Here is a 60,948-nt window from a genome sequence, read left to right on the forward strand (position 1 = left end):
TGATTTATTTACCATCTTTCTTAAGTCTTTGACTTAATGAGTTAGTTTTTTAAAAATAAACGAACTTGTCATAATTTAACCCTTAAAAAGAAAGACACTATCATTACATATATCCCTCTTCCAAAAATACTAAATAAAACAATATCTAGCCTTATGAAGTTGATTAATGCAGCATCCACCTCTTTCTTTATTTAATGCATTGCAGAAAATGAACAGCCATGTTACATGCAGCTCCATCTTACAAGTGCTATATAAAAATGTTTAACTTGTGTATTGGTTCTGCTCATGGTGGATGCCTGAGTTTCCTTAAGTTTGAGGCTATTGTTTTGTTCATTTTATTGGTTATTTTATTTATTTACATTTCAATGTTATTGCCCTTCCCAGTTTCCCCTCCACAAATTTCTTACCTCCTCCCCCTCCCCTTGTTGCAGCTCCATCCTCCAGCTATTTCTAATTTTCTGAGGAACCATGAGATTGATTTTACAGGGAAGGCCCAAGTGTGGATACTTCAATCCCACTTGGAAAGGGGAATAAAATAACCAAGGGAGACAGAGGGACAAAGAGACCTAGGGTGGGAGAGGGGACAAAGCAGGGAGGGGGGAAAGGATTAGGTATCCGGGGAGACAGCAGAAAAGCCCAGAGGACCAGGAAAATGAATAGAAACATGCAGCAATGTGGGCTACAAGACAGAAGAACCTCTAGAAAGTTCCAGACACAAGTGATGTAAGAGGCTCCCAGGACTCAATGAAAATTAGTCAAAATCTTAACTGAAATGCCCAACAGTGCGGAGAGGGATCCTGAAGAGACCACCTCCAATAGAAAGACATGACCCCCAGTCGAGGGATGGAACCACCCATTCATCTCAAAGTTTTTGAGCCAGAATCATTTCTGTCTAAAGGAAATGCAGGGACAAAAAAAAAAAAAAAAAAAAAAAAAAAAAAAAAAAAATAGAGCAGAGACTGAAGGAAGGGCCATCTAGAGACCACCCCAACTTGGAGCCAATCCCATCTGGAGACACCAAACCCTGACACTATTTTGGATGCCAAGATGTTCTTGAAGACAGGAGCCTGGCATGGCTGTCCTCTGACTCTTTCAGCAGCTGACTGAGACAGATACAGATACTTACAGCCAACTATTGGAGTGAGCCTGTGGACCCCAATGGAAGAGTTAGGAAGGAGGGCTGAAGGAACTGAAGGAGATTTGCAACCCATAGGAAGAACAACAATATCAACTAACAGGACCCCTCAGAGCTCCCTGAGACTAAAGTACTAACCAAAGATTGTACATGGGCCGGTCCATGGCTCCAGCTTCATATGTAGCAGATGGCTGCCTTGTCTGGCCTCAGTGGAAGGAGGGGTGCTTGGTCCCCTGGAGGCCTATTGTCCCACAGAAGGGGGATGCTAGAGGGGTGAGGTAGGAATGGGTGGTGGGTCGAGGAGCACACTCTTAGAGTTAAAGAGGAGGGAGGGTAGCTGGGGCGTGGGGAGCCGGAACTAGGTAGGGGAACAATATTTGAAATGTAAATAAATAAAATAAATAATTACAAAAAGTAACAACAACGACGGAAAGAATTAAATTCTCAGGATACAGGAATAATTTTATTGACCCTGTCCTGGACCACATAAGCAGATAGGAGAAAGACAAGGGGTGGGGCAGAAAGAAGAGAAGGAAGAGGAGAAACAATTTATATCAACATATTCCCATCAATAGCATGGGAAAATTCTGCTACTCTGTAATATCTCTAAACTTAGCAGAATTTTGTGGTGTTTGTTTACTGGCTTGCTTTTATTTTATCCACTTGTGGTTGTGAAATATTTGAGCTGGTTTCAATAGATATTTAAATTTGTGAATTTGAACACCTTTTCTTTGTTGAATGATTATTTCCTCACTAAACATGATTTTTCAAGTAGTTTGCTGACATTGAAATATTATATTTTCCGATTTTTCCTTTTTATTTATGAAAGTCTTCTGATGTAAATGTGTTCTAGTGTGAGTTTTTTGGTGATATTTGTGCTGCAAGCACCTTATTGTATTTTGTGGCTCTCCACATCTCTGCCTTAATAGTACTATTTCACAATCTGACCTTAATTATGGCATAGTTCAGCAACACTTACCCCCTTTTATGGTTTGTGCTTTCCAATGTGATTTGTTTAAAAAAAAAAACTTTACCTGCACCCTTCAATGTTTTAACCCCCAAATTCATGATTTGAAGTAGTTACCTAAAAATATGTCCACATGGAATTAGTTTGGGGCTACAGTGAGAAGGAAACTTCTAATCTCCATGTGAATATCCAGTTGGTTCGTTCATTAACACTACTAAAATCATCTAAATGCTTTAGAAGAATTTTTGATATCTAATAGGTATTGCCTTCCACAATAATGGCTTTGTAAATGTTCAACCTTTCATTATTGACAACTACTTTGGACCAGCCTTGGTTTTTTTGTTTTGTTTTTTTTTTTGGGGGGGGGTGTAATGTTTAGACTGTTCCATTTAAAAATAAACCCCTAATTAAATTTTTATTTTTACATTACACAGACATGTCGGCACAGGTGACCATGTGTGTGACGGTCAAGGACAGCTTTCAGAAGTCAGATTTCTCCTTCAACCATGTGGCTTTGCAAGAATGTAGCTTGTGTCTTCAGGCGTGGCAGCAAGCTCGTTTACTTATGACACTATTATGTTGGCCTGATTTTTGTACTTCTGACACCAATTATATAGGCACCTTATCAATATTGCAGTATATACACTCATATACCCGCATATATGCGCAAATTTGCTTTGATTTATACTGGATATGATATACATGTATACAGTTTAGAGAAAAGTAATACTTTTAATATTGAGTTTTTAATCTAGTAATGTGTAAAATAAATATAATTATCTATTTATGTAATCCTAATCAGAATTTATTTATTAGGCCTTCAACCTTCTCCAAATTTATTTATATTTTTCTAAAGGACTACTATCTTCATGAAGTTTAAGTTTCAGGTCCTTGCTATTTTTCTTTTTATTTATTTATTTATTTTACTTAACATTGCTTTATCAATGCATAAAAATAGTAATCTAAGAAGCAAAATTTCAACCTGCCAAAAATCGAGAGAAAAATCAATAAAAATTTAGTTATGATCTCCCTGGCAGTGGGCAGAGACACCTTGTTGGTGGCAATGTTCTTACGTCATTCCGGGGCAGAGCAAGTGGCAGTACTTTGTTCATCCTAGATCGATGCCTGGCTTGGTAGCCAAGGCTGCTGCATGCCTAGGAGACATAAAAACCAAATTACACTAAATCAAGTCAAGTCAAAGTCAGGCAGTGCAGCTCAGGAAAAGGAAGACACGTCAGTGGTTAGGGAAAGATAACTACAGATCTGCCCTCTGCCCCATAGCGTCGGCTGGGCCTAAACACACAGAGCCATGCCTGCCACAGAGACCTGTCAACCACCATGCTACCCACAGATCTGCGCTCCATCACCTGGCACAGAGAGCCGTAGGCTCCTGCTTGCTGGAGAATGTCACCCAGGGGCTCCCCAGTAGCATGGGCAGCCTGCAGCAGGAGCCACCACAGTGTGTGAGTGTGTGGTGGACAGATGGGAGAGAAAGAGACGTGGGGCAGCTGGAGCCTTATAAAGAGAGATGGGACTGGCGGCTCCAAGGTGGAAAGGAATAGCCAGTCCTGCAACCTGGAGCCATGGTAAGGTCCCAGCCTAAGCTGCCAGGGAGGATCATGTCTGTATCTGCGCAGTGACAGGGATCGGTGTCTAATCATGGCAGCCACAAGGGACTACACAGATGTCCAGGGGCTGTGCAGAACTGGCCCCTCCCCTCTCTAGCTGTGGTACTATGGGGAGCTGGTCCTTCCACTCACCAGCAACAGCGCTCAGGAGAGCAGAAGGAGAGAATGCAGAAGAGACGCGTCTGCAGTGGAGCTGGCCCTGGCCCCTTACTTGGGAGAGTGGGTCGTGCACCTGACCTGAGCTGTACAGTGGAGCTGGTTCTGGACGCTTGAAAACATAAGGCAGCCTGAGAGCTTAAAAACTGACCCCGCCTCCCTGCGGAGGCGGATGGTCTAGCTGGAGCAGTGTTGGAGAGCTGGCCCGGCGGTACAGTTCAGCTGCCCCCCAGGCACAGGTCCAGGGCTCTGAATTGGCCCACTCCAAAATCTATATCATCAGTAAATGGTTGGGATTTGTGAAAGGGCCAGATCTCCATGACAGGAGACAACAACAGAAAAAACGGCAGGTGGCCCAGTGAGGATTCAGGATCGATGGTGACACAGAATGCAGAGATCTTGACCCAGACCAGTCACTCATTGGGATTAACATTTGCAAGTGAGGATGTATAGACAGAGGGGTAGGTACACTGTGACATATGCTATGACATACTGCAGCTTCCATGACGAGATATTTTCTATGCTTTGTTGTTTTTTGTTTTTTGGGTTTTTTGTGGGGGGGGGTCTTGGGGGGTTGGGAAAGTGGCAAGAGCGAAAGGCAGATATGAGGGGGGCAGGGAGATGAGGAGGACTCAGGCGCGTGGTGTGAAATTCACAAAGAATCATTAAAATGAAAAATTCTATGAAATGTAACTAAGAAAAATACTTACGATTTTAAATATCACCCACACTTTCGGCTGCTTTCCTAGAGGCCAAACCTCTAGAGACCTCAGTTAAGACACTGCCCACCACGGGATAACTCTCCTTAAAGCTTACCCAACAGCTCCAAACTGTACTCCTCCCCAGGTTCTCATATTTTGGCCACAACTTCTGCAGGTTTCTGCTTTACTGGAGACCACACCATATTAGGAACCCCAGAGACCAAACGGGTGACCAGAATGCAAAAGGCTACATAGGTACTTCAAAGCAGAGACCACATTGGCACCCAAAACCTCAGAGGTCATGCAGGTCACAAAATCCCTCATGAAGACACCCCTCTGGATCCGAAGACTCGCTGATTACCAGAACTCGGGACACTCAGCTCAGAAAGACCAGAGTTAAAGTGGAAACCAAGGGGGAAATATCCAAAAATCATCTACCTAACAAAGATAAACTCTGAAATCAGCACCTCAACTTATAGTAAACCCTAAAACCCCATGATTAGAGACTAGTGTAAGAATACAATCAGCAACAGACAGGACAATGTGACCACCAGAGCCAACCTATGCTACTACAGGAAGTCCTGGTTATTCCAACACAGCTGAAGACAAGAAAATGACCTTTAGCCAGTCTTAGGAAGATGATAGATGTCTTTAAAGAGGAAAGGAATAGATCCCTTCGTGAAACCCAGGAAAATACAAACAGTTGAAGGAAATGAACAAAACTGTTCAAGAGCTGAAAACAGGAATAGAAACAACAGAGGAAACACAAACTTAGAAAATCCTGGAGATAGAGAATCTGGGAAAGAGAACAGGAAGAACAAACAGAAGCATTCCCAGCAGAATGTGAGAGATGGAAGAGAGTCTCAGGTGTGGAAGACACAGCAGAAGAGAGAGATTCATCCGTCAAAGAGTGTGATCTTATCTAATATAGTAATCATAAACACTTCATGCAAACATTGTTTGTTTTACTATTAAATATGCACCATATGATATGCTTGCATATCTGCTTTATCTCAGTACTGCAAAGATGATTTTTATCTAACGAAATTTCTACCTAAAGGTATATTTAAAATAACCAAGTAAACCATTGGATAATATTCTAGTAATGGTAATTTGGATTTTTTACAGATTTTTAAAATTTTTTATACAAAGTTGTGGCACATAATACCGTAAAAATATTTTAAATGGTTGGAATAGAGAGTTGGTAGTCTTTTAGGTCTTTGACTTATATTTCCAACTCGTTCTTGCAAAATGTGAGGCCAGAATAAAGCAAAGCAAAGCATCATAAGACAAACCTGGTTGTCTGTCTGATCAGCACCCGGTGTTAGTCATTCACACTCGGTAAGTGTTCTTGGAGAAGCTAAGACATGCTTTTCTCAAGGCCACGAGATCGTCAAACTTTGATGAGTGCCAAACCCAACAAAGCTGGCGGTGACAATGCTTTACAGTGAGTTTCCTCTGTATAGTATCGTATCATATAATTATCATATCATTACTATGTCATTATCATATGGTATACCTTATCACGTCATCAGTCTCATGACAGTGTGGGTGTTTTAGACATTTCAGGCTTTGCTTTCAACGTCAAAGCCCAAGAAGGAAAGACCAAAAAGTGAGATTTATAAAGAATACAATGGTGAATTATTCTGCCTAATGTTGTAAATAAAATTTACCATCAACTGAAACATTTTTCATACCACAATTTAAAAGGAATCTAATTGTCAATACCGATGAGCAGCTAAATGATTAAAACACACACCTTTTTTCAACCATTTTTCATTTTGAACCCATTCATAAGAGTGTACAACTACTTGTGAAGCTAGCATTCAGTGCATGGTTATTGAAATCATGGTGTGGGGGTGTGGAGGAAAGAAGGTTTAGACCCACAGAATGTGTATTGAAATTATTTCTTCCCACGAACCAAAACATTCTCCTAAGTTACAAGATTTGGACGGCCCCTCCCCACTGTCTAACAAGGACTATAGACTTGCTACAGAGAGAAGGTTCTGCAGTGGATTTGACTGCAGCCTGACAAGGAGAGTCAGGGATGCAGCATTTGTGAGCTGTAATGTGACTTGGGTTGAGCTTTTTGGTGATGCAGTTGTCTTTGCATTGCCGATGTTCCTGGAAACAACCACAATCCACTTTCTGGTTCACAGAGCTTGCTGTGGGTGGCTTCATTTCTCTGGCCTGTGGCTGATGCCTTTATTGGGTAAACAGAAACACTTTTGTTTGTTTTGCTTTGTTTTCTACATTTGCCCAGGGAAAGCCATCCAATTCAATGCCACAGTATGTTCAAGATGGAGAACTCTGCTGTTTGGAAGAAAGTATCTGTCTGTGGATAGTCAAAAGGAAAATGAAGATCAGTGGGATGTCAATTAACATAGACTCAGTGTTCTAGAGATCTGGGTACAATGGTTTAATTTATGCATGACATTATGAGATACATATAAAATAATTCATCCTCATAAAATATTTAAGTTTAAGGCTGTTTGTGACCTGAAGCAATCAACCCAAGTCTTTCCCTCCCACTTAAGTCTCTTCACAACAATGAAACCCAAACTAAGACAGATGACATCTATGTAGGAGTAGAGGAACAAATAGAGAAGTCTTCAGTCAGGTTTAACATTTGTGTAGTTAGACATTTATTATGAAACTACCGCTCCATTACACACAGTGTTTGGAAAGTCATTTTGGAATTAAGTACATGGGTTCTTTGAGCGAAATTCAAATATCTGGTAGTAAGAAAAGAAAATGTTTTAATTGCTTCAGTTTTCATACAATGATCATTTATTACCACAATTTTAGCTTCACAAATAAAAGTCACCCCTAAAATAAAAGGAGGCAGTGAAAAAGAATAAAATGTTACTCAGAGAGTGGCAAGATGGCTCCCTCAGTACAAGTATGTGCCACAAAATCCTGAGTTTGACCCTTGAGTCCCACCTAGTGGAAGGAGAGAACTGACTTCCCCAAGTTGTCCTCTGACCTCCACAATGTCATGACATGTGACCATTCTCTCTCCCAAATAAACACACAAATAAAATTACAACTTTTGAAAAATTACTGGGATTCTAAATCCAGATACTGTTCAACACCCCTGTTAAAAGAATGAGACAAGGTCTAGACTTTAATCCTAGCACTGTGAAATCAGAGATAGGCACATTTCTGTGTGTGTGTGTGTGTGTGTGTGTGTGTGTGTGTGTGTGTGTGTGTGTTCAAGGCCAGCCTGGTGAACATAGAAAGTTCCAGGACAGATGGAGGTATTCAGTGAGACTATGTTAGGGGTGGGGATGGGGGTGGATTTGTAATCTAAAACCATTTGTAGTATGACATAGTGTTTCAAGTCAACAAAGTAAAACTCAAGGAAATGTCTCTCAGGTAGCTCAAAGATGATTGGGACAATATCAAAGTATGGGAAAATATCAAATCCATCATCCAAATATTTTGTGGTATTCACCAAAGAAATTGTTTTAGATCAAGATAGAGAGACAGACATATAGATGATAGGTAGGTAGGTAGATAGGTAGATAGATAGATAGATAGATAGATAGATAGATAGATAGATAGGTAGGTAGGTAGGTTGGTAGATAGATAGATAGATAGATAGATAGATAGATAGATAGATAGATAGATAGGTAGGTAGGTAGGTAGGTTGGTAGATAGATAGATAGATAGATAGATAGATAGATAGATAGATAGATAGATAGATAGATAGGTAGGTAGGTAGGTAGGTAGGTTGGTAGATAGATAGATAGATAGATAGATAGATAGATAGATAGATAGATAGATAGATAGAATGGATACTCATGAGGAGTAGATAAAAAGGCAGTGTCACTAGCTCCCAGGAACAGCAAAATCATGGAAGAGTGGAAAGTTACTATATAAAAGGCCTACCTGCACAGGTTTATGATTAGGTATGCAGTTATTCCTGCACAGGTTTATGAATAGGTATGCAGTTATTCCTGCACAGGTTTATGATTAGGTATGCAGTTATTCAATGATCTGAGGTGAAAGGTAACATGAGCAATAATGACGAAACAGTACATGTTTGTCAAATGCTAATTATGTACCAAGAATTCTCAAAGCCAAGGCATGATTCTGCTCACTAGTTGCTAGTGCCATTCCCATCCTGCACAAAAGGAAACATGTAGCAGTAAATGACCTGCTGGAGTCACAACTCTTAAGTGACTCTTACAAATTCGAGCAGTCTTTTTGGTGGAAAAAAAGAGCGTTCTTCAATGCTTTTCCTCATTCAGGAGCTTTCTGCAGAAACCACAGTCAAGCTTGCCTGTGCTGAGCTTACCCCTGAAGACCGTTCTCAGGAGGACAAAAACCTGCTTGCATTTTGTCTGGAAGACAGATGGTAAGGTCCTCCAGTAGCCTTTAAAGGGAGCGAGTCCCCAGGGCAAGTGTATAGTCCTGGGGATGAGTTTGTTGGATTAATGTTATTGAAGGCACAGAGAATCGGTCAGACAGAGTGGGCAGCTGGCCACTGATCATGTTGAGGAAGCCTGGGGAGACAGGAAGGGAGGTTCAGTGGTGTTGGGAATATTGGTGGCAACTCAAAACTGAAGGATGAGTATTTTAGAGAGGCAGTTTGGTCTCCAGAACTTTGGCTTAGTTACCCAATAAGTGGATAGAGCAAGAACCCTCTCTTCCCCATTCTTCTCTAAGCCTCTCCTCCTTTCTCTGAGATGGACATCAAGCAGGCCTTGGGGGGGGGGGGTGAAGTCTTCTGTAATCAAGAACATCTGAACATTTTATGGAATATGTGCTTATGTCCATGTGAGTTGTGTTCTTGGTTATACAAACCATTTGATTACACTTCTTCAGGACCAAGATGACATTTATTTGGGGGTGGATTCATAATCTGCTTGCCTCAAATTTTTAAGAGATTGTTCCCAAGAGATTTGTCTGAAATGCTATATGGGTTTGCCACATCATGGGTGCTTCTTAATGGTAGCTGGAGAGTGTGGTTGGTTATGGGTTTTGAAGCCAATGCTAGAACAGGCTAGCCAGGGGTTGGGATGCGTGTGCACCAGAACAGGCACATTCCTGATTCTGCATTGTATAATTGTTTTTCTTTTCTTATGTACAATGTGGGAAGGTCTAGGAATACAATTTAAAAAGAATTAGTAGAAGAATCTTAGACATTGCCTGACTCTTTACTGGGAGCAACTACTTCTATCTTCTCAGAGGCTTTTCTCCCAGCCCCAGGCATGTGCTTTCCTCGGTGTGCTTTTGTTTTTGGTCCCAGTACTGTTTCTTGAGTTTCCTTCCAGCAAGTACACTCAGAGGAACGAGCTCCAAATCGATTAAATCACAACAATGTGTTTTATCGGTGCTTAGTTCTACCTCAAGCTCCACCTCTGCTTCTGTGCTTTTTATCAGTTTACAAATATTCACTGACTTATTCAAGATGCAAGCAGGAGCAAAAACAACCCAAACTAGTTTTGTGACTACTGTTCACTAAATGTGTTATTTTGTACTTAGAGACAATTATCTAAGGAAGTTTTTGTACAGAAAATAATTGTTGGTGATCTGACAATCCTTCCTGCATAGGGGCCAGAAAAATCATTTGACATGGGACTGCTGAATACAATGTTCTGGCCACTACATCAAGCAGATTTAATTCCCTGTAAGTGAAGTCAGAGAAACTTGGATTTTTTAATGTAATCTGTTTGTGGTTTTCATGTACTTAAATTTTGTTACCCATTTAGGTATTTTAACTTCCTCTTTAAGGAAGAAACTCTTTTGTGCTGAAGGAGTTGATAAAGCCCTATAAGAAGCATATGTATTTTCCAGGGATTTCCCACTCTTTCCTGTCAGTGGCATCTAACACCCTTTCAACCAAAAGGAGAATTGACCCCCTTTCTGTCCTTTAGTGATGATTTGGCAGCAGAAGCTGTTTACCCTTGTCCTGGGATTGGCTCACACAAGTGACCAAGGACAGTAGCTTATACTTACACAGCTGCATTTGTGGTTAATGGTCCTAAAAGGCCAGAATGGGTAGGCAGACTCTCTGAAAGCTGTGCACAATGTGACTAAACTGCCAGGTATAGCAAGACGTGTGCACGGGACACAATGTGTGCAAGAAGACAAACTAGGCTTCTCTAATTCAAAGGGAAACAGAACTAGCTTGTGAATTGCAACAAAGAAAAAAATCTATAGGAAACCAAAAAAAAAAAAAAAAAAAAAAAAAACCAAGGGAATTTCTATGGTATCTTCTAAAACTAAATACTATGAGAGAATATATCATATATGTATTGGTGTGATAAATTATGCCTTTTACTCTCTTGATTTTTATAATTTTTGTAATTAATGTAATTTTTATAGTTACAACTACTTAAGAAATAAAAAAGCACTGTGGACTAAAACACCAACCTTTGTGCACACTTTGAAAGACCTATGGCTCCAGTTGTATATGTAGCTGAAGATAGCAGTGTCTGGCATCAATGTGAGAAGAGGCTTTTGGTCCAGGGAGTGCACGTTGTCCCAATGTAGGGGAATGCCAAGGCAATGGGTGGAGAGGGTGATTGGGAGAAAGTGCACCTTTGTGAAGGCAACTGGAGGGAAATGGGGGTGGGAGCAGGGCTGGGCAAGGGGATAACATCTGAAATGTAAATACAGAGTATCTAATACAAAAAGGGGAACAAAAAAAAATAAAAAATTAAACTGATAAGATTTAAGTTATTTATTTATTTACTTATTTACTACTTGTAAAAACACATTTTAGTTCACAACCATCTAGGAAGTACTTACCATGTCTGGTTGCCCCATGATTCTAGACCATGCCTGACTTCAGGATACACATGTTCTGAGATAGCTACTAAGGTTTCATACAATATGGCTTCAAAATATGAAAATGTAATTTATAACACATCGCATAAGATAAGCATGAGCTATTATAAACAGTTCATGCTACATTTCAATATAAATCTCACGGGTTAAACATGTTAATGCCTGTAGCTTGGTTGTTTCAGAAGCTCCTCATAGAATTACAGACTTTAGAGACTAAATACTACTTATGACAGTTTCATACAGTTAATACAGAAAGTTAAAATACTGTTTACTCACATTAATATTGATCTTTACTGTAAAATGTATAACTACTTAAGTCACAAATTCCCACTGTTTCATGTCAGATTAATATTCATGACAGCCTAAAAAGAACCCAGTTGGAAAGAGAAGATATGAGACTATACAGTAATTAGTGAAAAGACCTGGCTGGATTGTGTAGTTATGTGTTACAGTATTCAACCATATAAATAAAGATGAGTGACAGCAGGTGACACCGAGGGTGGCCAGAGACAAGAGCAATGAGGCAAAACCAAACAAACAAAACTAGAAATCAAATAAATTTGAGCTCCGGGTGATTTTGAAAATTTGTGGAGGAAAACAACGCACTGGGGCAAATGTCTCTTTTTCCTCAATTGTGTATTCTGTGTGCGCACACACACACACACACAAGCATCTGAGCACGTCATGACAGTGTTTTCCAGAAAAAGTATGCCTAAGGTTGTGTTTTCATTACCCTGGATTCTTTCTTTGGTAAATCAGTTTCTGACATTATTACGGGAAAGTCACGTAATATTTTCTTTTCCTCTTAAATGGACAGATTTCCATTAAGTTCCTACTTCTGAAAGTTCTGCAAGCTAATTGTCATTTTGTTTTTCCTGAAACTATAAGTCAGAACTTCCTACTTGATTCAAGGCTTCCTACTTGATAAGCTCTCAGGGTGGAGTTTTCTGTGTAAATGTTTTTTTTTAAATATTTTTCTCATATACTTAAATGTATTTATTTTAAAAGTCAGATAATTATGCCAAAATATAAACATGTTTTCTATACCTGGCTAGTGGGTAAGTGAATATTTATTATTGTATAATGTTATCTGTAAGTATGATGTAACTGTGAAACACATATACAGTATGATACTTTAAATTCTCCATGTAGAAATAATCTTATCACACTCTCCAAAGCTGTTCAGGACAGCAGTCAGCATCCAGCATGAGCAAACTGGGCAAACCTCAACATTACTGAAATTCACAAATGAAGGAGGAATATGAAAAATTAGCTTGGGTTGACCACTACACAGTTTGGAAGGGGGCTTTACAAAATCCTACATGCAATTTAATCAAATCAAGTTTCAAGGACAAAGCAGGTTCAGTGGGTGATGAGGGGCTATTTCCTGGTCCATAGGTAGCCTTCTACTAATAATGTCCCATGGGAGAAGGAGCTGAAAGAACTTGCTAGTGTCTCTTTTATTAAGAAACTAATCTCACTCAAGTGGGAACTGCCTTTATAGCCTATTCCCTCTGCCCACTACAGATGCCTAACCTGTGTGTAGGGAGAGGCAGGATTGGATCTCACTAGGACTACCTTGTATCCTGTACACCTCACATCCCATACAGAAGATCAGAAACAATGCCAAACTTACATATAGATTCTGCTTCTCTACAGAGAAACAAAAACAATAAGATGGATATGTGCATTTCTGGACAGAGGGAGGGGTCATGATCTTTTGAAACAGGCTGGACATCTGCATGTTGAGTGTGTATTACAAACATCCCGGTTCCATCTTTCCCATCCCTGCCCCAAGCATTGCTTTGAGAAGCAGACACCTCTCATAATGCCCACTGTACATTTCTAAAGTTGAAGTTGTCTCAGACTCATGAGTCTGAGTCATCCATGTGGCCATCTGTGTGACTAACCTCTGTTCACAGTTCAACTGAGATGCTGGGTGACAGCAACTATGGCGGTTGTCATCTTAAGCAAGATGGAGTTTCTGCTGAAACTCGGAGTTTTTATTCACTTAGTTGTCTATTAAAATCTAGAAACAACACAAGTTGATTATTATTATTATTATTATTAATATCTAGGAATAACATAATTCCAAAATAAGGCTCCTGGATCAATAGCCCATACACTAAGAACTGCTTTGTCCATGCTTCTCCTGCAGTGGTGAAGACGACAGGAGAGCTCAAGCCAGTGCAGGGACCATGGGATTCAGTTCCAAATCCTGGCCTCATGTCTTTCTGAGGCACTTGATAATCACTGCTTTGTTTTCATTAACTGACTAGTTTAAGCATCTTCTATTTCTGGCAACATGAAGAATATGTATTATCCATAATATATTTTACCTGTAATCTATAGTAAATATTATCCATATTTCAAAGGACATTTTTAAAGTATCAGACTTTTTAAAATTCCTTTATTTTTATGTTGTAGGAATATTAGTTTCTTTCTCACAACGTGGGTTTGTATTCTTTATTGTGATTAAAGTTTTTTTTAATTGAGTGTGTATTATAAACTTCCTGGTTCCGTATTTCCCATTCTTGCCCTATGAATTGCTTTGTAGAAGTCTTTTCTCATAATGTCCATTGTGAAATTTTGAAGTTAAAGTTGATACCTGGTTAAACACCACACACACACACACACACACACACACACACACACAAACACATACACACACACAAGTGGGAGCTTCTTATGAGTTTAGGACTTTCTCCCAGTAGATTTATAATATGTGGCCTAAATCTGAGAGAATTCTACCCCCTCCAGATACCTTCAGATGAGGTTGCCACTGAGATTCCAGTCCACCCTCTCTGCAGATGTTCGGCATGCCTGCTTCAAAAGAACATGAGCCAATTACTTAAAGACATCCCCCATCCTCTTCCCATATGCACATTCTTGCATCTTACTGGTTCTGCTGCTTTGTAGAGAAGTAGAATCTAGATGTTACTTTGGCATCGTTGCTGTTCTTCTGTATATGGAGTGAAATGTAATAAAGAAATGGACCTGAAGGTCGTATAAGGTAATGGAGCGTCTGCTCAATTTACTGGGAGGGGGTTGTTTTGTTGAACCTCTGAGCCATACTGTGAGAAAAGTGAGCAGCCACTTGAGCATCTGTAGGATAGTGGGAGAGTCCAGGTTGCAGCGACCAGACATGTTAGACACCTTAATCTGTCCGTGTTAGCTACGACACTGCACTGCATGCTGTACAGAGCAGAGAAAAGCTGTCTTCACTCCACCTGCTCCCAGGCACTGCCTGCACTGTACATTTTTAGGCAAACCAAAGAACCACTGGTTTGGCGTGGATTGGAAACAGTAGTAGATGACAAAAAACTGTGGAAAGGAATGTAGAGATCAGCCTGGATCAGGATCCAGAGCCACTGTAATAAGCAATACTTGAAACTTGAGGCATCTAACAGTAAGTGCCAATTTTCCACATGTATTGTTATCCAGCGTGGGTCAGCTCAAGCAGTCTCTTCCTGTGACTCAATGATTTGAAAGCAAGAAAAGAAGAAAAAGAAGTGAAGGGCGGGAGGGGGGAAATGGGGCGAAGGGAGGAGAAGCATATGGGGCATGAAGGGAAAAAATGGGATGGAGAGCAACGTGCCACAGGCTCCTGCGACTCCTCTAAGCATCCTGATATACCACGTGGCACTGGATCTAAGGTGGCTCTTGGAACACCTGTGAGACAGCAAAAAGGAAGGTCAGGGCAGTGGCTGTTTTCCCCTCTTCACAGAAGTCTTATCAGGTGATGATATCCTCTTGCCCCACCCCTCACTCCCTACTGCCCACCCCCCAACTCTCCAACCCCTCTACCCTCTAACCCCTATCCTCTACCCCCTCCTCCTCCTCAGTAACCTCTTCAGGCAGGGCTTTTAATGAGACAAAGTGGAATTGTGGCAAGATACAATTGGCTAAGGATTTAAGGGCTTGGGATTGGCTCAAACACTGTACATAAGCTTATGTACTGCCTAAAAGACTTGGATCTGCACCCTGGCGCTGGTCTCTGGAGTCTGATTTCGGAATTTGTCAAGTGATGCTGTTGCCTCGGTCCTGTTCGCACAGGAGCACACTACACCAGGGATCATGATTTAGAACAGATACTCATGATTCCTTGCACCTTTCAGCATATAAGGTTTTCATATAGCCAAGGTTGACATAAGTTTAGGGATACTAACATCACACAATCCATTTGCAAGAGGTACAGAAAATGGAGTGAGAAGCCACAGAAGTTATTTAGTGCGTATCATTCTCCCATAGGAGAGAGTAAGGAATCCTTGGGATTCATGATTAACTTATATAAGAGACAGCAGCAAAGAGTAAAGTGGCTTGGATACTTTGTAGCTTAAAAAGGGGGGAGAGGGGAATAGAAGTGGGGGGGAGTGCATAACATTTGAAATGTAAATACAGAGAATATCCAATAAGAGATGAAAAGAAAACCCTTGGGGATGAGGATAATTGAGTTTAAATTGTTTCCCAGTAAGGGGAACGAAGAACTGACATACCTTTTTTCCCCTGTGTTTCTGGTTCCAGCTTTACAGAAAACCAAACCTCTGCTAACCAGGTGCCCAGAAGTACTGGCACGATCGCAACACATGAACTTCTTATTGCTCGGTCATCAGAGCTTCCACCATGAGCCTCGGATTCTAATTTTTAACCCACAATCTTCATGAAGAAAACACAGGACACCGAATCAGGAAATGATGAAAGTATGTGCTTGGCCTGAGCTCTGCCCACGTATCTGAGGAGTCCTGAGGAAGAGCAGCATTGATGCATGGTTGACAGGTAGCTGCCTGCTGGTTCTGTGAGAAGCTATTAAATGACAGTGATGGTTTGGCAGGCGATTCTTCTTGGGTCATCCATGTGTGGGTGGCAGGGTGAGATTACCCTTTAAAGAAAGAGAAGACAGGACTCGCCCACTGAAATTCCTCCCCATGGCTATTTCCTGATCACATTTTCCCACAGGAGTAAAAGCTGGTGTACTTCTAGATGATTCAATCCAATCCCTTTAGTGGTATCTAAAGATACTTGACTGCAGACCTTGCTGAGTGGTACTTCACTAAAACCAAGAGACCAGAATTCTCAGCTCTGACTGCACATGGTCAGGATAAAGATGCAGCACACCCAGGACATGTACCTTGCACACTCAGAAATAAAAAGTAGGGCTATGCAGATCTTTTGGCACAGTGGAGTCAGATGGACAGTTGTGGAGGTAGGTAGGGTTTAGGGGATATGAGGAAGGCATAAGGTTTTTATTTCATATGCAACCCTTTCTTGTCTGACATTACTATAGGTATCATATTACAGAACTGAATTAAAGTAACTCTATACACCATTATGCCCTCGAAGAAATCAAACCTCCGTGATTTTATGTATGTTGATCAAGGCTAGATGGCTAGTAAATGTTGAAGCTAGGATTTACATTGAAATGTGTTTGTCCCCTGTCTTAGGCTATCTTGTTTTGTTATCATAGGATGCTTAACATTCCAAAGGGCATTTCATAAGGAGGCATGTAATTGTTTTGCATTCAGTAGATGGAAAGTCCAAAGAGCATGGCACTAGCTTCTGGTGTAGGGTGTGTAGGGTATGCTGCTCCACAGCTCGGCAGACTTTCAGCTGGTGCACTGCAAAGGCGAAGGAGAGAGTGCCAAGGAAACCAGACATGAGTTAACAGCAACCCACTCACAAGTAACCAATTCAGCCATCAGAGGACCAACTTAGAGAGAAGTATTGACTCCTGTAGATGACTTAATTGTCTCCAAAAGACACCAAGTACCAACATCATGACATTGGGGGCAAAAGCTCAGCGTTGAAGACAACCCACATTGAAGTCTCACCAGCTCTAGGACCTAGGATTTTTCTTTTAGTCTATGCTGATCTACTTGAAGACTGTTTATGGAGCTCAAAATTTTATTTTCATATTTATAGGCTATTTTCAAAACATGATTCCTACAATAAATTTTAAGATTTCAGAAAACCTAATTGATACCTGTTACACATCTTGATATTTTCTCATGAATCAACTACATGATACAAGTGAAAGCATTCCTGTTCAGACAAAATGATTCTCAGCTTCTATAATTTTCAGGTATTTAAAGACAAAATTTATTTCAAATCATATAACTTAATCGTCAAAAATATGTTATTTAAATGATATATTTGACTTCAGGTGATTGTTGAAAAAGACTAATTTTTTTCTATCAATTGACTAGCTTTCTTAACTATACATTAGTTTTATTATACTTAACTCTCTGACAGTAATTTCTGTGCCCTGTCCCAAAGAACACTTCAGGATCTAGTCCTTGAAAATCAGCCTGGAACTTCTGTCCTGTAGCAGGCAGCATGAACTTTCATTCACTCTTCTGGTGGTTTATTTGGCAGTACTGTTTGTGAATACATCACCGACTTCAGGTCCTACTGAGGTTCATCAGCGATTCCTGTCTATGTCTATTCTCTCATGACTTTCTTCACACATTGTACCGAAGTCACTGTATGCTTAGTTGAACTTGGCAAAAAAAAAAAAAAAAAAAAAAAAACAAAAACGAAGAAACCCACATAGTGTACTTCCACATAGTAAGGATGTAAAAAGGCTATAAATTGTGACTCCATTACATCCCTCCTCTATTGAATTCCTGTCTGAGGAAAGCTATCTGCCACGCTGTGCAAGCATTTGGGAAGCCCAGTGGAAATTCCCATAGAGAAAGGATCTGAAAATGTTCATTAATCTGAGTAACTGAAGCTTTTCAGCAGTTATGTGACTGTGCTCAAAATATTACACACTCGCACACACACTCACACATGCACAAACAAGCACACACGTGTGTGCACGCACACAGGAACTTCCATACAAGTTTTTGGCACCGACCCTTATCTAGAATAAAACCCTGGGAGACCGCCATCTCCTTAAGTAGCTCTGAGGTTCCTGACCCTTGTTCTCTAAGGGGACACATTTGTTATTTCAAGTTGTTAAGTTTAAGGAGAATTTCATTAGACAACAATGAAAATCGTGCTCAGGCCAGTTACAAAGAGTGTAAGGACTGATCAACTTTATCCCTGTTGTTAAGGGGTTTGTGTGAAATTCACAGGATAGCCAGTATTTACTGAGGACTAATAGAGGGAGTCAAGTGTCTGTTTCCCTGCTGTTAGACATGATAATCCTTTTAGATCAGAAGCTGTGGTCCACATAGCCTAGGTCCTCACAAGGTTGGGCTCTTAACCTTTCTGGGTAGAGAGTGGGGTGAGTGTCAAGATGGCCCTTCTCTCCTGGGGGACAGGAGCAGTAAACAGTCCCTGGGAGAAGGCTTTCCCGTGTCAGCTGCCAGGAAGCCGCACGGGGGATTCCTTTGCATTGTGGTTAACTCTCACTGGTTTACCAAGAAAGGCTGCATAAATCTTTTCTGTTATTACTTCTCTAGCCAGGCCGAACAGATATAGACTTCCTAGGAATAGGAAGAAGTCTGTTGACTGGTTAAATGAATGAGTGAAAATCTGACAAATGAATTTCAGCAATGACTTGATTTCAATTGACATACCACGGCTCCTCATACTTCTCATACATACTACCCACGTCTCCGAAGGACGTGTCGCTTCTGAAGGGATTTCTCTGGGTCTAGCTTTGAATCCTAGTGGATGGATGATTCACAAGGTGCTTAGCACGCATCTGCCAAGCGTCCTTTCAGCTTCTGTAGTCGGTCACCACACGGTGCTGCGGTATTTTCAGTAAAGAACAGTTCGGACTAGAAACAAATACTCTCCTCTTTGTGAATTTATGCATTTAAGATAATACTTGAGTTATGCATCTCTATGTTTCTTTTCTACTCCTAAGAGTTTATGTAGAAACATACAGAATTACATATACATGCACACAAAATATATACTTAAATGCATATATACATACATATACACACATAGACATGCACTATAGATGAAATATATGCATACATGCATGTATGTATATATGCACATATTTCCTTTTCTCTCAGTATGTAATTTCTGGCAACTTCTTAGTATTGTCAGCTTCCCCTTAGATATAGAACCCATCAAAGTCCATGAGGCAGATGTAGGGAAGGAAGTCCAAGGAAGAGTAAAGAGTGTCTATTTTCTGGTTTTTCATCTTAACACAACTGAAATCAAAATTAAAGCCACAGAGCTTATGAAAAATCAGTAAGATAAAATTGTATTTTTCTGAAACATTTTTTGATTGAATATTGGAGTCACTATAAGGAAGTTTAATAAATAAGTTACTTTTATAATGAAATGAAGATGGAAGTAATCAGGAGACTAAAGGAAAGATTATCTTTTGATAGTTATGTAAAATACACTCACCTGCCAGATCATGAGGAACGGACAGTGTTTCTGAGCTCTGGAACGTTCTGGGAGCAATGCTGGCTCTGCAGGCGGACATTGTCTTCGTCCGTGGCTGATCCATATGTGCCTATATCCATGTGTGCACGTCACTGCAAGAGTCCCTTGTTGCTTAGCGGTGAGAAATGTGAACGGATGGGTGATAGAAGACTGGATGGGGAGTCGGCAGGCCTGTTACCAACACACAAGACCTAAAAACCACTCTGCCAAGTTTTGTTCTCCCGTTCTGTAGTTCCGTTTGGTTTCGGGACATTAATGAGGGCACGGGGAGCGCATTCATGCTTCCCTAAGCCTAAGCTTGAAGGTGAGATGCAGAGACAGACAAACAAATAAGCAAATAAAGCTTAACTCAAGTTAAGTGGCCATTTCTGGGTAAGGAAGAAAGAAGAGCAGAAAGCTGGGAGATGTCTTCATTACACCCAATAAAAATATGCGGTTAATGGATCCTGCAGCCTCACCAGATCTGTCTAGAACCCCGTCCCATGACTTCCCTTTAACTCTTCATTCATGCCTCACCAAGGAGATAGACTGTCCTTCCCCATCCGGGCCTCTGCTACCAGTGGGGTAGTATTTGCCTAGTAAAAGCAAAGAAGTGCTGACGTGCTACAATTAAGTGGGTTTTAAAAGCATACAGAATGAGACAAGATTGTCACGAAAGGCCACAGATGGCCTTTCATTTACATGCTATGTCCAGATTGCTGTCTCTGAATTCACAATACCGAGGGACCCATGGATGTGATGCGTTGGGATAGCTACTTAGTAATAAAAAGATTATTTTTTCATCTTTCCTTGTGTGGTACTGTAACTGAAGAACAAGACCACATCTGTAGTCACCGTTAGTGCAGCAAACTGCCTGATTCTGGCCTATGGTGTTTTTGACAGTACAGAAAGTAAGTTGTGGTAACTATGAGATGATGTATCTGTGTCATCTGCAAGGGCTCATATTTCACCCTCCATACATGTATGACATGCACACATGCAGGCATTTGAGAAGCAAGGGGAACATTTTATTTCCAACACACCACTTTGCAAAGCTGAGGAAACCTGAGCTCTTTGACTTGGCTAGCACACGACATCACTGGATGCCATTGCACGACTGTGGGACAACCAAACTCTGAAGGTCTTCGCTTGACCGTTCTTGAAAGGCGGGCCACATCTAAGTCCACACCAAGTGTGATTATTCCCATGATCTGCTCAGAATAGTTAAACCTAAGGACACAGAAATCTCTTTCCAGACTCCTGATAGGGGTTTGGGGATAGAGGACGACAGGAGAAACTGCTTCGTGCACACGAGTTTTCCTTTGAAGCAATAAAAGTTTCTGGAACCAGATAGAAGTAAAAGGTTGCACAATGTTGTGAAATACTAAACACCACTGAATTGTATACTTTGGGATAGCTGGTTTTTATGCTATGTGACTTTTGCCTAGAAAGGGACTTTCCGATTTCCAAGTTTTCAAGAAAGTCCTGTCTCCTGAGGGATGAGTAAGGTGTGATGGGTCGGTTAGTCAAGTGCTAGGGCCATGGGAAAGGAATGGAGAAGCACGGGGCAGAGTGTGCCCTAGACCAGAATTCTGCAGAAGAGCATGGAGAAAGCGCGGTGTGGGGCTCTCTCAGCTGCTTCCTCAGAGTCCTCTCTGCACATCCTCTGTGATGGGTTGTGTGTGCTTGGCTCAGGGGGTGGCAATATTAGGATGTGTGGCCTTGCTGGAGTAGGCGTGTCACTGTGAGTATGGGTTTGAAGATCCTCACCCTAGCTGCCTGAGGGTCAGTCTTCCACTAGCAACCTTCAGATAAAGACGAACTCTCAGCTTCTCCTGTACCATGTCTGCCTGGATGCTGCTATGTTCCTGCCTTGATGATACTGGACTGAACCTGTGAACCTGTGAGCCAGCCCCAATTGAATGTTGTCTCTTATAAGTCATGGTGTCTGTTCACAGCAGTAAAACCCTAATTAGGACATCCTCCAACTCATCCTTAGGTCCTGAATCTCTCCAGAAACCATTTCTCACAACCTCTCCTTTCTCCTAAAGAACATTCATTTCCCGAAGCCCCCATTCTGCAACTTTGTCATATCTCTCCCCCAGGATTTTTTTAAAATAATAAAGCCACACAATAGAATTATCTGGTCTGTGGTGATTTATCTCTGCATTAGCTGTTGGAAATAGGAAGAGGGATTGGCAAGGCCTTTGATCCTGTCACCTCTCTTACCTCCTCCTTATGTGCCCCCATTTGTACACTGCAGCCACAGTGGCCCCTTTGCTGCCCATCACTGTTGCTTGTCTTGCCCTGGCATCTTCTCCACGCCTCCCTCAGATTTGGAACACCCTGCTGCAAATCTGTGCTCCATCTCCCTGAGGCCTCTCCTGACCACCCTCTTTAGTGACACCTGGCTTTTTTCCCTGTCTCCCTACCTTCGCCTCAATTCTCCCTGTCCCGATCTACTTACCAGAGCATTTATAATCTTATAACATAGTAATCTGCACAACCATTGCACAAATTCTTGTCTGTCCTATTTCGAGAGTTCCAGTTCCCTGTTGGCAGTCTATATTTATTAGCATTTTATCCTAGAACTGTTTGAGAAATAGTTATAGAGAGTGACCAAGAGTCTTGTAGTTCAACGTAAGCTGTTTTCTTTCTTAATCAGTGTTGAATGCATTTCCAAATGAAACCAGTTTCACAACTCCTAAAGGCATCACTGCTCGTGTGCACTGTTGATACCAAAGGTGGGATTTGAGCATGCACGCCCAAGTTCTGAAGATAACACACTGGCCTCTGACCTAGAGCTAGATCTTAAATCTTTCCCACCATGGGAACCAGACTGAGACCCCTTCAAGATGGAGAAGGAAGAGAAAGGATTATGGGAGTTCCATTGGCTCTTGCCAACAAACCCTGGCAGTGTGTAGTAGTCATTGACAAAGAATTCTAAGAGGTTCATGGAACTTCATTTTTAAATTTTCTCACTCTGTTTCAGCACAGTGGAGCTTGCTCTAGCCTTAAATAGAAGATAGCATGTCACTTATCTATGGACAAATAAGAATTCATTAGGGTCCCAAGGCAGAACCCAGGGGACTCCATCAACTCTGTCAGGGTCCTATGGCGTGAGTATACCTATCAGCTGACTGCAGCTGTTCTGCAGCTGGTCCTGTTACCTGGCGGTCACCCAGAAAACATTTCCTTCTTAAGTCTATTCTGTTAACGTAAGAAAGTGGGCATATACACCTGATACCCTTTTATTATGGTATAATAGACATACCTTTAGTTCTTCCAAGAATGACGGGTCACTTGTTCAAATTTCAGTTAAATAGCAAATTAATTTCTAAGTTGGAAACATTTTTCCCACTGGTGTTGGCATACAGAAGCCACTCACGCTGTGATCTGAGGATCTGCACAGTTTTATAATTGCAGATTAATTATGTACCACATGAATATTTCCCATCTCAAGCCTACAGAGGCATGTCTGGGACTAGGAATATGAATTTTAGAGTGCTGTTCATCAAACCCAGGGATTCATGAGTGTGCAGCAAGTAAGTGCCCTACTCCCAAGCTACAACACTTTCAGGACAGGTTTCTAGAACCAATATCATAGTCTATTACAACTGAGAACATCCTTACACATATCTCCTTCCTGTGCCTTAGTTATAGGAAGGACTATGAACTTGGACTTTAATCTAAGATTTCACAGCTAGCTCATGAAAAGGGGTTGTCTTTGAACAAGATGTTGCCTTATTCTAGATAAAGCTTGTGTAATATCTGCTTTGTTCTGTTCTTTTGTTGTTAGGTTAAGTATGAGCATTAAACTGTGACATAATTTGGAGAAACTTTCAACCAAGGGCTGTCAGTGCTGGACAAACAGTGCCATCTTGTGGTCATATGGAGCCACAGCACTGCTTTCCTCTCAATTTGTTTGGAGCCTGCTTTACATTTTATTTTAAATGTAAAATAAATACATTTTATTTATAGCTGAGACGTTCTTACCCTACATTACATGAATTTATTCGTCTAGAACAAGGGGCATAAGGTCATTAGAGTCATGTGATAATAACCAGCAGTCAAGTGACTCTGGAGAAAGATGCAAATATAACATGTCTCTAACCTAGATCCTCACTTCTTAAAATTGTTTGTTGTTTAGGGGCTCCCTTCTTCTTTTCCTTACTCTATTTATTGGACAATAGAACCATTTTGTCCACTTGTGTACTTCGGGACTTGTGGTTCAGGTAGATCCTTCCACCCAGTAATTGGAGGCATCTTCCAACGAAGCTTGAAGTAGTAGAGGTGTGTTTCCACTCACTAAAAAGTAATAATCTCCCCCTAAAGCATTATTATATTAGAAACAATGTTAGAGATTTACCATGATTTACTAATGGCGACTGTGTCTGGAATGGATGTCTTGTCTGTCTGATTAGAGACATGTGATATAAGAGCTGAACACACACACACACACACACACACACACAGAGAGAGAGAGAGAGAGAGAGAGAGAGAGAGAGAGAGAGAGAGAGAGAGAGAGAGAGAGAGAGAACACCTTCCCTTCTAACATATTTAATTATTGAGTCTGTGGTGTGTGTGTGTGTGTGTGTGTGTGTGTGTGTGTATGTGTGTGTGTGTGTGTGTGTGTGTGTGTGTGTGTGGTATGTATGTGAGTGTGTGCATGCGTGCACATTTGCAGGTACACATGTACATGTAGGCATACTTACTTAGAATGTCCCCTTTCACTCTCTACCCTTTTGGTTTGAGACAGTCTCTTACTCTCATGGTTTTGGTTGACTAACTGGTCAGGAGCATCTGGCATAATCAGTCTCTGCTTTCCAACACTGAGGTTGGAAGAACATGCCACCATTGCTGTGTCTGGATTCTTTTTATACTGTTTATATATGTTGGGGATGAGAAGACAGGCTGGAGCACATGCACAGCAAATGCTTTACTTCGTGAGCTATCTGCCCACACTCTATCCCAATTTCTACTTTAAAATACAAAGTTGGCTATATCTGAAGAAAAACCTCAAATCCTTTCTGTCCCAAAAGCCTATAAAAAGACATAACAACTACATCACAGATCTCCAAGGTGTTTCAGGTGACAGCACAGCCTCCCTGGGTGTGTTTTTATCTTTGGATTTTGCCACTGGAAGGTATGTGGCAGGGGTTTGTCACACCCCAACAGAACTACTTCATGGGGTCACTGTTTTGTGTAACACAGAAAATCAGCTCCTTACAGTTTACTATCTTCTTTCTGCCTAGAACCAATGTATTCACTGACACACTGTACTGCCAAGAGGTCTAAGGAAGCATTTAAGCCAATGGAAATGTATGGTAACAATGTGAAACATGGCCTCCCATAGCTCTCTGTCGACATGATCCGTTCTCAGCCAGATCATTGGAGACAAGAGGACATGCCAGAGAGGTATGACAGAGTTAAAGCCTTAGCAAAATCCCTTTGCTAGTAAACAATCAGAGTTGGTGCCAAAAGACACTTCACCCACATTCCAGCTAAACACCGCATGGCATAAAAAAGTTGGACCAGTAGAAGAGACAACCTTCCTTCCTCTGCTGCACAAATCTATTTGAACCCTGAAATTATTGAAAGATACTAAGAAATACAGGCTCAGAACAGGAGTCTCTGGAGGAGTTGATAAATGGGCACCTAAAACTGCTACACATGAAGTTGGTACACAAAAATAGAAAAAAAACGTCATTCAAGAGATGTACAATCCAAGTCCAAAAATATATCAAGAAAGTCACATGAGTATGGCTAGAGATATGGCTCAATGGGCAACCTTAGTGCAAATCCACAGAACTCATGTGAGAGCCAGCCGTGGCACATATGCATCTGTAAGTTCAGATGGGAAGAGGGCAGAGATGGCTGGCTGCCAGTCTAGGTCCAGGTTCCTTGAGAGTTTGTCTCAACAGAATAAGGTGGAAGGTGCTAGGAGCAGGATACCTCTTGTCCTGTGGCATCCCAGTTTGCACACATGGGCATATACACCTGCACACAAACACGTAGACAGTGCACATGCACAAATTCTTGGGAGTCACATGAGGAAAGTGAGCTTATTATGATTTGCAGCATGAAATCACAGACCAAACTTCATTTTCAAAGTACTTTTAGGAAGGACTTCCGGAGAGTTGTAAACTCATTAAAGTAGCAATGATGAAATAAAATATTGTGGTTGTAGCCTTGACTAGATTTAAAAATCACCTAAGAGACACGCCTCTGGGTGGGTCTGTGGGTGTGTTCCAGATAGGCTCACTAGAAGAGGGAAGGCCCACAGTGAAACTCTGTGCACCGTCCCATGGCCTAGGATCCTAGTGTGAATAAAATAAAGATGCAGAAGGCTAGTGGAGCACCAGCCCTCTGAGGTTTCTCCTTCATGACTGCACACACAGCTTGACCAGTGGCCGGGGTCCCCCAGCCATGGCCTTTTTGCCAAAATGTACTGTAAACTCAAAACTCAAGCCAAGCCGTCTTCCTTTGGTAGCTTCTTGCCAGGTATTTGTTTACAACAAGAAAGGTAACTGATAGACAAAATTGCTTACATGACCTTAAAACATCCATGAAAAGCAAATGGAAACAAAGGATATCCAAGTGTGCATTTACAAAGAATTAGAAATGTTAAGAACAATAGACAAAATGATAAAAATGGAAGTGGTTGATTTTGGGAAAATAAAGAAGCATTCCCCTAAATGCAGTCTTCATAGAAAATTATAGTTTAAAAAATTAAGAGAGTAGAGAGAAGTTCAAGATGCTTTGGGAGGTGATGCTCTAATTTGGAAGGAAAGAACAGAAGGAATCATACAGAAGCATGCTCAAAGAGAACAGCCAAATTTTCAGAGCACCAAGGACATGCTATATGTGTATATGGGTGTATATACATATATATGCATATATATGTACACATATAGGTATATATACATGTAGCATCATTAATGAAAAATAAAGACATGAGTTTGAAAAAGAGGAAAGCTAGGGTGTTGGAGAGAAGAAAGGGAAGAGGAGAGGATATGATCATAATCTCAGAGGATAAAAGAAAAATATGAAAGTCGTACTGCTTAGAAAATCAGTTAAAAATGAGTCCACTGTATTCTCAACAACCAGGAGGCTGAGGGAGGAGGACTACTACAAATCTCAGGACAGCCTAGACTACAGAGGGAGACCTCAAGAAAGCAGAGAGGATGAAGGCTGTGGAAAGAAGAAGCAGAAAGGGAAGGAGAAGGAGCAGGAGAGGAAATGGGGGAGTAGAAGGAGATCAATAAATCCACATTGGAACTCTTTTAAGTTAAATAGCAGAACACCAGAGAAGTGTGGAAGAGGAAGCTTCAGAATCTATTAGAAGAAAGAATGATTACCTAGAAAGGAATCTTTAGAGTAACAGTGGGTACAGCATCAGGAATGAATGCAAGAATACAGTGGATTGATGGATGGTTTTAAAGGCCAGGAAGAAACTACAAATATCTTGCATCTATCTATCTATCTATCTATCTATCTATCTATCTATCTATCTATCTATCTATCTATTATCTATCTATTATCTATCTATCTATCTATCTATCTATCTATCTATCTATCTATCTATCATCTATCTATCTATCTAGTAAGGATTGATCCAAGGACCTTCAGGGTACTAAGAAGGTAGTCTACTACTGAGTTACCTCCCAGCCCCTGGTATAAAATTCTAATGCTGACGAATTTCCCTTCAGAAGTGAGCATGGGAAGTAATTGGAAATAATGCAGTGCTGTATGCCATATCTAGATCACTACACAGAAATGAACAACGTAGCACTGCAGAGGGCCTGATCGAATACTTGCTAATGAGGAATGCCTAGATGTTTAAGTATGCAAGGCCCACAGAGTCTCTGACCTCCTTTTGTACACAGTCTTTTCTCGGCAGCCCATAAGTGATATTTGAGTGTATTCTTGCTCATGATGCCTACCACAAAGAAGAAATAATCACTAAAACTAGGTAACTTTAGAACAAGAAGTCACTTTAAGTCCAGAACACAGCCACGGTTATTGATGTGGGAGCAGTCATTCCTGGAGCCTCTGAGGGAAGCCATGGGGAAAAGACTCACATCCTGAATTACAAAGCCTTTAGAAAGGGACTCAAAGTTCTTGGTTCAAGTTCAAACTTATCAAAGTAGGCACCGAATGTTCTCCTGCTTAATTTCACCTTAAAAAGTGGGTGTTTCATTGCTGAACTCTACTGGGTTTGTCCTGTTCTTTCCAACTAGAAAGCTGGATAGGACAGCCAAGACTGTCATCCCTTAGAGAAAATTGTAGACAAATCCCCCAACTGTGCAACCTTTCTGCTTAAACGCACTTTTCAGACCACGGTAGTCAGGTTCCTCAAGAATGTCATACATCTGCCCAGCTAACAGATCTTTGACAGTAACAGCCGTGGAATTAACCATCTAACTATTAAAAGGCCTTGCAAAGGAATTTCCTCCTACGAGATCAAATCAAGCTTTAACGATTCACTGAACAGGTGACGTTTAATGGGTCATTAGAGTAAAGAAACCTAAAATAGCAGGCAAATCAACAGAAAACTAGAAATGCAAAAAAAAATACTTTAATTTAAAAAGTCATTTTCTTCTATGATTTCCATCTATAGAAGAAAAGAGCCATCCATCAGCGGGAGGTCTTCAGGTAACTTCTAGTGTTTGCTTTCACCTATAAGTCTGGTCAGTTCAGAGTATATGACTGTGAGCGCAAACACTGCAGATTCTAATTCACATTGAGTACAACTTTCACGGAGGTTTGAATGTAAACCTCACAAAGTAGCAGTAGACGAAGGAAATGGTTCATTTCAGCACCTGCAGAGAATACCAGAAGCAATCGCTGGAACCTGCTGTTCATCTGAACTTGGATGAGCATCACCCTTCATCTGTTGGCAAAAAGAACACACCAGGAGCTGCCTGCGTCGCTACAGTTGGCTTTTGTTTTTGTGCCCATCATAGATGGCAGGCTCTCTCCTCTCTTCATGGCTGGAACTGAGGTCCTTTTCACTCCAGCCTTTGTCTTTCATTGTCATTTCCGATGTCTGAGGTTGAATTTTCAAGGTCCTCCCGGACCATGGCCTGAACTTTCTCTATGACAGTGTAACAGTTGGCTTTTTGGAGACCCTTGATTAAATCCTGGTAGGCACCATTCTTCCCGTGAGATTGATACCAGCACCGGAGCAGTTGGATTTTCTGCTCAGCTGTGTCTTGAATGCTGTCATTCTTGATCTCGTCTATCTTAGCTTCCGAGATCTTGTTTTCTCGAGCAAATTTTTTAACTTCTTGGATTTTCATTTCTTCGGCAATTCTCGGGATATATTTATTCAAGCTAACATCTGAAAAATAAAGCAGGAAATAGTCTCTGAAAATGTCTATCTGAGAGAAATTCCCATTGCAGAAGCTCTGTTCGCTTCTCCCAATAAAGCTTGGAGTACAGGTGAGTTCCCTAGGGTTAGCTTCAGTTGTTCTTCCAGACTTGCTGTGGCTTCTAGTTTAACTCTCTGAGCCAGACATGATGCATAGTATCTTTATGCCTTCTCATCCCATTCATGAAATCAGAAGCTTAAAAAACATCACCTCCAAGGTGCAGTGGAGACCTGAAGACCAAATTCACAAACCTAAAAGGTCAGTTCACCCTATGTCTGAGTCACAGGTCAAGGGACAGGAACAGAATCGCACAGAGATGAGAACATGGGGAGTTTATGGATCCACTTGACTTAGCGTACAGTGGGGTCCAGTGACATAGCTGATTCTGAAAATGTCTTTCTTAAACCTCTCATGATACACTGTTTTATTGCTCCCTGTTTTCTTTTAAATTGAGACTGTTATTAATTTAAGCTTTTGATAGAACTGACCATTGGAATAACAGAAAAGGCTAAACTGTCACTGCAATTAAAACATTATTTCACTCTAAGATCTTAGAGTCTGTTCTGATTTAGGCTTGTTCTGATAAAGAAAGCCACTTCTGTGAAATAGAAGAATAGAAAGACTTACTCGAGACATTCATTGGCACGCTCTCCTGGGAAGAAAAAAGCAAAGACAGAGGAAACAAAACAGACACACAGGTCATTTAACTTTTTTTTCTAAATTCAGAAAGAAATATACAACTGCCTGTTGGACAGATATAATTAAGAAAGTAGCCTTTGTGAACATGAGCTTTCAGTCATTCAGTTTTGATTCTAAAAGGTTCCACCCTCCTCTGTTAGATACAATGTGGCATTAGCTCCAGCCACCTAGAAAAAGCCCTGTTAGGGTCATTAAGTTAGGCCGTTAAGAGCAAAGCCTTTGCTAGGGTTTGAAAATCTGAATCCCATGCTTCGGCCAATGGTATTTCCATGAAATGGGGAACAAGGGATGTGTGAGCCCATCCCTTCCCAGCTCACACAGGTAGGCGTCCTTGCTCCTCCATCCTTACAGTAGTGATGTAAAACCTTATAAGGGTTTGTTTTATCCTAGAAGTGCCTCTTGTAAGCTTGCCTTCAGAAATCCAACTTTTCCAACCAAGTTAACTATATGTTTTGAGGCTATTTAAAACTGTCTATTCAATCTGTTTCCTTACATTTACCACACACACCCCACCCTTAAGAAAAGAATGCAAACCACCCATGACTGGGACTCTGTGCCCAGTCATATTTTGCAAGCTAACTTTAATAACGGTTTTAATCTTAAACTGCGCACCTTAATCATATTCCCCAACACACACAATAGTTCATGTGAATATGGGTGCTGTGATAATTCAGTCTATCATTCCCTGGAAGCAGCCAGTAGGCTGACAGCTACCTTGATGAATAGCCATTGTGAATGCTCAAGGCAACATATGACTACTGATTGATTAAATCTGCTGGTGATTTGAACTCTCATCTGGGTCAGCAGGGGTCAGGAGACAACTACTTCCCTTGTTAAACTCTGGTCAAAAGAATCTTTAACAAGTTCCATTATCTTCACCAATATCATACTTTACTGTGCAGCTCAATAAAGAGCAGGGATGGTCTTCTATTTGAGAAAGAAGTGGACAGGTCAGATCCAGTTCCATTTAGACCCGAATGACTGTAGGAGGCAAACCCTTTTGTGTAGCACCCCACAAAAACTTACTAGTAAATTAGCTGTGGTGTGTTAATTCACTATTAATGTTTTTTTTCCACCATGGGCATGGAGGAGCACGTATTTGCTTTAAAGAAAGTGAAAATTGGTGGTGGTGGTTTGGAGAGAGCTGATCTTCACTCTCATACTCACAGGACTTGGGATTCCAGATTCAGGGTCATCATGAAGTCTTTTCCTGTACTTTATATATATTAACACTGAAAGACCGAAGAGATTTCAGTCAGGCTCAAATGCCATTCTTAGGAAAGCCCCACACAAGGAGAACTGAATTGACAAGGCAGTTACTTGCTCCAGCCACAAAGGAAAGATTAGAAGATTACAAGTCACTGAATGTATCTGGTCATTAACAGGCTTCCAGACGCTCTTCCAGAAAAACCGCAGTGGTACCCAGCTTTCCCTTAAGCACTGATATTATTATTAAGTAATCTTTGTACAAAACACGTTGTCATACATTTTAAATTAAAGACACAAAGAAGAAGTGATTTTTTTTTAAAAATCACCATTAAAATAAATAGGTTGTGGAGGGAGGGCAGGCACAGAGGTCAGTTTTCCTGGGTGTCATTATAACAGGCTACCTGGCTTTCTGTGATTTCTCAGTGGGCACAGTGGCTATTTCTCAGGTCACTTTAATCTACATTTTTGAACAAACTTATGGCTTACCAAATGGTGCTGCCACAACAGGGGTAATCAACAGCCATAGGAGATTTGTGGAACCTGGAACATTGAATATTTTATATGAAATCAAGTGGTTTTTAAGATAAGGCAAATCTCGCCATCAATAATAAACCAATGAGCCTTTTAGTTTTATTCAAGTGAGGATGGGGACAGGGAAGGAATGTAGTCATAAAAACACGCGATTACTTTGTTTCTTGCATTTGGTATTGCTGGTTGGTGTGCACTGTTCAAGGATTCCATGTTCACACCTAGGAGGAGAAGGGAGAAGAAACTCAGAAGACCTGGGTAGATTCCTTCCGGTTTGTACAACGTACATGACAGACGAGCGACCCTCCTATCTGTCCTCTCATTTCTGTTGTGTCTTTCCTTTCAGATATCTCTAGGTCATCATCTAAAATTCACACAAGCTAAGGGCTGTGACTGTTTGGTTGAAAATGTTAAGTTTGCTTTAAGATACAGGAGCTGGAGAGGTGGCTCAGTGGTTAAGGACACTGGCTGCCCAATGGAGCAGATCAGAGTGCAGTTCCTAGAACCCACACCAGACAGCTCATGGCCTTCTGTAAGTCCAGCTTCCGGGCATCCAAACAGCATCTTTTGGCCCCTTTCCAGCACCAAAGTCACAAGCAAATCCCTGTGCCCTCATATTTACAAACTAAAATGTCTTAATGATATCAGGAGTTTCAAAAAGCAACAAAATACTGATATACAAAAGGGGATAAGAATAGACTTTAAATCGGTAACAAGCTGAATTCTTAAGATACAAGAGCTGAAAATAAGCTATTTAAAAATACCTTATCAAGAGAAATTTCAAAAATGATTTGTCTTATAAACCCTTAAAACAGTCTGTAGATCGCCACCGCCTAGGATGCTGCCCAGGGCCCTGGTGGGGAATGAAGTCAAGAGGCACTTGTGCGATTTTCTTCAGCTAGTTAAAGTCTGAGTTCACAGCCCACCTCTTCCTGAAGCCTAAGCAGGCAAGGGTAGGAAGGCAGTGGACCTGCAGGAGACTGTGATTTCACCAACAGCACAGAGATAATTACACCAGCTATTCACCAGGGTGCCAGAGAGAAGAAAAGAATAAAGCATGACTTTAAGGTGTGTGGGGCTGTTGTTGTGTTATTACTAAACTCAGCTACTTCCCCACAATCCATGCCTTGCCTGTCACCTCTCACTCAAAGACACTTGGGGCTAGAGAGGGAGGGAAGGTGCCTTCGGTGCCTGGAATCGAACCCAAGAACCCAGGCACGCACCAGACAAGCGCTCTACCACTACCGTGTACCCGCCCGTTTGCAAAAGCCGAGTTTGCAAAGTGTATCCACTAGTGTGGGTCTCCAGAGAAACGTGGCAGGTGCTCGGAGTTCGTTCAATATTCTTTGCATTCCGACAGTGAGGAAACTGAAGTCCAGAGAGTCTCAATGGTCCGCTCAAACCTGCCCAATCAATCAGCAGACAAGTGAACTGCACAGCCCGATCTTCTCCAGCTGAGTCAGAAGCAAGCCCCTTAGCATCGAGGCAAAGTCCTTATCCAATTCCCTTCCAGGCCTTTCCTTCCTCCAGCAGATCTGGGGCTTCTTGTGCCTCTTTAAAGCTGTCTTGTCTGCCTGAGCACAGTCCCACCCACATGCAGCTGCTAATTTCTTTCTTGCCTCCTCCAGACTCCCACCTTTCAGACGGAGTCAAAGGTCTACCTGTATAACTCACACCAGTCTGAGCAGGAATGCCTTACACTTGCCACACACCAAAAGGAATTGACAGGCAGTAAGCATTGATTGGTTTTGTTTTGCTTTGTTTAAGCATTGATTGTGTTTTTTCCCCTTTTGGCTGTCTTTGCCCTAGAGTCAAAACCTAGACGACAGCCGTGTGTCTCCCATCACAACCATAAGCGGCTAGCAATGTCACTTGAACGGGACGGCTTTGGGAAAGCGCTCGGTGGTGTTGGGTGCTGAGTGGCACCAAATGAGCGAATGGATGAGACGAGAATCAGTCCCGAAATGTCACTCAGTGTGGCTCTACTCTAGGAAGGCAGGATGTCCCATGTCATAGCTAACGTCTCAGGCACAGGATGCTAAAACTTACGAGGCGCAGGGATCACAGTGTTCACAGACAGGCGCACTGCAGTAGAAGTTTGGTTTGCACCTGCACTTGGTATTCTGGGTCCGGGTGCAGGGCACCTCCACTTCTAACCCTAGAAAGTGAGTTTATCAAGTTTTAATTGTAGTAGCTAGTAAAAAGTAAAGTTAAAAATGGCCAGGGCTGCATAGATTATTTTTAGATGCAACTATTATACTATCGAACCTTTAATAACGATGTTTATTAACAAAAAGGTAGTACCAGCTTGAAAGGGTTAGCCATTCTGTTAAGCTCTTAATGGATAGATAACCTGGCTAGACACTTTCTATCATTGCCTAGGTGGCTCCTCCGTGCCTTTAATTGAGAGCCTTACACCTTAAACATGGCCTGAAAACCAGCATCATCATCCCTGTTGACATCATCATCATCATCATCATCACCATCATCATCATCACCATCACCATCATCACCATCACCATCATCACCATCACCATCATCACCATCATCACTATCATCATGCTTCATGATAAGTCTAAACTAGACTTAATCAGACCAATGTTCAGGCCACACTTGCAGATTCTGACTTCACTGTGAGCTGAGAGCTAAGCATGAGTATTTCATCATCTCCTTATGTATAGCCCAGGCTTCTGCATCAATTTCTTTACATCCTGGCCTTAAGAAGATATTGAAACAGCCACAAAAAAATCAGGTCCCCAAGTAGAATGACAACAGACGGGATCCCAATAGATAAGGGGACATCCTCCACACATCTTGGTTTATTTGTAAGGCCAGGAACAAGAACCACAGGACGAGTTTATATAGAGGTAGAGGGGAAAGGGTTGGCTTGGATTGCAGCCGGTGCACCTCTCCTCACTGGGCTACCTGGTCGTGTGTTTTCGTTTGGAAGAATCACTGAGAAGGCCTTTACAATCAATTACTACCTTCTGAGACAGCCCCACATCACCCCCATAGCCTCATTACCAGATAATCTGGTAGTGCGTGGTTCTACATGGAGGCTCAGGATCGGTCTCTTTAAATTGCGTCTTAGGTACATACCATGCCCCTCATCACAGAACGCACATCTTCTGCATTTATCTGAATAGTGTTCCTTCTCTGTGTACTCTTTCCCCTCTGTGCAGGGACCACAGGTTGGTGCACCTTTGTTCTTTGTGCAGTCCTTGATTTTTCGTTCACCTATTGTAAAAAATTAAATTAGTAAATAAAAAAAGAAAAGGAGACAGGAGACCCGGCCCTAGGGTTACGAGAGCGGGAGAACAGGCCATGTCACTCACTAAGAGCAACGCTTGGGAGAGCAGGCTCTGCTCCTCACTTGGGCAGTAGAGTACAGCTGGCCGGGTGAGCCAGGCCCGAGGATGTCAGAACATGCATGCTAGCAGGCTGACCAGCTCAGACACCTCTCAGGCCTAGATTCAGGGCTTTGAATTAGCCCACTCCAATATCTACGCCATGGATGAACTGTTGGAGTGCATGAAGGGGTCAGTCCTACAGACCCCAAACTACAGCTTTTCCATAACACATAGCAACAACAGGATATCTGAGAAGAGTCCCGGTGAGGGTCCAGTACTGACAGAGTAAGAGCAGCCAGATGTCTCAGACCAAACCTATGAGCTACTGCAATGAACATTTGCAAGGAATAAAGTGTGGACAAGAAGTATACTATAGGACACAGGGACACACTACAGCATCCACAAGGAGATTTCCCCCCCTCTGGAGGTTGCAAGGGTGAATGGCAGATATGAAGGGAAGGGGAGGGGAGTGGAATTGGGGTACATGATAGGGAAATCAGAAAGAACCCATAGAAAGTGATTTTTAAAGGCCAGGAAGCCTCTCAAAACAAAAGGCCAAACAATATTCTTATAAAAGTAAGATAGTTAAGCTGGGTGGTAGTAGCTCATGCCTTTAATTCCAGTAGAGGCAGAGACAGGTGGATCTCTGTGAGTTCAAGGCCAGCCTGGTCTATAGATCCAGTTTTAGAGCAGCCAAGGGTATACAGAAACCCTGTCTCGAAAGACAAAGAGAAAGAAAGAAAGAGGGAGAAAGGGAGGGAGGGAGAGAGAGAGAGAGAGAGAGAGAGAGAGAGAGAGAGAGAGAGAGAGAGAGAAAGAAAGAAAGAAAAGAAAAGAAACTTAGTAGGATAGTTAGCCACAGGCACACATGGGGAAAGGGTCATTTGCAGTGACCAGATGCATCCTGTGAAAGAATGGAGAGATTTAGGTCATGGAGGTGACTGTCCTTGGCCACTGAGCTTACTGAACACTCCCTTTGTTCTGATTCTCATTTTATCTTTCGTTCCACAAATCCTGAGAATAGTCAATTTAAGCAAAAGAACACTGGAAGTTTCTAGAAATCTTGATCAAAATGTAAGTAGTTGTGAAATATTTGATAGAACACTAGTATCTCTAAGCCTAGGGGTTTTGTTATTATACAAATGATGAGGACTCCTCTGTCTTTATGACTAGAACCATAAAATAAGGCTTCAGAATAAATATTCTGTTTTTCTTCTCTCCCCTTTCAGTTTCTTTTCTACCCAGGAACACAGGACTTTTTTTTTTTAATAGACAAACACAAATCTCTAATAATTTTGTTTACTATTTGTTTGTTATTATTGCAAACTTTACTTTGATTTATTAAAGTAAGTCTTTCTGTTTCTATGACTAAACATTATAGAACAACGCCTCGTGGAAAGGTCACATATTTCACAAGCACTTACTAAACGCCTCTTGTGTGCTAAGGGCTTTCTAGGAGCTGAAGGAAATCCTGCTAGAGCTAGAAGACAGAGATGAGTCTCCAGGGCCTTCGCCTTCTCACACAGAGATGCTAAGCAGCAGCCAGGGCAGCAGGACACGAGGGTCAGGGGCTCAGAGCCAGGACTGGAAATGTACAGGGGAAATGTAGCACAACGAACACATTGCTAGCAAATCTAGTCATTAACAGTGTGACTAACGAGTAACTCTGGCCATTAACAAAAAGACAAATGCAGTCAAATCTGCTCAGCACGCGCATAACTCGAATGGAATCTGTTTCCTAGAGCTTGGCTTGGTGAATTACCTCATAGGATTCCTGTTGATGAAACACAATATTTCCTCGATAAGTCAATTATTAAGTGAAAATATGGATAACCTTTTACACCCTTTTAGTAAACGGAAACAAGTCTGTTTTTAAAGAGCGAAGCATAAGAGTGGAGAGCAAAATGAAAATAGTACATCAGAGCCAGACAGCCTTACAGCAGTGGTTTGCAGGGCGCGGGGAAGAATCAGAGCCAGACAGCCTTACAGCAGTGGTTTGCAGGGCGCGGGGAAGAATCAGAGCCAGACAGCCTTACAGCAGTGGTTTGCAGGGCGCGGGGAAGAATCAGAGCCAGACAGCCTTACAGCAGTGGTTTGCAGGGCGCGGGGAAGAATCAGAGCCAGACAGCCTTACAGCAGTGGTTTGCAGGGCGGGGGGAAGAATCAGAGCCAGACAGCCTTACAGCAGTGGTTTGCAGGGCGCGGGGAAGAATCAGAGCCAGACAGCCTTACAGCAGTGGTTTGCAGGGCGCGGGGAAGAATCAGAGCCAGACAGCCTTACAGCAGTGGTTTGCAGGGCGGGGGGAAGAATCAGAGCCAGACAGCCTTACAGCAGTGGTTTGCAGGGCGCGGGGAAGAATCAGAGCCAGACAGCCTTACAGCAGTGGTTTGCAGGGCGCGGGGAAGAATCAGAGCCAGACAGCCTTACAGCAGTGGTTTGCAGGGCACGGGGAAGAATCAGAGCCAGACAGACAGCCTTACAGCAGTGGTTTGCAGGGCACAGGGAAGAGGCATTGCTTTTCCTGCAGGTGGCATAATACTGATGTTTAAGTGAACTGAAATATCTCATGAGCTAACTTGGAGAGCATGCCCAAATTCATGTAGATACAATTAACCACAGATTCTTTCCTCTAAAGTACACAGTTGAAATTTACAAAAATAAAAAACATGGTTATTTCCCTGTACATTAGGCTTCAAAATGCATTATCTTCTGGTAGCCACACACATATTTATTGCACAAAAATTGGAAAAGCTAGGAAAATATGAAAAGCACCCACATATCAACTACCTTGATATGTTTATTGTCTAATTTTGTTGCATTTCTCTACCTACAAATAAACCAAAAATATATTCCATATGTATAGATATATGTATAGAAACCACAGTCAAGTGGTTTTATAAATGTATAAAAGCAACAGACAAGTGTGTGTATGTATATATACACACATGTTTACAAGCAACAGATAAGTGTATGTATATATGTGTATGTATACATAGATACATACATATATAGAAGCAACAGATGAGTGTGTGTGTATGTATATAGAATATATATATTAAGAGAATATAAATAGTACATGAATAGAAGCAACAGAGAGTTTGTATATATATGTGTGTGTGCATATATTTACATATGCACATGAATAGAAGCAACAAAGAGTGTGTGTGTTTGTATGTGCACATAATATAAAAAAATGCACTGTTGTATTCATTCTATTAAATATCAAGGTGTGATGATGACTTTTCAAGTATTTAATTTTTATTTATCTTTTAAACTTTTGTAAGTGTATACAGTGTATCTTAATCAATCAAAAACATCATAAATGGGGCCTCATGAAACTGAAAAGCTTCGGTAAGATAAAGGACACTGTCCATTGGACAAAGCAACAATTTACAGAGTGTGATCATATTTTTAACAACTCCATATCAGATAGAGGTATAATATCCAAAACATATAAAGAACTCAAGAAACTAGATTAAAAAACCATGTAATCTAATTAAAAATGAGATACAGATCCAAACAGTAAATTATCAACACAGAATTTTTAAATGACTGAGAAACACTTAAATGTTTAACATCCTTAGCCATCAAGGAAATGCAAATTACAACTACTTTGAGATTTCATCTTACACCTGTCAGAATGACTAAGATCATTAACACAAGAGGCAGCTCATGCAGGTAAGATGTGAAGCAAGGAGAACGCTCTTCCATTGCTGGTGGGAGTGCAAGAGTCTACAGCCACTACAGAAATCAATATGGCAGTTCTTCGAAAAATTGGGACTCAGTCTACCTAAAGACCCAGCTATACCACTCTTGCTATACCCAAACAGTGCTCCATGCCACCACAAGGACACTTGCTCAACTACGTTCACTGCAGCTTTATCTGTAATCGCCAGAAGCTGTTAACAACCTAGATGTCCATCAAAAGAGGAATGGATAAAGAAAATGCGGTTCATGTACAAAATGATGTATTGCTCAGCTGTTAAAAATTTCATGATGTAAAATTTGTGAGCAAAATGATGGGACCAGAAAAACATCATCCTGAGTGAGGTAACCCAGAGCCAGAAAGACAAATATGGTATTCGTGTGAACATGAATATGCATTCACTTATGAGTGAATATTAGCTGTTAATTAAGTGATAGTCACATGATACAATTCACAGACCAGAGATGTTAGCTAAAGAGGAGGCCTCTAGGAGGAGATACATGGATTTCCTTGCAAAAAGGAAATAGAATACATTTTGAAAGTGAACTGGGATGGGTGGGGATGGGAGTGGGAGGTATCCGGTTGGGGCATGGGGAAGAATGGAAGGAGAGAGTTGGGGAGAAAAGCTGGAATTGGTGGACATGTTGGGGCAGTGTGGAAACCTAGTCCAATGGACAATTTATGGAACCTATAAGGGTGATCTTAGTAAGGACTCCAATAATGGAGTCCTTACTCATTAGGCAAGGCTTTCAATGATGGACCTGCATTGCATTCAGTTGAATTGCTGGTTGAATTGAATTTCCTGTGGAAGTTCCTGAAAAACCCAGGGTTTTTGGAGAACAAAGGGTTGCGCTCCCAAAACTGACAGTTAGGGCTCCATTGCTGAGGATAACATCCACATAGCTCATGGAACACAAAGACGTCAAGCTGGTACCTGCATGGAGCCTTCATCCCTATGTGCTGGTCTCTTTGGTGCATGAATGTACTCTGGAGGCTGTTGAAAAGGAAACTGGATACCACCCCAACCACAAAACCCTGGACTTACATGTAGCCTGCCTGCAAAATGTGCTGGGGCAATGGTGGCACAGAACTTGTGGGACTGGCCAACCAATGTCTGGTTTAACGTGAGGCCCACTCCATTAAAGGGATCCCATGTCCGACACTGCCTACATAGCCAAGAATCAGAGACTGGACAGCTCAGAGACCTAAATCAATACAAGGATTCCTAATGATATTGTGCTAGACTCATAGATGGGTTCTTAGCCCAATTGTCATCAGAGAGGTTTCTCCTGACTGCAAGTGAGAGTAGGTACAGAGGTCCACATCCAAACACTATGCAGACCAAGAGTCTGAATTGAGGGTCTCCATTGTGCACTCCCCTCTTTGCTATGGGAACCTCATAGAAAGAGGGTGAGGAAAGACTGTAGGAGTCAGGGGGGTTGAGAACACCAGGAGAACGTGGTCTACTGAGTCAGCTGAGCAGGGCTTGTGTGGGCTCACAGAGCCTGCATGGGTCCGCCCCAGGTCTGACATTTGTTATGGCTGTTAGCTTAGTGTTTTTATGGGATTCTCAACAGTGGGAGCGGGTCTGTCTCTGACTCTTTTGCCTACTGCTGGGACTGTTTCCCCCCTACTCGGTTGTCTTGTCCTGCCTCAATTTGCATTAGCTTTTACCCTGTCTTGTTGTATCTTGCTTTGTCACGTTTGGTTGTTGTCTCTTGGAGGCCTGCTCTTTTATGAAGGAACTAGGAGGGGGGTCCAGTTGGGGGAGAGGGGAGACAGTAGGAGTGGAAGGAGAGGAAACCTATTAGGATGATTGTATGAGAGAAGAATCTATTTTCAATTAAAAAAAATCGCTGTAAGTATACAGTGTATTTTGATCCAAAGCACCAGTTCACTGAAATCACTGGAATCACTGAAAAAAAAAATCTATGCTAAGTTTTCATTTTAAAAAGGATGTCCATCATTTGACACAGAGATAAGTTATAGACTCTTCACTGAAGTTACATTCACAAAAGCATCCCCTGCCGTTTCCGTTTGGCTTCTTCACACGCCCTTCTCCCATTCCTCTTCTTTTTTGATGAAAAGAAAGCTGAATCACTCCAACAGTCTGAATTTTCGATCCTCTCCAAAATGCTCAGCCTAGTTTTCTTAAAACAAAACCAAACAAAAAACTTGCTGCTACCCAATATTCGATATTTACTGATTTCTATCACCATTAATATTCTAAGTTACTAGCAGATCATCCATGCTGTGAACAGACTTGACACTAACTTAGCTCTTGGCAAATGTAAAATCCAACCAGAGAGAAGATTGGTGGAGAGTGTTGGGTGCATGTTGAATGGCAGTTGGTATGGATTAGTGAAGGAACATAGAGAAAGCGTTAACACAAGAATGCCTGTTAGAAATTGCTAAAAGCAATCATACAACTAAGTACTGTGTTGAAAACATATAAGAAAGGCTGGTGCACTTAGACTCTGGTTAATGTAAACTATCCCAGGCCTTCATTACTCCAGAATCTACATGCTAAACCCTACACTGTGAAACATAAGCTTACACAATGAAATGCCATACACACAATTACATATTTGGAATCATTAAAGCATTTCCAGATAAATTGATCCATTTCTGTGTCAGCAAGTAAAAACATTTTGCTGGGTTCTCTACCCATGTTCCCTTTTCCGTCTTCAGTGTTTGCACCATTTACATCCCACAGTGGTGTGAACATCCTCAGCTCCAAATACCAGGTATAAGATTCCCCCTTTAAACGCAAACAAGACAAAATTCGAGTAAAAAAAAAAAGTACACAGACAAAAATTTTAGAAACCCTAATGTGCAAAATGCCTTCATTTTAGTTTGTACTTTAAATTTTAAGTATGCAAAGCCAAACTTTCAAAGCATAAACACATATTTTTTAACTCATAGGTTAAATTGATTGTCTGTGATGACCTTTAAAAAAAGCCAGTATGTGATCCTCAGTTCCTGCTTGGAAAAGAGTAACCGTGTAGGAACTTAGGTATAAGTGGGCTGTATTATAAGAGAAACTTTCCTAATAGGCTTAGTAAAATTGTCTTTGTATGTGCATGATCTGAACCTGCTTTGCACTTTGAGTACAAGCCTGAGATGCTAATGATAAAACCTATGGAATCTTTTGGAGCTCTATTCCCTGAAACCTGTCAAACAAACCTATAGATCACTGCGTCACCTTCTCACCATCCCAGTGCATCTAAGACAGTCATTTGTACGTAACTGTGGTCAAGTCCAAAGTTGAAACTAAGTTTACAGAAATACATTTTCCTTAGCCTCTCATTTCCTGGTGCCTGAAAGAGTTCCAAACTGAAATCCATTTGCATTTCAAAATACTGATGTTTGAAAAACTGTTGGCTGCTGTTCATTGCTTTTCTGGTTTGTCTGGTTATTCAGCTATAAAATGGAAATGTATTTCTTTCAGGCTTCAGTGCCAGGTCAGAGAACTTTAGAGACACACTGAAGAGAGGAGCTGACACCTACCCCTGAGGGTGAAATCCCTTGTTAAGGAAGCCCCCAAATCAGTATGGCACACCATGGTCAGTTTTGAGATGACTTAGGCTTTTTAATCCTCACAAATGAATTTTCCTTAGGTGGTGAAAAATAGAAGCAAAATGGATCTTTTCATTTCAGACGTGTATATCATCTGCAAATAATATTTCTTCATAAGTAGCCCAGACAAGTATGATAAAGATGAAAAATTTTGTGCTTAGAAAGCATTGTTATAGTTCCCCTCACCCTTCTTTGTAATGCCTATACCCTATAGCACAGCCAACAGTTGTGTAATTGTCCAACACAGTCTTACATATAGGACATCTCAATCCCTCACCCTGGTCCCCACACTCATCTCTAGATGCTTCATGTGACCTACCAGGTTGGCACGGTAGACAGCAAAATGGGCCCACTTGATATAACCCTTGTAAGCAGTTGTTAGTTTCATGAACACTCCTCCTCAGCTCCAAACCCTTGGAGATGCTATCATTACCTTGGGTATCAACACTTAACTGGGAGACAGCAAGAACCTGTGGATGAGGAACACAAAGATGTTAGTGGTTTCTCAACCAAGTAATGTGGGAAATATATATCTTATACCTGAAAATGCCTACATCTGTGTACAGCCTAACCCAAGGCATGCTGGTGGTTGGCAGGTCCAACCACAGGTTTCTCTAGCATGCAGTAGAAACACAGGGCAGCTGAGCAGTAGAGGGATGGACAGAGGATCCATACTGCCTCTCAGCCTCAGGATCTTCATCTGCACAGTGAAGACGCCCCTGCCTCCTCCCAGACCTGTAGTGATAATTAAATGGAACCATGCATTTAAAACTCTCAGCGTAATGCATGGAAGGTAGTAAAAGTGTTCCCTGTAAGCGGTTGCATTGACATGAAGTTCCAGCCACAAAATAGAGGGGGAAGCAAATCAAAGCCAACGTAGTTTGAAACCTAGTTTCTACCACCGAGAGTGGCTGACATTCCTGTCCCTCAATTTCTTCACCTGTGAAGGAGACTAGCATTCTCTGTCTTTACAGGTTAATGGTGAAGATAAACGTAGTCACTTCGATCAGACTTGATTCTGGTGCAAAGTATGTCTGTGCTTCCTCTGGCTACTCAGTCACAGAACCAAACCTTCGATCAATGTCTCACGGTTTCCAAGGATATAATAAATTTCCATTAAATCTTTAGCGGTCTCTTCAGTCTTGTTCATATATATATATATATATATATATATATATATATATATATATATATATATACATATATATATGTATATATATGTATATATATATATATTTATCTATATCTATATCTATATGTATACACACACACACACACACACACACACACATATATATATATCTTTTTCTTTATGGAGAAAAAAATCTTTGAATCAATGTCTAATTCTTTTCTCCTGAAGATGTAAACTTATTATCCCACATGAAATTATTTCCAGTTTATCTTTATTAGCTACATGGCCCCTTTCTTGGGATTTCTCTAAGTACATTTTAGCCCTCTATGGTAGCCGCATTTTCTCCTGGGACAGATGTATTTTAGGAAGCATTTCTGATATCCAGATCTCAAATAGGGAAAAGTGACACTAAAATGTCAGAAAACATTTGACTTGTCTGGACCTTCCCAATAGAAAAAGGACGGCTAGAATGTCTCTTAAGTTTTCCAGTGGCCAGTAAAGTGCTCTCTCCGTGTACTCGGAGGTGAGGAAACATAACATAGAATAAGACTGACGTTCTGCACAGGAGCAATTATGCGTAACAAACAATAAGAAATGCTACAGAGATGGGAAGCATTGAACCTAAGAATGCCAGCATCACACCCAGAGTGCTGCCAGCTCAAGCCAACAGACACTTGCTAAGCCAGGTCCTGATAAGTATAAATACAACTAATTATTAATGGGAAATAGGCAAGACTTGCATAGAAATTTGGGTTTTGTAACAAGGTAATATGCAGGAATGTTCCACATTTTATATTTGCATGGCCTTTTTGTTTTCCTTTGAGGTGCTGGGAATTGTACTCCTTTCTTTAGGACATCTCTAAGGGGGAAGCTTAAATAAACTATATTTATTGGCATCAACTTCTCTTTTCAGAATGTCAGTTTCTGCCTCTTGCTTTCTCAGCAGCAATAGATAAAGTACTAGTCCAGTTGATGTTGGGACATCTTTCATATTGGATAGCCATCAGGGGGCAGTAGGAAACAGTAATTTGTGGCAACGACTTTCTCCTAATAAAGATTTTGGGGGACCAATCATTGGGCAAAGAGTAGGGGGAACATCTAGGTCAGAGGAGAAAAAGAAATGGGACTTGGGGCATTTGGAGAGGGAGAGATTTTGGTGTATAGGATGTGAAGAACTAGAGGGCCCGGTTAGACAGATCCGCCACCAGAGGGTTTATTTTAGTACTGCTTACTAATTAGGATATTAGTAGCTGTGCTCAGTGATTGAGTTACCTGTTGATTCTGAACTAAGGGCTGTGTGTGTGTGTGTGTGTGTGTGTGTGTGTGTGTGTGTGTGTGTGTGTGTTCCTTCACATGGTGCTACAACTGAGTTCTAGAAAAAGGTACGGTGGCAAAGCACCCCAGCCAGTCTTGGAGGTTAGATGCGTGGAGCTGGCTTGGCAGTGGGAAAACACTGGGTCAGGTGGAGAGATTTCAGAGCGAAGGGTCAGGGAGGCTGGGAATGTGAGCAGAGTCTGCATCAAGGATTCCAGAGATTGGTGGTCTCTGCATGGGGCTAGCCATGGAGGCAGAGAAACCGCTGGGGCCCGAGAGTAACCGGCGCTAGCGTGGGATAGTGCTTTCTGCTTATTATTTAACGCAACTGTAATTTATTGGGAAATATACCCAAAATAAATTGTTCAAATAAGAGAGGTTTTGCACAAAAGCCATTTAAATTCTTAGGGCTCCGTACTCTGTATCAAAGTCATTCCAATGAGAATGAACTACACTATTTGACATTCCAGAATTTGGCAACACACAGAAATTCTCAGAGTAGAGCTGGGAAATGGCCCAGTTGGTAAGTGTTTGTGAGGCAAACATGAAGACCTGAGTTGTATTCTCCAGAACCCTCATAACAGCCATGTGCCAGCACTGGGGGAAAAGAAGGAGAAAAGGAAATTCTGGGGAGTGCAGCTGGACCAACCTAGGTGACTCAGCAAGCTCCAGTCTCGGTGAAAAAGCTTCTCACAAGAAAATAAGGTGAGGGATGACTGAGGGAAATACCTTCAACCTCCATACACAGACCGACAAATGTGTGTGTGGGTGCACATGTGCGCACAAATACATGGCTACATATACACACAGGTATGCACACATGCGTGGGGTCAGGGAGACTTGAGAAAGAGAAAAGGGATTCTCAAATCAGGAAATACTTCAAAGGCTAGGAGCAGATAATCAACATTCTTTGGTGACAATGATCAAAACTGAATTTAACCCACCACGTGGAAGAGGAGTAATAATTTTTAGCACCAGCCACGTTGGTTGAGGTAAGGGGTAAGGCTGGTGTCAGCAAAATTTTCTTCTCTTTTCTGTCAATTCTGGTTTTTTTTTTTGTTGTTGTTTTTTTTTTGGTAGAAATAAGAAAATGACACAAATTGAAACTCAAAGAGAGGGCATTTATAGGGTTGGGGCTAGGGCAAAATGGCAAATCTAAACTTCATGCCTAATTGTTTGTGCCCTGTGGATAGGCAGCCTGTCCTTGGTATGAAAAAATCTTAACCAACAGCTGAGAGATTCATATGGGCATACATGTTCGAGTTAATGGAGCACACAGACACCCTGCATTTATGGACTGGTGCCACTCACAGCTTTCTCAGAAAGATATACATATCTTCTGCCTTTTGGAGCTTTCTGAAAGACATGTGCCCCTCTTCCCTACTTCATTCTGCTTTAGTTTTGAAATCCTGAACTGGAAGTCAAAACTCATCCAGGGAAGCCTGGTGGTTCAGGGTTATAGTCCTGTTTACCCAGGCTGAGGCCACAAGTTCCAGTCTGCAGGGTAAGTGAGTTCCATGCTGGTGTGGTTACATAAGGAGACCATGACCAAATAAGAAGGTTGCTTTTGTTGCTGTTCATAAAGGAGCTCAAAGGTGTCGTACTTGCTAAGAATGCTTGAGAACCTACTTTCTCAGCACTGAGGACAGGGAAACATTATCCAAAATGCATCCAGACTCGAGAAATAGGTACTCTGGTCAAAAAGAGTGAAGAGACACAGCCCAGTGGGTGCTATTTCAGAGGCTTTCAGATGTGATCACACACACACACACACAAACACACACCCACACACACACCCACACACACACCCACACACACACCCACACACACACATACATGCACACACACACACACACACACACACACACACACACACACACACACACACACACACCCCACGCACTTCAGAGTTGATTTCTTTCAGAAATGTCCCTTAGCACATCAATGAATGTGTCAGGTGCCATAAGGAAAGACCGTTTGAAGGATCTCTCATGACTGTTGGCAGAGGCAAGGCCAGCCACACTCCATAAAGTTTGCATTTAAAGAATTTGTTGATTTTTTTTTTTTTTGGTTTGTTGTTGTTGTTGTTTTGCATTCAGTCATCTTTGCAGAATTTAATGATTTCCCTAAAACCATTTAGGTAGAAACAGGGACATTTTAACTATGATAGGGCAGGAAACTCACACAAAGCTAAATGTTCTGAGTGGTTCCTTTGTTTTGTTTGAGAAGCAGAATAAGCAGAAAAGGAATTAAGGACAGGAAAAGTAGATAAACAGTGACAAGGGACAAAACTGGAAAGAAGGAAACACAAAAGTTATTTAAATCCATGCCTTTCTTAAGTAAACTATTGTTAAGTCAGAAATCCCTTGACTGTACAGTCTATGGAAAGAAATACCAAACAAGTAAATGTACCGTGGAGTGCCTACTGTGTTTCAGGCATTGTCTGCTTAAAGCCTGAGAAAAACAGTGGAAAGATACATTCTCTCTTGTAGCATTGTTTATATATAAGTGAGTGCATTTGTTACCAGGGAAATGAAAATCTATCACCAGTGTGTGTGTGCCTGTGTGTCTCTGTGTGTGTGTGTGTGTGTTTATTCATGCATCCACGTATGCATGCAAATGGGGGGGTCATATTATAAAGAATTGGCTGTGTCAGCCCTCAGATTAGATGGTGTAGGCCACCAATCAGAAAAAAATGCATCTTAAGCCCTAAGACAGACTGAGAAATCTTTCTTACTGAGGAAATAAGCAGGGGGTGTTTGTTTATTAAAGCATTCAGTCCACTGAGTGGGGTGCATCTATACATAATATCGGTTTTACACACAGCGTATCAATTTAAATATCCATCTCAAGATACTTCAGAACATCAGACCAAAACTGTGTGCAGAATGACATAAAATATTAACCCTCTCCAGGGAGGACATGCTTAATAAAGAGAAATGTAGCCAGGCAGGAGTGGCACAAACCTTTAATCCCAGCACTTGGGCAGTAGAGACAATCAGATCTCAAAGTTGGAGATCAACCTGGTCTACAGAGCTAAATCCAGGGTTCAAAGAAACACTGTCTCTAAAAATAGAAAGGGAGAGAGAGAGAGAGAGAGAGAGAGAGAGAGAGAGAGAGAGAGAGAGAGAGACTATAGAATTGGTTGGTAGAGAGATGGGGAAGCTGGGGAGATGTTGGGTGAGTGAAAACATTGTCAAAACATATCATATGAAAGATAATTTTTTAATTAAAAAAGAAGGCTATTAAGAAATTACAGGCCTTAAGGAAGAACCATGCTGGGGACTAGCTTTTTAGCCCTCCTGACCCACAAAGGGAAGGAGCACTTTGGCCCTCACAATCACAGAGGGCCACACACAAACACACACAGACACACAAACACACACAGACACACACACACCTGGAACATCAAATTAGAAAGGAAACATGACATCTGCTTAGTTTCAAGCCAAATTTTTAAAATGGATCTCTTCTGGGCTAGAGACGGGTCAGCAGTTGGTCCCAGAGGACCAGAATTTGGTTCCCAGGAGCTAAGGCAGGCAGCTCACAACCCCCTGTAACTTCTGTACTAGGAGATCTGTTACCCCCCCTCTGGCCTCCATGATCACCCACACTTATGTACACAGGTCAACTCACATGCACACAATTAAAAAATAAATCTTTAAAAATAGTATCCCTTTGAATCTTTCATTACCTACAGATTTTAATCTGTAGTATAACCCTCACTCCTGCACATCACAAATTTTGGTTCTCTCCTTTTCTGAATCTCTTGTGCCCATGGGATGTGAGAGCATCCATCCTGATTTGCATGCTGCCTGTGACACTTGCCTGCCCTTTTTCATTTCATTCCCATGCACCATGTCTTCACTTACAGTAAAGCACTCACTCAGGAGGAATCTTTTCTGACTCAGCTGTACTTGAAGCTGAACACAACATTTGAGAAATGTCTTTCGGATCAGCCCAGGTGTGGGTGTGTCTCTCAGACGACTGGAGTTCAGCACTTCTGTTCTAAACCCGCGCTAGGCCCTGATGCATGTTTGTGAGGTGCTCCTTCATTGCCTTTGCTTCATTTAGACACACTAATGATTGTTTTCAGACACTTCTAGACGAAACTCAGCATGTTAGTTTTATGAGGAACCTTCAAAACAAGAACATCTACAAAACCATGCTGGGCAGGAGGAAAGATTTTGAGAGGATATCTCTCAGACCCAGAAGTTGGGTTCATGAACCTAGGCTAAGGCGGGAAAGTGCAGGAAAACCACAAGAGACAGGGCTGTGGCTGGTAGGGATGGGAGGCTGCCTGGTCGCCTCGGTTTGCTCATTCTTCCTCCGGGCTACACTGCAGTATGTCTGGTAGAGTTGTGCATCTGGAACATAGATGCCTGAGTTTTCACATTTGATCCCTTGGGATTCTCAGAACAAATGACTGTGGTCGTTTGTTCCTGTTACCAGATTATGAGAAACAGAAACCAGTGGACATTTGCTTGGCCTGCAGCCTAGTGAAGAAGTGTTGTTCAGAGCTACTCAAGTTATCAAACAAATGACATGGGGCAGAAATGAGCACACCCAGACCCTTACCACCCTCTAGGACGAGCTCACCACACCCTTCCAGGAAATGTCTGCACTCAAGAAGTAACAAGCCAGTGACAGGCCCAGTGACATCTAGGTGCCCAGTGACAGGCCCAGTGACATCTAGGTGCCTGACATAAGTTGCCTACTTAAAGACCTTCAGTCTCCTGGTAAATATGGCTGGTGCCCGGGGATAAGTATGGCAACTGGTCTTAATTGCTGAACCAGATTTTAGAAAGAAAGAGAGAGAGAGAAAGAAGAAAAAGAAAGGAGGGAAGAAAGAAGAAAAGGAAAAAATAGAGAAAGAAAAAAAGAAATCACTTCATTTTTCTTTTCTTGGGTTCAAAACAAACAGGAAAAGACATTTTTGAAAGTTGAAGTGGGGGGAAGGTGTTGGGCAGTGAAAATGTCAGCCCTGTAAATGGCAAGAATGAGTGGCTAGATGTCTGGCTCAGCCACGCCTTTCCGCTGGGTTCTGACACCAACACAGACTGAAGGCACACAGCAGTGGCACAGTGTCTCTGAAGTGACACAGTATTGCCTCAGGGTCACCATAATCAGCAAAATGAAAAGTGATTTACTGTCACCCCTAGCCAAAGCCACAAGGCTGTCAGTGAGACCAGAGTGCACAGCTACTACAGAAAAACATAGCTATGCTATTATTCGTCTAGGAGTCTAGAAATTTGGGAAGGAGGAGGAAGAGGAAGAAGAAGAGGAGGAAGAGGAGGAGGAAAAAGAGGAGAAAGAGGAAGGGGAGGAAGAGAAGAAAGAGAAGGAGGAAAAAGAGGAGGATGACAAGGAAGAAGAAGAAGAAGAAGAAGAAGAAGAAGAAGAAGAAGAAGAAGAAGAAGAAGAAGAAGAAGAAGAAGAAGAAGAAGAAGAAGAAGAAGAAGAAGAAGAAGAAAAAGGAGCTCTAATCCATCCATAGTAGTGTACATTTATAATCCGAGATCCTGTTTGAAGCAGGAGGATTGCCACTGTGATGCTAGGCTGGCCCCTACATGAAAGATAGTGTCCCAAGAGAGGGTAGGGAGAAACACAAAACAAAAGAAAACAAAGTAAAGGAAAAACAAAGATGAGTTCTTTTTAAACATACATCAAAATTTGAACGACGGTGGTTGCTCAGAGTATGAATTCCTTGTACAGAGAATGAAAAGAGGCAACGTGGGAGTCCTGTATGAAGTCTGAAGTTCTGCAAAGGTTTCTGCTTTGTGTTCACTGATAAGATAAGGAACTTCAAAATAACAGTAGTAAATCTGAAACAGGAACCACCTAATATCTCAAAGATGAAAAGAGTTTGTATCTCAGTGAGTAGCACTTGATCCTTTGTGAACATTTTTTTTTTCAATCTGCTTTTGATGGCAGTCTTATCAGCTAACTGAATCAAAGATCGTAAATTCAACCTTGGCTGAGTTGAGCCTCTGTGCTTGGCTTTGTGTAGTCAGGGCTGTCTATTTCCCTGGTGCTCTGGGTCCAGTTCTGCCACCTCTGGACCTATCAGCTTTGCTTCATCATGAGGGAATGTCTGTCTTATTTCAGCAGACTGGACAAAAAGGGCGGGGGCCATTTAAAGTTACACGAAAAGAACAGTTGGCTAAACAGAACGCCTTGTCATATTATTCATTACAACTTGACACTGTTGTTCGAGGTGAGCCTTCTTTCTGATGTGTCTCTGGACTTCGTTCCTACAGACTATTTGCTATGAAAGTATGCTATGCTTTCTTAGCCATGACCTGACAGGTCCCTCCAGTTACCAATGAGACAGTAAATAAAAGTGACTTAGTTGACACTCAGTGCTTCTCTAGACCAGGGAATAAAGTAATATGTTTGCTTTTATACCTGGAGAGAAGTATAGACTGACTGTCTTCCGTGAATCAGGTTTTTCTTTGTTTCTGTTTTGTTTTTAATGAATTGGACAAAAGAAGAAAAAAAAGAATCTAAAGTTACAATGTCCCTAGTTACCCACAGATGACTCCTGGAAAAATATTGGGTGAAAACCATCTCTTTTTTTATGGTCACAGTTTAGAAACTTCGCTTTCAAATCTACAGTTTGAAAGTGGACATTTCTAACTCCAAATGGAGGGTGCTAGGGTAGATAGTGTCCCTGTCGCACTGAGTTGTCTGTCTTCCAGCTCACTCCACCAACAAGCGTTTTACGTGTTAGAAGCATTCTTTTATGTTATCATACTCACAGACTATGGCTACAGGAAAGTGTGCTGAAAATATAGAACAGTATTACAGACACGGTAAAAGCAAACTCTCTAAACTTGTTCTCAGAAGCCCTGATAGACATCGAAATTATTGGGAAATATACAAAAACTCTTAGAAGCACTAGAATCATACATGGAACGTTTCAGTAAAAATGCTTGGCTATAGCAATCCAGAGAATCAGGATGTCTGAGCCTGAGCAGACTTGAGGCGCTGGATTACCGCATCTGGACCAGGGGCCAGCTGGGACCAAGCTACAGGGGAAGAGTTCTGTGTGCTGTTTTCCAACAGACATGACAAGGCTCTAACATTTAAACGGTTCCAACTAACAATTAAAAATAAATAAATTTATATCTATGTATTTTATATATCAACACTACACGTGTTAAACAAAACAGTCTCAAACAATTAATTTGACAAAAATTTTACACACACACACACACACACACACACACACACACACACACCTACCTGTATTGCCTTACATGCTTTTTGTCATGTGGCTGAGACCACAGTGGATTCTCCTCCAGATCCCCATTGTAAGCTAATCAATCTTTATGAAAGATGTCACATGTAGCCAATCTACGGATCCCATCTTTATGGTTGATGTCACATGTACTTTACAAAGAACTTTTTGTGTAGTCATGCCTTAAGCTTTGTTGTGTACACGGGACTGAGTTAATTATCACCAGAAAACTTTTCACCCAATTTTGCTGTGCTTAAGTGTGCCTGAAATACACTTCTCAAGGTCAGACTCGCAGAGCATGAACCAACACCAGCTGCTCAGCTGTGTTGAACCAAACTGCCCTCTTGCCTCCTGGGGATCAATGCTATGCTAGCCCTGATGGTCACAGAGACTCCAAGCATCTACACTGAGTGGGTCTTGGACAATTGTTTGAACAAATAGTGACTGTGGTGTGACAGGGCTGTGTGCATGGAGGAATAGTGGCTAGAGAAGATGGCCAGGCATTTCCTCCCTGAAAAGGAAAGGTTGTTTGATATTGCGATTATCAACGTCATACTTGCATAGCAGCAGTTTTCCCGACAGAGCCAGCCTCCAAGCCCACTCTCCTATTTGACAGCAATGATTTGGGGGAGATGGGGAGGATATTGATAGGTTAATAAGTAGGTTTTCTTTCTGCTTCTGTGAGATACAGACATGCCTCTGTGCCTCCACAGCAGAAATAAAACAAGACCACATGATTGTGCCTGTGTGCATGCATGCACAAGTGGAAGTCAGAGAGCAGCCTGAAAGACTTTCACACCATGTGGGTCCGAGGACCCAGCTCCGGTTGGAAGGCTTGTCAGCAAGCAGTTCTCAGTTTTTTTTGGTTTTTTTTTTTTTTTTTCTTGTAGAATTTTTTCTTCGTTTGTTTGTCTGTTAGTTTGTGCTGGGACCAAACTCAGGCCTGGCACATGCTAGGCAAACACTACCTATCACTGAGGTACTCTTTACGCCCAAAACATTTCTTTATAAAATATAATATTAATAAACAAAATTATGGTAATTCGAGAGCATTTAATAAATAATCTCTATAAAACATCAAATAATGATTGTGAGGTAATAATTACCGTAAGAAGCATAAGCAGATTACCATATATAGTGAGTGTCAAAGAACAGAACATATGTTGCACTGATTAAACATATAATTATGTACTTGTTTGGAAAAGGCTCAGAAGCTGTAAGTAAAATTTTTAAATGTCTCCATAAGGCTGATTTTTTTTTAATGACCTTATTTTCCAGAATTTATGTTTAATCCCACTCTTTTGAGGCAATTTTTAAATATTTATTTACTCAAAAGAAGAGATGGATTCTCTATCCTAAACTTGGTTCTGTGTAATTTTATACTGCATCATTTCACTGCAGCCTTAAATCACATGCTCTTCGTTTCCCTTTAATAAGTGGTCTCTGGTACCTAATATAAAATGTGCTTTATAAGGGACTTTTGAAACCAAGAAAATTCACCTAAAGCACATAAGTTAGAAGGGGCTTTTGCAGGGGGATTTCCTTAGTCAAGTTTCTAATTATCTTTGAAAAACAGTGATTTTTTTTTTTTTCTAACTGGCAACCGAATCATGATGATCGACCTCTCCACAGAGCATGTGGGAGCCCTCAGTCTTTGGTATACCGGCAACTCCCACCTCAAGACTATTTACTCTCAAAGAGCTTACTAAGAAATAATGTCAGGCCCTGGTTGTCAGCTCTTTGTCACCTTTGACCTTCCTGTAATCCCAGAGTTAAAATTAAAAAACATATATCTTACATTAGAGTCTCCATTGGCTCTAAAGGCAATTCTATTGTAGACAGCGCCAGTAGGCTTTCTGTTTGTTAGCTGTGAGGGATGCTGACTGCTCCAAACATCAACTTAATTCTTGCTTCTCAGTCTTGCTAGGGTTTAAAAACTTGTGTTTTTGGCTGAGAAGATGTCTTAGAAAAAAATACAATGCATCAGAACCCAGGAATCTTGAATGTTTTTTACCCTTGTTGTTAATACTTTAATTTATATTTAATCTCCTTATTGCATTCACAAAACTTTCAAGCCACTTTCTGGGATAAATAAAGCACTTCCAAAAAATCGAAAGCCTTCACATGTTGCTAGATTTATTTTAAAGAAAACGATTAAGTTGTAAATTCAACGGCTGTCTTTGTCCACCCTTTAAAATGAACCAAAATACCCACAGTTGTAGGATTCTTCTGTAGAATCACTGTTTTCTAAACCACCTCTCATCCTCTTCAGCCATTCTTAACAACTGATCTAAGAAACGAGGAAAATGGTTGTCTAGTGTGCCCTTCCTAAATACTTCAAGATAAACCTTCTAATGACCTTGAACCACGTCATAACACATACACACCGAGGCATATACACACAGACACACTATATATAGGCACACTACACACATGCAGACGCACACATTGACACACTACACATATGCAAACACACACACAATGCACACACAGATACACTTAAAGACACACACACACACACACACACTACCAACCACCACACACAGGACTCACATAACACATATACATGGGTTAAAGTAAACTAAACTCTTTTTCTATCACCTATAACATTTTGTGAAGGTTTTAGAACTTCAGACTTGCTCAGTATACAAAAAATTCCCAGAAGCTTGGAGAGGAAAGAAGTCTCTAAGAAGCAGAGAGAAGGAAGAACTGCAAAAGGCCCCGCTGCTGTTTCTATAAATAGTGCTGGAGACAGAAGGATGTAGGGAAGGGAGTAGAGAAAAGCTAGACCCCAAATCTCCTCCCCAGAAAGTATTACAAAATTGTTTTTGTGTTTCCATTCACACTCTGCCTCTATTTTACTTATACGTCAACTGAGGAAGACATGCTGTGCGAGAAGTCATATTTTAGGAACTGAATGAGGTAACACAATGCTCGGAAAATGAGGCTATTATGTTGGGCAAGGCCAGGTTCTGAGTAAGAACACTTCAACGTCTCATGGGAGGGATACAAGGTACTGTAACACGCAGCCAGGATTATGTAGGTGACAGGATTCTTATGTTTTTACTCATCTGTCTTTATACACTAGTTAGTGAACTTTAGTTTCCTCGGATATAAATCACATATAGATCAGATTATACTTAATTTTAAATATTTATGTACCGATAGGCATGTGAAAGTTCACATGTGCATACAAGTATGTTTGTGTCTTCTTTTAGAAAGACTGTTTCCTGGGTGCTTCAGGCACACATCCTGTGGTAAAGACACAGCAACACCAAAGCTGAGCATAGCTCCAGGCCTTTCGCATTCTGTTACACCAACAGTGCTCTAAGAGCTGAGAGTGTTTCCAAGCCACCCACATGGTGATGACTATGACGGAGTGGGGTCAAGGCACTTTACACTGAGGAGAATCTTAAAACTCCCTAAAGGCCAAATATCAGGCATCGCTTCTTAAAGAACCAAAGAGATTTTCTTTTCACTCCTTCATAAGGTGCCAAGTACAAGAAGAGCCTTTGCCATCCCACACTTGGTATATTCTGGATATCAGATGCAATCAGCAAACTGTTGTGTCAAAAAGAAACCACAATTCCTCCCAACCTCTAAAAGGCTAGTTATCTCTAGCTGTCCAGAAATGAGCTCATCCTGGACAATGGGATTTCTAGCAGTTAAATAAAAGTCAACCCAAAGGAGCCTGTTTTTCCTTACTCTGGAAGAAGGGCCAGTATGTCAAAGCGTACGCTGGCATCACGTGTAGCTGCTACACATCCCACAGTCCGTGCTAGCATCCTACCCCTTCTCACCGGCTCCCCTACGCTAACTGCCCGAGCTCGTGGGCTTCCCTCTCATAACCCTCATGAGCTCATTCTGCTCACAACCCAGCTAGTCTCACTCTGCCCTCCCCAACCCACCTCTGCTTCTCTCGCTGTTCTCTCTATTCTCTGTCCCTTGCTATGGGCCTTTTTAGCAAATATCTGTGACCAGGTCCACACAGCTAACTACGCTCAGTCTACTTCGTTCTCTCTGGTCTTGACTCTTCCAGATGCCTCTGGCTGTTCTCTCTCATATCCACAGTTAAAACCTTCCCCTCTCCCAATACTGTTGAGTGGCCATGTCCTGTCATTAGTTTGTTTATCTGGTGCCCACAAAAGGGAGCCCAGTCTCTCTTAAGCAAACCAAACTTCCGACTTGACTCTGCTACAGTACAGAATACTTGTTTCTTCTGGTTTTTGACACCTTCCATATCCGACTCCAAATCTTAGAGCCTGCCATCATCACTGGCTTCTTGCCCCACCTGCCTCCTCCTCGAAGCCGTCCACTCTGTCTGTTGGCTCCTGGAGCCTGCTATTGCTACACAAGTCATGCTTGTGTATCAGGGCAGCTTCTTTCTCCCTTCCGGAAACCCATCACACAGAAAGGGATACCTATCCTTTGTGATTTTGGACATTTCTCTCTGCCGAGTTTCTTAGTCCACTTGGGGACACCCGACCATTTGGGGATGCTGGGAATTGAAATTCTTGTCACCAAGAGACTTGCTGGTTCCCCCTCTCTCATCCTGATTTCCCTCCCAGCATGCTCTAAGCTCCTTACTGGAGCTTGCTCAGTCTCCCTTGTCCATCTTCTCTCTCTCCTCCCAACTGCCTCCTTGCTAGCTCTGTCTCTCAGCTCCCCGTCTGGAGCTTACTATGTCTCTAAGGAAAGAGAGAAGCTGGCTAACTGTGTGTCTCTCTTCACCTCCCCATGGAAGATGCTTGCTTGTATCTCTCCCTCTTGGTGGCCCACTGGAGCCTGCTATTTGAGACCTGCAGGTACATGAGGCGTTTCCATAGGCACCCCTGGGCCTCTAAGATATTATAATCATCCCTGTGGTGTTTCCCTAAGCCTTTCCCACTCCCTGGCACTGTGCTTCTAAAGAATATCTCCTTGTCTGCTTGCTCATCTCTCTCTCTCTCTCTCTCTCTCTCTCTCTCTCTCTCTCTCTCTCTCTCTCTCCCCCCCCACCCCCCGGGAGCTTTTTCCTATCTCTAACCATGGGCTCTTCCCATTCAGAATGCTCCACTCCTGCAGGCTATTTCTTCTAGGAGATGAACAATATGTATCTATGGGTCCAGGGGAGGGATAAAGTCAGTAAATCAGGTTGAGGAAAAGACTGGCTAGAAAAGGGCCTTCAGGATTACAGTTTTGTGCATACCCTGCCAAGGAAACAGTATCTGCACCATGTTGTCAAATTATCTGGTTTGCTTGTAGTAAGGGTTTGACTAAATAGGCCTCTTCCGGCACACCGGAAAGTCATTTCATCTTACTCTGGCAGATGGGACATAGAAGACTACCTGTAGTGCCTATTAACCAGCACATCAATGCACATGCACATACCACAAGTGCCTGCTGTACATTACAAAATGCATGCGAGCATCCTAGTTCTGCTCACGCCCTTCCATACCCAAACTCCCTCCAGCTCCTGGGCTTCCCATCCCCTAGCAACTCATTCAACCTAAAATCCTTCTCACTGTGTTCTCTCTGCTCTGCCCCTGCTTCTCTCCCTAGGTTCTCTCTACTCTTTATCTTCTGTTATTTTCCCCTCTCCTCAGATAGCCCTGGCCATGTGGAGTCTGGTGGCTATGTTCAGTTTACTTCTTTCTCTTTATGGTCTGGGCTCTTCTAGATGCCTCTGTGTAGTTTTATCTTTCATATCTACAATTAAAACCTTCCTCTTAACCATACCATAGATCAGCCGTGTGTGTGTGTGTGTGTGTGTGTGTGTGTGTGTGTGTGTGTGTGTGTGTGCTCTCTGATGAATGCTTAAGCTCTTTGAACCTCATTTAAACTTGTAAAAGGAAAGAGAGGCTGTCTTCCGCCCTTCTCCACTGCAGTGCAAACCGATTTGAGATCTTTGTGCCCCGGGAGGTTTTAGGGACCTACTAAACTGGGCTGAGCCTCCAAAGGTCGAATCCCTTTGATTGCCCATTATTAACCGGCATTTCTGTGGAGGCCAAGAACTGGAGGGTTCTTATTTCTGTGCCTGCAGTAGACACCCGGGGAGCCGGGACTCAGAGACTTTCTTAGGGTTAAGGACAAACCTGCTTTGAGAGTCCCAGCAGAAAATGGGTGAAAAAAGAAACAGGACAAAACAGTGTAAAAATACTTAACAACTTAACAGCTGAATTCCCGGAAAGGAAACTATTCTTTTTTTTCCGTGTTGTTACAGGAGTGTAAACAAATTTTCAGAGGCAAAAATACTTTGAGAAATCGTATTGGTTTGTAAACACACCCCAGAGTCACTTCCCCAGTTTCAGCAAACTGTCAGAGGTGTCAAGTGCCGCACAGCCTCAGAGCGAACTCCTGCCCAAAAGTGGATCTTTGCCTGGGCAAGTATCTAGCCTAATGTCCCTCTCCAGCCATGCCAAAGCCATCTGAGACCTGACCAGCACCAAGCTCTGGCTGCCCCCCACCCATTCCTAGTCCTCCCAGGAAAGCGCTGCGGCTGGGGGATCTGAGTCCTAACATCAGCCCTGAGCACTTGGCCGGCAGAGAAAGCAGCTGCCCCGCATTTCTAAGTACCTAGATCGGTCTCATCCAATGCCAGCCACATCTGGATTTTCACTGGTGCTTCCCAGTATGTGGTGTCCCACACCCCAGGGGTCCTGAAGCTTACCAGAGGCAGGACAGCCCACACCGTCCACCGCATGACTGCAACAAGAGAAAGTAGTCCATGGCCTACTGGGCAGTCTGAGGCCCCACCCACCAGCTCTAGACTGCCTCAGGGTGTGTACTTTGCCTGGGCCCGCCCCTGGCACTCACAAGCCGCTTCACTCCCTCTCTGGTCTCCCCAGAAATCGCTTAGAACACCAACTTGTATGTCACTTTTCTTGAGGGACCAGATACAACCTTTGTAAAGCCCCAGGGGTTGAGAGGAAGTTCTGCAGGACTCTCAGGGGAAATCCACTGATTCATCGCCTCACTGCTGGGCAGAGGGAGGCCCCAAGCAGGACTTGATTGCATAAGTGGGCATTCCCCATCCTGGGCGCTTCCACACCCTCAGGTCACGAGAGATCTTTTTCCTCCTGCTGCTGCTCACTCTGAGAAGAATTCTGGACTCCTGACTGAATTGGACTTTGACTAATTGCTGGAGACAAAGACAATTATGCCTTCGCTCAGCCTTCAGTCTTTTGTCAGTGACAGGACTGTTGGGGCTTCTGGGGCCTCTGGATGGTAATTACCATAGAGAAGATGCAGACACTGGAATCTTGATGAGGGAGGGTCCCTCCACAGAGCTCATAAATGATATGTGGAGTGATAATCACCATACAAGAGGTAGACACATAGGCTCTGGGATTTTGATGAGGGAAGTGTCCTACTGGCTGCATTTCCCGAATGCAGAACAAAGCAAAATGACTGATTTAAAAAAAAAAAATCACACAGCAGTTAACTAAGTGATAACCAAGCCAGAATCTGTAGAATCATAGGGGTTAGATACAGAGTGAGGGATGGGGGATGGGATGGAGGGAGATGATAGATCTTATTAGGGAAGAAGAATAAAATAGGTAGTTATGACGGAGGAGGGGAAAGGAAAAGGTGAATGGAGATATAAGGAAAGACAGCTAAAATTAAAAGGCAATTGAGGGATAGTATAGACACCTAGCAGAAGCTTCCTAAAGTATATGCATATATGAACGTGATCTATAAGACATTGCCACAGAATGAGGGAAACAGAGCTACAAGTGGACAGCTCGTTACCAATTGAAGTTTCCAGTTCCTAGATGGGGTCACAACTAATTGAGTTGCATGGGAGTTCTCAAACAATGCAGCCTGTTTCCAAGACCATAGGCTGCTCTCCACAACTGACACCCAAACAATTCATTGAATATGGAAAAGTGGAGAAGAAAGGGCCTACATTGAGCCTTCATCCCTACACGCTAATGCCTTTGGTATTGGAAGATGCTTTGCATGCTACCAAAGGAGAAAGGTAAGCATCACCTCCACCCCAAACCCTTTGATGTGTCTACAGTGGTGTCCTGCCTGCAAGATATGCGAGTGCATAAAATGGCAACCAGCCAATATCTGATTTGACTTTTGGCCCACTCCACAAGATAGAACATGAACCTGACACTAACCAAGAACCTGAGAGTAGGTAGACTAGGGACTTAGAGATAAAACCAAATACCTATGTTATGTAAACAAGCAAATGACACACTCACCATAATAAAATGACTCCTAATCCAGAGACCCACAGGCAGATATTATTGAGAGAGTGAAAGATACTGGAACACTCAGCCCTATGCCTCCATCAAATCCCTCCCTTAAGGGCTCAGGGATCCCAGAGGAAAGGGAGGAGGCAGGAAAAGCCTGAGAGCTGGAGGGGATAGATAATACCAAGAAAACAAAGCCCTCTGAATCAACCTAGCACAGTGACTTTGGAGACTGATATAGTACACAAAGGGCCTGCATAGATCTGCGCCAGGCCCTTTGCATATCTATTTATGTTTAGTGTTTTTAAGGGATTACCGAGTATGCAAATGAGTTCATCTCTGTTTCTTGTGCCTTTTCCTGGGCTCTTTTTCTTCTGTGTGCATGTTTTATACAATTGCAGTGTGCTAGTTTCTGTTTTATTTTAGCATATTTTCTTTTTGTATTATTCCTTAGAAGTCCGTTTGTTTTCAAGCAAGACACAAAGGGAATGTCTGGATGGGAGGGGAGGTGGGACAGAGCTGGGATAAGAAGAGGGAGGGGACCACAGTCAGAATATAAAGCTATCAGAAAAAAGTCTATTTTCAATAAAAGGGAAAAACCTCATGCGCTATTAGACCTTGCTATTACTTCCTCTTTTTGACATGGATTATTTCCTGAACAATATTCTTTTTAAAAAAACTTCGTATACCTCTTTACTGCTCTAGCTAATTAACACAGCTCAAAGTCACTATTATTTTGAAAAAGTGGATAGCACTTTAGTGTTGTGTGAAAGTTCTAGAACAGTGGTACTCACCCTTCATAATGCTTCCTGCGCTTTAACTCTCAGTTATAACATTATCTCCGTGCTATGCCACAGCTGTAACTTTTCTGCTCTTGTGAATTGTAATGTGAATATTTGCCATGC

General features: G+C 41.9%; 1 protein-coding gene across 2 annotated transcripts; it reads right to left on the reverse strand.

Annotated features, from left to right (window-relative positions):
* Positions 1–28,308: 28,308 nt before the first annotated feature.
* On the reverse strand, positions 28,309–58,557 carry FAS (Fas cell surface death receptor). Of its 2 annotated transcripts, XM_080911390.1 has the most exons (9): positions 58,510–58,557; positions 42,491–42,641; positions 34,635–34,772; positions 33,585–33,693; positions 31,695–31,756; positions 31,494–31,547; positions 30,966–31,030; positions 29,727–29,751; positions 28,309–29,068 (listed from the first exon to the last, which is right to left on the reverse strand). In XM_080911390.1, exons 1-9 carry the CDS (start codon positions 58,540–58,542, stop codon positions 28,737–28,739), a joined length of 969 nt encoding a protein of 322 aa, XP_080767516.1. In that variant the 5' UTR covers positions 58,543–58,557; the 3' UTR covers positions 28,309–28,736. The 2 variants fall into 2 exon arrangements, with proteins under 2 accessions (XP_080767516.1, XP_080767517.1); XM_080911391.1 differs by lacking the exons at positions 29,727–29,751; positions 30,966–31,030; positions 31,494–31,547.
* Positions 58,558–60,948: the final 2,391 nt, after the last annotated feature.

Source organism: Micromys minutus, assembly GCF_963924665.1.
Source record: "Micromys minutus genome assembly, chromosome: 2".
In the NCBI taxonomy this organism is placed as follows: Eukaryota; Metazoa; Chordata; class Mammalia; order Rodentia; family Muridae; genus Micromys; species Micromys minutus.

What these genes read in the sequence shown, in the direction of transcription:
- FAS (XM_080911390.1), bottom strand. Translation starts at nt 58,542, where the DNA reads ATGCGGTGGACGGTGTGGGCTGTCCTGCCTCTG. An exon ending in CTGTCTACCGTGCCAACCTG is followed by an intron (nt 34,773 to 42,490) that starts GTAGGTCACATG and finishes TTTTTACAATAG; the next exon opens with GTGAACGAAAAATCAAGGAC. An exon ending in TGTTGTGGCAGCACCATTTG is followed by an intron (nt 31,031 to 31,493) that starts GTAAGCCATAAG and finishes TCGGTCTTTCAG; the next exon opens with TGTTAATATATATAAAGTAC.